Raw genomic sequence first — 72,089 nt, forward strand, 5'->3', positions numbered from 1 at the left:
CAGGGGAAAGAATCACATATAAAAGCTAACCAATTAGGATAATTTCAGGTTTCTGTATCAAAAGGATACAGGCAAGAAGGTAGACTCAAAATTTGGGGGAAAAAAAACTACCAACTAAGAATTCAATTTCCAGCAAAATTATTTCTCAAATATGAGGAGAAATGAAATCATTCTCACATAAGGAAAAACTAAAGGAATTTGTAAAAACAAGATCATCTTTCAAAAAATGTTATATGGAGTTCTCTGGATGGAGAATCCATAACAACAACAGACAGCAACCTAAAATTTGCAGAAAAAACATTATTATATAACAAAAATTGGACAGTTTGACATTTTCCTATGTACAATTCAGTGGCATTGATGACATTCATTGTGTTGCACAACTTTTACCACTATCTGTTTTGAAATTATTTCATCACCCTTAGAGGAGCTCAGTAATCCAACCACCACCACTGCCAACAAGCAGTGACTCATTGCCCCTTCCATCCCATCGCTGGTAACCACTAATAGACTTTGGACAGAAGAAAAAAATATTACATAATCCAGAACAGGCAAATTATAACTTTCAAATTTTCATGTATATAAATCTTATCTACCCAAGATGAATTTTATTAACTTTAAGATCGAGGGATTTTTGTTCTTCCTTTGTGGTAGGGAAAATAGTAGTCACTGGTGAATGATAGGCAGATGGGAGTATAGAAGGATAAGAAAGTTGGACAATCTTCACGCCAGAGGACATTCAAATGACACCGAACATATGAAAAGATGCTGAACATCACTAACCATCAGAGAAATTCAAATTAGAACCACAATGAAACAGCACTTCATTCCCACTAGGATGGCTAAGATTTAAAATAATAATGAGCCTTAGTTGGGACGTGGGGAAATTGGAACCCTTCGCCATCACTAGCTAGCATGCACATGAGTACAGTGTTGTAGAAAACAGTGTGTTGTTTCCTCGATACAATAAAATCAGAACTCCCCTGTGACCCTGCAATCCCACCCCCAAGTATGTACCCCGAAACTTCAGAGCTGATAGAGACTTGTACACTAACATTGATTGCTGCACTATTCACAAGAACCAACAAGTGGAAACCTAAATCCCCATGCATAGAGGAATATAAGAACAAAATGTGCAAAAGGACAAGTACAACATAAGTCCAATGAGGGAAGTTTATAAAAGAAAAGAAAAGAAAACTGCAAAAGGGGTACAGGGAAAAAGCTACTGTACACAAACACTCCAGGGGTGAGGTCCAGGTAGTATGGCAGGGGCCAGACCAAATCCAGGGGAACATATGGTAGCCAACTAAAAAGGAAGGGGGTGGGGGTAGGAAAGGAAGAAAAATAAAAGATGTATGGCTGGGGAATAGGGCACTGACCCACCCAAGGGGAGCGTATTGTTTGTGTCTCCACAGGGAAAGAGGGACCAGACTTAAACCTGGTGTTCCGGGATGGGAATGCATGGAGAGGGGAGCCGGTGGAGGGGCCTGACGACTCGGCCCAATACCAGCTACGTGGACAGCTGCCCCTCCCCCCAGAAGAATTTACTTTAGAGGACAGCACTGAAGCTGCAGCTCGGGGAGAGGGACAAGTCTGATCAGAGCACATGGGAGCAAATGAATGGAGAGGAAGAGAGAGTAGAGCACATCCTGGCCCACCAGGCCTGGAGGATGATATCCCCGTTCTGAACAGCCAATGCACAGAGTGGACCATATGTCTGATCCCATTATGAGACACGATGTCCCTTGCTGACCCATGGCCCTACGGGGGACAACACTGAAGACTCAGTGTCAGGATTGGCCCGATCTGACCCCAAGACGCCTAGACAAAACACTAAAGGCTTGCAGCAGAGTAACGGGGAGCAGAGCAGGGAGCTCCCAAGGGAGTGCAAAGGATAGACTTTGGGGCCAGAGCATGGCATCCTATCAGACTCGACTGGAGGACATGCCTAGAGGTCAAAAATCAGACCTTGATCTATTTACAGGTTTTTCTTTTTAAAATTTTTTTAACTTTTTCTTTTTCTTTTTTTTTATTAATTTATTCTTTTCTGGGTCATTGGTTTTCTCTTTTGTTGTCATTGTTGTGTTCTCTTTTGTCGCTTTGTCTTGCTATGCCTTGTTTTTTGGTGCATATTATTATCTCTGCAGATCGATCTAGATAAGATAGGCTGGATGAACAGTCTGGAGGAGAAAGCAATGGGACCAATGGTTCCGGGGGGACATGGAAGAGGGGAAGGTGGGGAAAGGAGGTGGTGTTGACCAACCCAGGGACAAGGGAGCAACAAGTGATCCAAAATTAGTGGCAAGAAGGATGTGAGAGACCTGGTAGGGATTCAGCAAGGGCCATGTAACCGAGAGAAATTACTGAAACCCAAATGAAGGCTGAGTATGATGGTGGGACAAGAGGAAAGTAAAAGGAAATAGAGGAAAGAACTAGGAGGCAAAGGGAATTTATAGAGGTCTAAATACAGGCATGTACATATGTAAATATATTTATATAGGATGGTGGGGAAATAGATCTACCTGTATATATTTATAGGTTTAGTATTAAGGCAGCAAATGGACACTGGACCTCCACTCAAGTACTTACTCAATGTAAGAACATTTTCTATTAAATTGGCTTCCCGACACGATTGCTGAAAACAAATGGGTACATAAGCAAATGTGGGGAAGAAAGCTGATAGTGCCCAGCTATCAAAAGATATAGCGTCTGGAGTCTTAAAGGCTTGAAGGTAAACAAGCGGCCATCTTGCTCAGAAGCAACAAAACACACATGGAAGAAGCACACCAGCCTGTGTGACCATGAGGTGTCGAAGGGCTCAGGTATCAGGCATCAAAGAACAAAAAATTATATCATTTTAAATGAGGGTGAGTGCAGAGTGGAGACCCAAAGTACATCTGTAGGCAACTGGACACCCCCTTACAGAAGGGTCACGGGGAGGAGATGAGCCAGTCAGGGTGCAGTGTATCAACGATGAAACATACAACTTTCCTCTTGTTCTTAAATGCTTCCTTCCCCCACCCCACCCCCACCCCACTATCATGATCCAATTCTACCTTACAAATCTGGCTGGACCAGAGGATATACATTGGTACAGATAGGAACTGGAAACACAGGGAATCCAGGATGGATGATCCCTTCAGGATCAGTGGTGAGAGTGGTGATACAGTTAAAGTTTATTGTGCCAACCTGGCCAATAAACACGTGGGGTTAATTGAAAGGCCGAGAGATAAATGGCTTGGTGAGCCTTGCCTTTCTAGTTCTGGGGTCTCTTGCTTTCTGACAGTCGGACCAGGGTGCAGCTGACTTAGCCCGTTCCCTGCTTTAACTGGTAAGGCTCACTTCCTGCAAGATATACCTAAGGAGAAGCCACATGGACCTACCCTGATGCAGCCCTGGGTGCTGGAGCAGCTGTGTAGAGACCCCTGCCAGCACTGAGATGCTTACACATTCACTGACTCAGCTTTCCTCCTGTAGTCGGCATCATTGTGTTTTGTGAGATGGAGGACAACTTTGTGGATTGGTGTTGGACGTACGGGTTAATGGGTCAATGTTGGACTTGTGGACTTGGGGTGAGCACTGGGTGATATGTTTTCTTGATGCGCACTTAACCTTTATATAAAACTCTCCCTTACACATGAGTTTCTGTGGATTTGTTTCTCTAAAGTACCCAGACTAACACAAGTGGCAATACCTGAAGGGTGGAGGGAAGATGGGGTAGAAAGGGGGAACCGATTACAAGGATCTACATATAACCTCCTCCCTGGGGGATGGACAACAGAGAAGTGGGTGAAGGGAGATGTCAGACAGTGTAAGCTATGACAAAATAATGATTTATATATTATCAAGGGTTCATAAGGGAGGGGGAGAAATGAGCTGATATCAAGGGCTCAAGTAGAAAGCAAATGTTTTGAGAATGATGATAGCAACAAATGTACAAATGTGCTTGACACAATGGATGTATGTATAGATTGTGATAAGAATTGTACGAACCCCCAATAAAATGATTTAAAAAAAAAAGAACAAAATCTGGTACAGATCTGCAATGGAATACTATGCAGCCAGTAAAAGAAAGTCTAGATGGATGCAACCATATGGATGGGGCTTGATGACATTCTACTACATTCTACTGAGTAAACTCCATCAATCACAAAAAAATAATATTTTATGACTCACATTTATGAAAAGTTTTGCCAGAGTGCTCCTGAGAGGCAAGGATGATGAGAATTTGTCTTACATTGGACATATCAGAAGAGAGCAGTCTCTGGAGAAGGACATCAGGCTGGGTAAAGTGGAGGGGCAGTGAAGAAGAGGGAGGCCTCAAGGAGATGGACTGGCACAGTGGCCACACACTGGGCTCAACCATAGGAGCAATTGTGAGGAGGGCACAGGGCCAAGCAGAGTTGCATTCTGTTGGGCACAGGGTCCATATGGGTCAGGGCCAACGCGCTGGCACCTAACAACAACAGCAATGTCTAAACTTCCTCTATCGTGGTCATAGTATATAAAATTACCACATTACATATGTCGGAGCACTTAACTTGATTTTGTTTTTTGTATTGATAATAACGTGTTTGCTATGCCTCCATTTAGACAATAACATATTAAAAGAAAAATTGTCCTCCAAAAGTACCAATTTTATAAAATACTCTCGATTTCAGGTTCTCTCAAATACCACTTAATTGAAGCTCCACAAAAAAGATGATCATTTTATACTAAAACTTCACATATATCCAAGAGAACCCCCTGAAGTGCCCCTTGGCTACCTACCTAAGTCCACGCTTTCTTTCTGAGAATACACCTATATCAAGTCACTCATGCCAAGACCAATGTCAGCCTTCAGCTCTGATTCCAGCCCCTCCCTAAGAGGTCTGCACCAGCAGAGTCAGGTCAACAAAACCCAAAGCCGAAGCATTCACAGAAGCGAAAGAAGAAGAGGGCATGGAGTCAGAGGGCGAGCCTCTGTGAATGAAACCTGACAAAGACTGTCTTTTTAAAAATAATTTCAAAAGAACAAGCTCTAGTCTTATTCAGGGACAGGAACAAGCATTCCTGTTCTCTAGCCTAAAATTACAAGCTATTCATGTGCTTCCATTCTGAATACCATGGACGCGAAATCAAATCATATTACAATCATGAAAATCTTAATTCCCGACTCACTCTTCACTTATTCTACTATTATAAGTCTTTTTAATTAGCCTTTCCTTAAACCATTACAATAATAATTACATACATCTCTCACTCTAAAGGGGATAGCAAAAGCCAACCAATTCATTGTAAACCAAACGATAAAGGCAAGCAAAAGGCAGGCGGTCCCAGCAGCTCACTAAGGCCTGATGTGACTTTAGTTGCAGTGTTTCCACGGGCTGTGGTCCTCCACAGGACAGGATTGCCTCCACGTGGACAAATGTTTGGGACTGAGCTTCATAGCACTCCATCGCATGCCAAATGGCATTCCTGTCGGGGGTTCACTGATGAATGGGACAGTTGCTACACCAAAGAAATGGAAGCAGATATGTGGATTCCTCCCCTTCCCTGTCTCCTGACGCGTCTCCACAGTTGGCATTCCCTCTTTGTTGGATCACTGCCACTGCCATTGCCAGAGTCAATGGCAACTCATAGCAACCCTACAGCACAGAGTAGAACTTGCTCTGTGAGTTTCTGAGGCTGTGACTCTTTACAGGAGTAGAAGTCCCATCTCTCTCCCAAGTGTTTTGGGAATACAATGCCATCATTGTTTTGAGGCACCAAGAGCTCCTTGTTCACGTACACTGGCTTCTCCTTTCCCTCCTTCTTTCATTCCTGCCTTCTTCCATCTAAAGGTGCCCTGGTGGCAGAGCGGCTCCTGCTGGGCTGCTAACTGTACATAAGCACCAGCTCTGTGGGAGGAAGACCCGGCTTTCGCCTCCTGTGGAGTCTTTGAAGAGCCCTAACACCTCTGTCGTTCCAGTGCAGTCTTGGGCCATCGGCTCACCTCTCAGGGCCTTGATTTCCTCATATGAGGGGACACAGGGATGGCATTTTGAGATGTTGTCCAAGGTTTCTCTTCTGCTTCCTTGTGTGGTTTCCCTGTTCCTCATTATTTGGGAGGGAAAAGCTGTTCACTCCTTCAGCAAGCAGGACAGGACCACCGCTTTCAGGGTTCACGGGCCGAGGGAGGATGCAGATGGCTCAGCCAGGGGAGCTGATGAAGCAGTGGCTGGCCTGTCTCTCCACCTGAGATAAACTTGCCTCCTGTTCCCTGACTAAAGCTGCAGAAGACAGCAGTCTGCAAACTTATCACTTACTTCCTGTTCCCAGTCTCATCCTCCCCTCTCATCTGTGAAGAACTTGGCTGATGTGTTCATGCTTCTTTGTAAACCTTCGAATTGTGAACTGTCCCTCTGTGTGCAACCTGTCACATGTTGCAGGCTGTGTGCAGGGAAGTATTTAAGCCTACCCCTCATTAAAGCTCTGGGCGCTGGAGTGTCTTAGTGCCAAACTTTTATCTGTCTCTTTTGTATATAAGTTTTCTCCTTGCAGATCGTACCCTCTCAAACCTGTGCAATTTGTAAGATAAGGGCCAGTCTCTACATTATCTTACAAGTATTTAGACCATCATAGGATCCCAAACTTATCTGGCCTACCAAAAAAAGTTCATAACCAGAATAAAGTATAGGTATCTGCTTTTGCAGCACTCCGGATTGTTCCAGCATCCCCACCCACTTTGGGAAATAGGATTTAGCTCCAAAATAAGGTTCCATCAGTTCTGTTCTTGGGAGGAAGATAAATATATTGAAATCAAAGAAACCGTTGTTCACCTGTGAGTTTCAAATTAAGGGGCTTTTTCTTTATAGGCTAGAACAGATGAAATATCTTGAAAGCAAAGAAATTTTACTTCAGCAGCCAGGGGGATTGAGAGAGAATATATTGACCTCCTAAGAGATTAAGATCTTAAAGAATTCAACATAGAGCTGATATCTTTAACTAAAAAACAGGAACAAAGGTAGGATGGAATTAAAAAAATTTTTTTCTTTACATTAAAAAAATAATGTTTGGGAAAGAAGAGCCAGCAGGGATATAGTTTGGGTCTCTTGGACATTCCCCAATGGTCCCCCACATGGATCAAAAAGCTCGAAGAGAAGCCCCACGTGATCTTGGGTTCATCAGTCCCTGCAGCTACATGAGAGGCCTCCAGCCTGGCATCCTGACAGCCAACCAGACTTGGAACTTGCCAGTCTCTACCACTGCATGAGCCATTTCCTTGAGATAAATCTCTCTGTATATGTAACTATCACTGGTCATCTAGAGAACCTAAGACAAAGGATGACTGAAACCTTCTATCTCTGTCACTGAACCAGAGAATTAAAAGAGCAACAGGGTGGGAAAGAACTGCCACAGCAAATGCACTCAAGATCCGAAGGAAAGGTGCAGGCCACTGACAGCTCCCAGATTTGACAGACTATATGGCAGGCCACTGGCACAAGTCCCGAGAATCGGGAGGTCAGGTGATGAGCTAGTTGCAGGTTCCAGATCCGGCAAAAAGCAAGTGAGTTTTGCCAAAGAGCCTACGTATATATTAAAACAAACCGCGCCACTTAGGAAAGTCCTGTTCAATCATTTGGCTGTGAACAGATCTCATCAGAGAAGCGGTTGCATTATTTCAGTTCTCAGAGAGGATAACTACATCGTAACTGCCAAGCCACTGAGAGTCGTGGCCTAAGCTGACACACAACCTTAGCCATGCCATCCCCTAAAATAACCAAGCCAGTTGCTGTCAAGTCCATTCTGACTCTTGGCGACCCCAGGTCCGGTATATTGGTGCTCTAGAAAGGGTTTTAACGGCAATTTCTCAGGAGCAGAGCATCCTTCTGCTTCTATAGGTAAAATGGCACCTCTAGGTTAATTCAAACTTAGCCAAGTGCTTAACAATCTGTGCTGTTGCCGCTAGTCATCCCAGGCACATACTATGTCTAAATGGGTGACCAGCGCTACAGATTGACAAAGGACCCTGAACAGAAATCAAGGTGGTATAAACACACCTGCAACCCGAAGATTAAGGGCGAAATTACACGGAGTGTGAAGAAGCAGAGGACAGCTGTACCAAGAGTATTGCTCTATCAGTAGGCGGGCTAACATTTTCTTACTACTTCAATGCCCTACTTGCTCTATTAAGATATGTATTATTCTTGAGACCTGTGTCTGACGTTGTCAGTGGATATTACAATAGATTTTGCTTAACTGCCAACTCCCACTGTGTAAATGATGTCCAGTCACATAAGGACTTAATCTGTGCAAGTCAATAATCCATGTATTACGATTTGTAGTTCACCTACACTTGTTTAATCTCTTTCAATTGTGTTGTAAATACATTACCATGGGCTAAATCAAGGACACTATCAACAAAAGGACTTTATGCTCTAGGGAGATACTTGATAAGATAATCTGTCATAAAATAACATTGATGTGTCAAAGGGGAACAAGAGGTAGATAGAAAACATAGATTTAAAAAAAAAAAAAAGAAAACATAGATTTAGGAATGGATTTGGGGCTCACACTTAATCCTAGCTCCAATCTAAGAATAATTAGTTCTTACAACATGGTCCTGGCTCCATACATGCCCTTATGAAGAAAACATGAAAGATATGGGTGCTATAACAAAAAGTAGTGAAGAAATGTGTGCCCAGTTATCAGGAAGAATAGCATCTGTATTAGTCTAGGTACTTTAGAGAAACAAATCCACAGCAACTCATGTATAAGAGAGTTTTATGTAAAGAAAATGTCCATCATGAAAACATCCCAACCCAATGTTGCCCAAGCCCACAAGTCCAACATTAACCCATTTACCCAACACCAGTCCACAAAGTCCTCCACCTCACAAAACAGAGGCAATGATGCCGACTGCAGGAGGAAAGCTGAGTCAGTGAACAAACAAGCATCTCAGCACTAGCAGGGCTCTCCACACAGCTGCTCCAGCACCCAGGGCTGCATCGGGATAGTTCCATGTAGCTTCTCCTTGGGGATGTCTTATAGGAAGTCAATCTTGCAAGCTGAAGCAGGGGACTGCTAAGGCAGCTGCACCCAGTGCAACCATCACAAAACAAGAGACCCGAGAGCTAGCAAGGCAAGGCTTCACCACCCATTTATCCCTCTGCCTTTCAATTAGCCCCACATGTGATTATAGGCCAGGCTGGCACAATTAACTAACTCAGCATCTGTGCTCTTAAAGGCTTGTTTTCAAAGAAGCAGCCATCTAAGTGAGATGCCAACTAAGCCCACATGGAAAAAGCACACCAACATCCGTGATCCAAGGATTATAAATGACATAATCCAAATGAGAAGGGGAGAATGGTACCAGAGCTTAACACTGAGATTCTGGTTTGCAGGAGGCTACAGATGACAGTGGAAGCCCAAAATACATTTACAGGATCCACACGTGGAGTAAGCTCCAAGTGATTCCTCTCTGACCATAAGTGAGGGATGTAAATAACCTGGTTACCAGACAGAGAGTATTGTAGAGATACTATTTAATCTACTAGCTAATTATAGTAGATTCAGATGATAAATCTGACTAGAATGACTAAAACCTTGTCACTTGATCTCCCTTTTGACACACTTTGAGCTTGATCTGGTTTTTAATATTTTCTGGGGTTTTCCCCTCCCCCAAAATTGGGGCTTATCTCTCTTGTATTTTGTTATCGTTGGTAGCATTCTTGACTCTCTGTCACGTATCCTCCTGTGTTTCTCAGTATGTGAGACCCCGGTTGGGTGAATCCATAGAGACAACTAGAACAAGGGCACGTGGGGATGGTAATGAGATGGTATCGAGGAGTACAAGAAGGAAGAAAATGTTTTGAGAATGATGATGGCAACATATGTACACAGGTGCTTGACACAATGGATGGATGGATGGGTTGTGATAAGAGATGTATGAGTCCCCAATAAAATGATTTTTTTTAAAAAGAAGAAAATGATTGTGGTAGCGATTGTACAACACAGCTTTACATGAATGAATTAGTGAATGGTATGATGTTTGGATTATATCCTAATAAAATGATTTTTTTTTAAAGAAAAAAAGAAATCGAGAAGGTAGTTGTGTTTTCTGAAGAAGAACAGACAAGAACTAACTCCTTAATTCCAGCAGGGATTTCTCGGTCTCTGAGTCAACACTCTTAGTAAAGTATTGCATGTCCTCCCAGCACTGTATTTGGAAGACATTTGAGGAGAAAGGAAGCAAAATATAAAAATAATAGTTTGTCTTTCCATGCTTATTCAAGACAACCCAGGGGCCAAATTCAGCCCACTCTTTTTATAAATGAAATTGTATTGGCACACGACCATGCTCACTTGTTTATGTGCCGTCTCTGGCTGTGTTTGTGCTGCAGAGGCAGACTTGAGTAGCTGTGATAGAAACAGTGTGGCCTGAAAACCTCTTTGCCGAAAATGCTTGCTGACCTCTGGCTGGGCAATAATACCTTATCCTTCAGCAGTGCTTATCAAGTATTTTGCCTATAAGAGCCTTTGTTTCGGAAAGATGATGCCTATGGATTAGGGAAATCTGGTTGCTGTTTCTCTCCTTTTCCAACTGAGGCAGTGGAGTCTCCGCGGTGTTATGGCAGCAGGCACTGAGCAGCAGAGTAGGTGTGGTATGCAGCCCTGGTCTTTAACCCTGGTCTGCCACGGGTCTCCCAATCATCATGTAACTGGCATTCTGAACATGACCTGGAAAAAGCCTTAGAGGCACTCGTCTTAAGGATCTTTTCAATAACCACCCTTCAGAATAATGTGTAGAGCAAGTTAGTTCATAATTACCCAAAATTGGAAACAACCAAGATGTCGGTGAGTAAACAAACTGATTGTCATAAAATACAATCTCATTTAGCAGGAAAGAAAGAAAAAAGAATATCAAGCCATAAAAAGACATGGCAGAATTGTCAATGCATGTTACTGCTTGAAATAAGGCCATTTGAAAAGAAACTCTATGGTAGGCTTGCAATTAGATGACATTCCAGAAAAAGCCTAATTATAGAGATGGGGCTGGGGGGCTTAGCGGTGGAGGCGGGGCCACATACACACTGCAGACCATGCTGGACATGTCATCTGCATTCTCGGACTTCCAAGGTTCAAGCATCCCGTCTTGCCCAGCGTGGTCACTTTTCCTGGAACTGCTCCCCAGAGACCTCCTCATCCAGAACTGATTTGTTGGTGTCCTTGAATCTGACATCAAATAGTCACCGGTTGACATCACGGTCCCCTTTGATTCCGGGTTTGAAGGCCTCAGGGAAGCGGCTGTCTTGGTGTCTTGGTGTCCGTGCCAGGTTCCCCGCTGCGGCTTGCCACGTCGCAGCTGGCTTTTCTGCTGAATCCACGATTGTGGCTGCAACATTACAACTCCAGCGCCCTCGGTGAAGCGGAGGGCTTCCACCTGCTGGTAAGTGGCACTACAGCGTTCATCAGCCGGAAGAGTTTGGAAGGGAAACGGGATCTGGTGCAAAGTGCTGCTGGGCAGTTTTCAGACAGGGTAAAACCTAACGGAGACCTGCTCTCTTCTGAGGAAAAGTCTGCTTTCCCGAAGTCTCTGGACTACGATCAGCCCATCAACTATAACACAGAGACAGCGGTGCTGTCCTTAAAAAGGGGTGCCACAAAGGTGTGGACGTGGCCTACAGGTCTAGTGGGGGAAGACTGTTGAACTTGGCAGTAGGTACATTGCCCATCAAAGGACTCTGGGTTATAGTTGGATTTATCGCTGGCTACCAAATCTCTATTGGTCTTTTGCCTGTTAAGGTGCAAACGTTTCCAGGCAAACTGCTAAAAAAAAAAAGTCTGCCAACATCCAGGCCTTCTTTCAGAATCATTACCTTTCTAAATCTGAGGCAGCTATCAATCACTTGCTCAAGATGTGTAAAAACAGAGATCTGGTCATGTGAGGTGAACCTTGGAAAGTTGTCGCCAGAGGGCAGGATTCTATATTTTACACTGCAGATTATATGTACCTGGGGGAAAATAACTGGACATTTTGTCACTGAATTACTTCACTCTGTCAACACGATAATGTGAAAGCAGAGCAATTCAATAAACCAAAAGAAAACAAAATCCAGCATGTTATGCCCCAGAATTGCTAAAAATCAATGTATTTTTACTTGGTAATGGATACATGTATTTCCTAAAACAAGAATAATGAATCAGTTTCTCTTCTTTTGCCCCTCAGAACAAGCATGCTAATAAATCTTCCCTGGATCGCTAAGAAGTAAAAACAAACAAACAATACAAATGGTAGAGTTAGAAAAATAGATCAGTGGTTACTAGGGAGGTGGGATGGATGAATATATTGATGAAGCATGGGGTTTTTTTAGGACAGTAAGACTAAATAAAACTGCATACAACTGTATGATACTGTAGTAGTAGATTGTGATGTAGTGTAATGACCTTCTAGCCATAGACTCCCACACAATGATCGTGTTGGATTATTTAAATGAAGTGTTTGTGGCCCACCAAGGGACTTGGATAGCCTACTAATAATACAAACAAGATGCAGACAACCCTGGCAAGGGTATATGCAAATAAGGTATATGGAACCCTAACAAAGGATTGGTCAATTTTACCATCCTATAGGCTTAAAGAGAGCCAATCCCAGAAGCTGAAAGAGCGAACTTTATTACCACCCAGAAAAAGGTGCCAGAAGTTAATTGAGTCCTTTGAAGACTGGTCTCTGTGCTGAGAACCTAGACCCAGCAACAGAGAACAAGAAATATACTAGTGACAGCAAGAAGCATCAGTAGAGAAATGGTGGCAGGAGACCAGAGGGATATAGTGAAGTGCACAATTCATGAAACAAGAAATCGAAGTGCTTTGTAGTAGGGTCCTCTGGGCAGATAATTTAGGCGGTCAGAAGAACCCAGAAAGGAATGCATACAGGGATGGACATGTGCCGACCTAAGTTAACTTTGGAAATGACTGAGGTCTGCAAGACTAAGTTAAAAGGAACTAGATTTAAGAAATGTATTGTAGTTACTAAAGTCATTTCCTTCAGCATATGTGTTGACAATTCTGATATTGCTACAAATGTATACTGAAGGGGAACAATTAAAGAAATGGTGGCAAGTGGTGGGAGCCAGGTTTCTCATTCCTGGAGTGGAAATTTATGAGGGGAGGTGGCTAGAATGGCCATTTGGTGATGAAATTAGATATGGAGCTATTGATGTGAGTTCGTGTTTAGCTGAATATAAATACAATGGTTATATATAAAAATATTTGTAGATGTGTGTATATACACAAGTTATCATGCAAACATATATTTCTCTGCTCTGTCAGCTGAGAAGACCTAAACATAATACCCCAGTAACCATCACCCATCCCAGCACCTAGAGCCTGATTTTGAATGCCGTTCTCCAACAAGAGGAACCAAGGACCCTTGGAGAAATGACGGATTCTAAGAATGGGGGCAGGGAACCCATCAGATGAGCTTAGCGCCAGGAAGTAAAGGAAGGCCCCAAACAAAATAAGCACGGTGATAGAAGGGTGTGAGAGGAGCACAGGAACCAACAGACAGAGCCACCACTGACCCAAGCTGTAAGAACTTGACTATAACCCAACGTATACAATGAATAGTCATGTCTGTGTTAGGCCAGGCTGACGAGAGAAACACATCCAGTGACACTCATCTGAGTACAAGGGAGAGCTTGACAACAAGAAGTAGGCCTACACAGGAAATAAGCCTCCGGTGATTTCCCTCTGTGATAGTTAAGGTTTATTTGCCAACCTGGCCGATAAACACATGTGGGATTAATTGAAAGACAGAGATAAATGGCTCAGTGAGCCTTACCTTTCTTGTTCTTGGGTTTCTTGTTCTCTGATGGTCAGACCAGTGTGCAGCTGCCTTTGCTAGTTCTCTGCCTCAGCTGGCAAGGCTCACTTCCTGCGAGACATCCCTGAGAAGAAGCCACCTGGACCTACCCTGATGCAGCCCTGGGTGCTGGAGCAGCTGCGTGGAGACCCTGCCAGCACTAAGATGCTTACATGCTCACAGATTCAGCTTTCCTCCTGCAGTCGGCGTTATTGCATGTGTTTTGCAAGTTTGAGAGGACTTCTTTCGTAGATCAGTGTTGGATATACGAGCTAATGTCGGACTTATGGGCTTGGACTGGACTGGGTTGGAATGCTTTCTTAAAGTCCACTTATCCTTTATATATAACTCTCTTATATATGAATTTCTGTGGATTTGTTTCCCTAGTCTACCCAGACTAACACACCCTCGATCCAGACTAGAGGGATGGGAGGATGGTGGTTACTGGAGCGAGTGCATTGGAGAGATGACAATAGAAGATCAAAGGGATAAACCTGACTTGAACGGTTACAACCTTGTCAGTTGATTCCCCCTCTGATTCACGTTAGGCCTGATCTGGTTTTCAGCATTTTCTATATTTTTTTGGTTTTTTGCTGGTTCATATTAGGGTTTATCTCAGATGTATTTGGTCATTGGCGGGGAGGGGGTGTCACCCTCTTGAATTTTTGTTACATATTTTACTGTCTTTCAGTAGATGAAACCCAGCATGGATGAACCAATAGGGACAGCAAGTCGTACAAGTGGCTGGTGGGTACAGTGGGAGGGGTGGTAAAAGGGAGCTGATACCAAGGAGTTCAATAAGAAAAAGAATGTTGAAACTGAATGTGGTAGCAATTGTACAATACTGCTTAATGTGATTGAATTATGAAACGATATATCTGTATTAGCCCCAAATAAAATGGTTTTCTTGGGGGGGGGGTATTTGGGGGGGGGGGGGGGGGGGGACTGTTCCAGGGTTCACGGCCCGAGGGAGGATGCTGATGGCTCAGCCAGGGGAGCTGATGAAGCAGTCAGTGGCTGGCCTGTCTCTCCACCTGAGATAAACTTGCCTCCTGTTCCCTGACTAAAGCTGCAGAAGACAGCAGTCTGCAAACTTATCACTTACTTCCTGTTCCCAGTCTCATCCTCCCCTCTCATCCGTGAAGAACTTGGCTGATGTGTTCATGCTTCTTTGTAAACCTTCGAATTGTGAACTGTCCCTCTGTGTGCAACCTGTCACATGTTGTAGGCTGCGTGCAGGGAAAGTATTTAAGCCTACCCCTCATAAAGCTCTGGGCTCTGGAGTGTCTATACTGCAGGGACCCTCGTGTCCTAAACTTTTGGCTGCCCCTTTTGCATATACGTTTTCTCCTGCAGATCGTACCCTCTTGAAGCCATATGTAATGTAAGGTAAGAGCGGTCTCTACACGATCTTCCATCCCAGCCTAGTCCAACTCAAGTCCGTAAGTGCAATGCTAGCACGCAAGTTCCTCTGCAGACGCACTTCACAGCAGACTGGTGACTCAGAGAGGTGACCTGGGAAGCATAAAGATCACCGGCAGTGAGTGCAGCGCCCGTGGATCCAAGGTCGGTGGAAGCATGGCAGGTATTGGCAGCTCTCAGGTTGGCAGCAGAGTCCCAGCAAACAAGACAAACGGGCAGAGAGAGAGAAAGGCTCCCAGTTTCTCCACTTAAAATTAGGCCACACGTCCAACGAGTCTCATCAGACTGTGTGACCTGATTGACAGGTTGGATTCTAGCCCGATACTTTGATACATCTTTACGCTAACATAAAAATCTAAGGACCCAACTATTTCAATACCAAAAACCAAAAAGCACTTAACTCACTGCCATCAAGTTGATGCTGACTCATATCCTACAGGACAGGACAGAACTGCCCCTGTGAGTCTCTGAGGCTGTACCTCTTTACAGGTGTAGTAGAAAGCCTCACCTTTCTCTTGGGGAGCAGCTGGTGGTTTCAAACCTCGGCCCTTGCAGTTAGTAACCCAACATGTAACCACGATGCCACCAGAACAATACAGATACCAGTAAATGGGGGGAAAGAGATAAGTGTTCCATAAAGAAGAATCCCAAATAATTTCTGTAGTTACTCCACTTCAAGGAGAGGGCGCCCAGCTGTATATTCCTTAGGTGTGGCTGTGCACAGTTCGTTTCTTCCAAAGCATACAAAATTGAAATCATGTTTGCAGTGGAGAACCTGACAGATACTACCTTAGGCAGGTGATCAAAGCCAATATGAAGTTATAAAACATGTTGGTAGCATGTGTCCTGATATGATGGAAATGGTATTTCTGTGATCTGTCTCCCAGACACCCATGACCCCAGTCTAATCATGAGGGACATATCAGACAATTTTCAATAAAGGGACATCCTAAAAAATACCTGACCAGTATTCCTCAAAACTGTCAAGTCATCCAAAACAAAGAAATCACCACAGCCACAACAAGCAACCTAGGGCAACATGACAGCTACAAATAAGGCTGGGGGCTAGATGGGACCCTGGATCAGACACGGGACACTGGGAGCAAGCTAAGGAAATCTCCATAAAGCATGGACTTCATTTAAGAACAATATACAAGCATCAGTTCGCTGCTCAGAATAAATGCATCACACTATTATAAGATGCTAATCCGATTGGTATTGGTTTAGGGTTGACGGGAACCCTCTGCATTAACTTCTCAGCTTTTCTGTAAAGTGCTCTCCTATGTTCAAAAATGAAGGTCACGAGAGCTAAGTGGCTACACTGGATACGAAATGATGCTGCAGGACAATGGAGCAAACCCCGGGGTGTTCCCCCTTCTGCCCACAGAAGCCATGCCCTCTGCACCTGTCAAAAACCATTCGCAGCTCACCAGTCGCCTTCATTAGCATCTGTCTTCACAGAATCTGGGCTAGAGCAGAAGCAGCGCGCCGTAATCATCAGAGGTCAAGTTCCATTCGCTCTGAGATGGATTTGCTGGTCAAAGTCACAGAACTTGCATGAAAATGTAGCCATCCGATTACTTTATGTCCATGTGCATGGACAGCTTTTTCGTAGGAAAGAAAACCCCATCCCCAGTACTATTTCTGTCCAGAAATTGCCACCTTCAGCTAGATCTATATGGAGCTCTGGTGGTGTAGTGGTTACACGTTGGGCTGTTACCCATATGGGCAGCAGTTCAAAACCAGCAGCCACTCAGCAGGAGAAAGACTGGGCTTTTTTTCCTTAAAAAAAAAATCATTTTATTAGGGGCTCATACAACTCTTATCACAATCCATACATACATCAATTGTGTAAAGCACATTTGTACATGCATTGCCCTCATCATTCTCAAAACATTTTCTCTCCACTTAAGCCCCTGGCATCAGCTCCTCATTTTCCCCCCTCCGTCCCCGCTCCCCCTTCCCTCATGAGCCCTTGATAACTTATAAATTATTATTTTTGTCATATCTTACACTGTCCGACGCCTCCCTTCACCCACTTTTCTGTTGTCCGTCCCCCAGGGAGGAGGTTATATATAGATCCTTGCAATTGGTTCCCCCTGGGCTTTTTTTCTACACTCAGTAAACTGTTACAGTCTCATAAACCCACAAAGGGTCTCTATGAGTCAGCATGGACTCCCTGGCAGTGAGTTGAGTGGGGCTAGATCTATATGGGTCCTACCTGATGGGCCATGTATGGTATATCTCACAAACCCATAATGCACATGCTGGCAGATTTGAATCAAGGGATAAATTTAGCTTGGCCACAGCTAGAATACTTAATACTGCAAAGATGTTCAAAAGACAAAATTCAGAAGTGTAAGATATGAAAATAATAATTTATAATTTATCAAGGGGGTCACGAGGATAGGAGGAGTGGGGAGGGAAAATCGAGGAGCTGATCCCAAGGGCTCAATAGAAAGTAAATGTCTAGAAAAGAATGATGGCAACATATGTGCAAATACGCTTGCTACAATTGATGTATGGATTGTTATAAGAGCTGTAAGAGCCCCCAACCAAATGATCTTTTAATAAAAAGTTTTTAAAAATAAAGAAGTGAGGAGGATGTGAAAATCAATGTGCAACTTATTGTGAACAATGGGGGGAGAAAAGTGTGTTTTTATCAGACCAGCACCAACAGCAAATTTTATGTTGATTTAAACATTTGTTGAAAGGCCAGGGCAATCAAAAGTTCTTCTCAGACAGGAGCCTAAGCCTAAAAGCCCACCGGCGGGTGAGGCAGCAGTTGTGAAGGCTCTCACAGACACCCCGCAAAGGTGGCAAACGCCAGTCGTGGCTGCTTACTCATTGCTGTTGTTCTGAGTCCGCTGGTCCTTCCAAGTGTGCCAATAAACACTCTAGCATTAAATCAAGACGGAGCCATTCAACCCGAGTTGTGAGTCCTTCAGCCAGGCTGTCTGAAGGTCAGGACCAAGAGGGAGCAAAAACGGTGGAGACAGTGAAAGGCTGGTCGGTTTTCTGGCCGTATCTTCAGAGCCTCGCATTCCACGATTAGGTGAAGAGGCCACAGCACTTCTGGGTCCATGCAGGCCCCCAGGAACATTCCAGGAGACTTTGTCTCTGGCCAACCAATCCCGGGAGAGAAAAATGAAGGAGTGGAGGGAAAGCAATTTTTCCTATTAAGGTGCCTTAGACTACTGTCAACACTGAAGTTTTATTCTGCTTCCTGGGGCTTTGGATCATTTATCGGGATAAGGTACACGGGATCATGTAAAAACTAAAGTAATCTGGTCCCTTATAAAAACATTCAACTCACTCATGTGTGGAGCAATAATGTGTAAAAGGGACACTGCATCCAAATTGTAGCCATGTGTCGCTTGGCTCTTTTATTTGGGGAAGGAAAATAGTGAAGTGCTCGGGATTACATTTCTCCTGTCGTCCTGATGCTGAGGACTAATGAGTTCCTGCTGGTGACATGGGCTGGGGTAGGCAAGCGGAGAGGTGGCTTGGTGCCCTTCCAAAGCCGTGTGTGAGCCTTCACCACGCGAGTCACAGCTGAGTGGGAGAGACATTTGGAACCTTGCTGAAACAGGGCACCGTATCATGTGGTAACACAGCCTTCCCCCTGAGATCTCTCAGCAGTTCTCAAACATGAATTCACTTGAGCAGCTTGACCCCAGGGAGAAAGGCACAGGTTTTCATTTGTATGTTCACCCAACATTCCTGTATTCAACAACATAGAGCCCACTTGGCATGACCCACATCTTGTGCCAGGGTTTGGGGGTCTCTCTTGGGTTCTCTAGAATTCAGGGCCCATGAAGCAGCCTTCAGTTCCCTTCTCAACCACCCATTCGAGATGGTACTGTCTCTGGGTCAGGACATTAGGCAGTTGAGGCTACTTGCCTACCGAGGTGACCCAGAACTCCATCCCTGAGAAACCTGAGTCTTCAAGCCATATCTGGTATCATTGCCCATTTTCTGCTATCCCAGAGCATGGAAGCCTCAAGAAATGTCCCAGCAAGTTTCCTGGATTCCAGTTGCATCCCTCCTTGACACTTTGTAGGAGTAACCCTGGCTCCCCAGAATCGTTATTTTAACCCACCACGATACTAATTCTTTAACAGTTTCTCCACTGACTGGAGGAGCCTGGGAAGACCTGGAGGTAGGCACAGCTGCAAGTCCAGTGACTGCCTGCTTGGTGCTATGGGAGCCAGGAGAAGGGCACAGCCTAAAGTTGCAAGTCCTAAAGCCTTAGAAGCAGTGATTGTAAGCAAGTTCAAATCTGCTTCTGCCCCTGGGTTCCTTACCAATGAATCCTAGTTATAGAGGACTTAGGACCACACACAGGCCAATGCAGAGACTGCACGCTGGAGGACAACACCCTAACCCTATAGATTACTGACACCCCACCCCGCCAGCCAGCACTCTAGCTGCCAAGAGATTTCCCATGATCCCATTAGATGAGCTCCTTCGGGGGGACAAAGTTTATGATGAGTAAGTTTCGTGGTCATGTGCCCACTGTAGCATGTTGTGCAGGAAGCCAATACTGTCAGATCAGGTATTCGATTAGCCTTTGGATGGCGGAACTGCCGGAGACCCCGTAGGCAATCCTAGAGTAGGTATCAAATTGAAATGGCTATCAATCTCCCCTCTCCCCCCGGGACTGTTCAGGTCTCCTGAAGAAATGGTGTGATTTTAATGGCCCAGCGTGTTACTTGTCTACGTCCACAGGAAGATCCACCCTGTCTAATTCGTTGTTGAAAGCCTCTTCAGCAGAAGTAGTTCTCCAGCGGCCATTTGCGCGAGACAAAGATGTGCTTTGTGCTCAAAACCATAGGCTCATCCTAATGCCTCTTCCTTGTCATCGGTGATCTCTGTGAAAGGGTCTTTCAACTCCCAAAGGGGTCACCACCCACAGGTTGAGAACCGCTGTCCTAGGGTCTCCCAATCCAGTTCCTTCTAGATCTTGACCAAGCAGCCAAGTCAGTCAACATAGCTGTGGAGCCCAACTCTGTGTGTAGCACAGGCCACTTCTCCCTCTTTGGCAAGAGAACAAACAAGGGTGTCGCTTGCATGTCCACCCACTGCAAGTATATTTCCTCGCCACTCGGCAGTGAGGCACCTCTGAGAGAGGCTGGCTAGCTTTCCTACAGAGATGTGGTTGGAGTGATGCTTGTGGGCCCTTCAATCTGTGCTTTCCTCTAGTGACCCGCCCTGTCAAAACAGAGACCATTGCTAAACTAAGAAATGCAGTTTCTCCTGCAAGTTTCTTGCTCAGTGTGTGGTCCCTACTATTTCAACAGCTAGCCAGTACCTGCCACTTCTTTAGAGAAGATCAGAAATCTGTGTGTGTGTGTGTGTGTGTGTGTGTGTGTGTGTGTGAACTTGATTTAGTTCAAGTGTAGTACGCACCAGACCTCATTTGACCCAGGCTTCAGAGGCACACTTTAGGATGTGGTTGTTAGTGCCCGGTTGAAAGCCATTGCTATAGAACAGCGGTTCTCAACCTGTGTCGCAACCCCTTTGGGGGGGTCAAACAACCCTTTCACAGGGGTCGCCTGATTCACAACAGTAGCAAAATGACAGTTATGAAGTAGCAACGAAAATAATGTTATGGTTGGGTGGTCACCACCACAGGAGGAACTGTATTAAAGGGTCACAGCATTAGGAAGGTGGAGAACCACTGCTATAGAAGAAAGAAAGGTCGCAGTCTGGTTTAAGTCAGTCCTGGCCTAAAACTGTGGTCTAGCCAGCTGAGAGACTGGTACCCCTAGGAGAATAGTTGAGAAATAGATTTTCCCCCCAGGGATTTAGAACTCACTACATGCATCAAAGTGTTGAGTGACTAGTTTCACTTATTTTTTCTCTAAAATTTCACATGATAAGCATTTATTTCCTGAAAACCTGCCCAAAGAGGAATTTTCCCCTTTGAGTTGGAATATTATTTTTAAATGTAAAATGAAGTCTTGATAGCACATATTACCCATGGAGGAAGTTGAAACGTATACTCAGCAACTTAAGTAGTGGCTTCTTTCCCTTGAGAGACTCAGGAGTTTAAAAGAGAACAAGACGTTCCAAAGGCTTTTGAAGTACTTACTTCTCTCTGAGAACCAGCCTTTCTAACTGGATGGAAATGGTCAATCCAGGACAGCTGGCAACTCCAGGTAAAAAAAATGTGCCGATGATTTGTTTTCAGTTGTGTTATTACACCTTTAAAGCCAAGGTTAAAAAAAAAGTAATAAAAATGGCGCCAAGGTTGCAGGTTGGCAGTGCCCTAGAAAAAGAAGAGAAGTGGACACGGCCCACACCTCCTCTTCAGGGAGGCCTCCAGGCAGAACCTGGAGCAAAGCCCCCGGAATAAACACAAAGCAGGCCCCCCTCTGCTGCGCAGAGCTAGCACAACATGCTCAATCCTCACTGGAACCTTCTCTGGGTGTGTATGGATACAAGCACACAGATTTTCTGGGTTGATGCATAAGAATCGTCTCTGTCAAATCCATAATATAGTTTGGAGGATGGGGCACTGTCTGGTTTTGTGATTTAGTTCTAGTGTAGACCTTTCCTTGCAGAGGATCCCCTGGGTGGTGCAAACAGTCAATGCCCTTAGCTGCTCACCTGGAGGCTGGAGGGGCCAGTCGCCCAGTGGTGCTTCCAGAGAAAGACACGAGAGTCAACGTCTGGAAAATCAACCACTGACAACCCGAGGGAGCAGAGTCGTCGCCTGGGACACAAGGATTTGCCACGAGTAGGAATTAGCTCAGTGACAACCTCTGTGGGTTTCCGTGCAGGAGTGTGCTGATGGGAAGTAAGCTATTGTGCCTCAAGAAGCAGATGTGAACTGAACCTGGAACTTAAAAACATTTCCCCCAAATAATGACAGATATTGCTTTTGAAGACACTACGTACATGCTCTATATATGAAGAATTTTTGTTGTTAATAAGTCACATTATTGATAGACTAATAGACAGCTAACTTTTCACTATACAAGGTGTTAAAATGGCTCCAAAGGGTCAAATGAATGCCTGAAGACACAAAGCATGAGCCAGGTCTTTTTTTAAAGGCCAGTCGTTTTAGCAGATGCCAGGCATGCTGAGCGGAGGGGGCTGCTGGGAAGGGAAGAGGACTCTGCTCAGAGTCCTAAAGAATTAGGTCAAAAGCAAATTCACTGCCATCAAGTTGATTCCAACGCACAGCGACCCTAACTAGGGCAGATGACAACGGCTCCAAGGAGGTTTCTGAGATGATGCTCTTTCCAGAAGCAGACAGCCTCCTCGTTCTCCCACGGGCTTGTTGGTGGGTTTGAACTGCCAATCTTGCAGCTAACAGCCCAACACAGAGTTACCAGGCCTCCTTATAGTGAGATCAAGAGGGTCTATACTGAGCCTGGGTTTAGAAAAAGTTGGGATATAAAAAGACTCCTTTGCCTAGCTTTTCTCCCAACCCTACTCCCAGCTTCATCATTCTTATAACTATGAGGAGAATGCACGTGGGTAACAATCGCTGCACTAACGCATAGAAACCCAACCCAAATGAACTGCTGAACTGCTGTCAAGTAGATTCAGTTCTGACTCATGGCAGCCCTATGTCTGTCAGAGTAGAACTGTGCTCGATAAGCTCTTCAACAGTTGATGTTTTGGAAGCAGATCCACAAACCTTCTTCCAAGGCGCTCCTGCGTAGATTTAAACCAACTCTACCACTATTAACAACCTACAATATGCAGATGACACAACGTTCTTGCTGAAAGCGAGGAGGACTTGAAGCACTGGCTGATGCAGATCAAGGATTGCAGCCTGCAGTATAGATTCCATTGCTATGTAAAGAAGACCCAAATCTTAACAACTGGACCAGTTGGTAACTTCATGATAAAGGGAGAAAAGTTTGAAGATGTCAAGGATTTCTTCTTGCTTGGATCCACAATCAATGCTCATGGAAGCAATAATTAAGAGATAAAATGACACATTGCATTTAGGTAAATCTGCTGCACAAGACCTCTCCAGAGTATTGAAAAATAAGGGTGTTACTTTCAGGACTAAGGTGTGCCTGACCCAAGTCATGGTATTTTTCATTGCCTCATGTGCATATGAGAGTAGGACATTGAATACTGAGGACTGACAAAAAAGGTACGCATTTGAACGATGGTGTAGGCAAAGAATGCTGAAAGTTCCACGGACTGCCAAAAGAACAAATCTTTCTGGGAACAAGAACAACCAGACTGCTCCTTAGAGGCAACGATGGCCAGACTTCATCTCACATACTTTGGCCATGGTGTCAGGAGAACCAGTCCCGGGGGGAGAGCATCGTGCTTGGCAAAGTAGATCAGAGGAAGAGGCTGGACAAGATGGACTGACACAGCGGCTGCAACAGTGGGCGCAAATGTGACAACAATAGTGAGGCCGCCACGGAACCTCGTTCTGTTGGACACAAGATTGCTATGAGTCGCAACTGAATCCACGGCACCTGACAGCCACCACTGTGGCAGAAGGGCCCACGAAAAGGTGGATCATGACGGAAAGGCAATAGAAGTTCATGTTTTGCCCGGTTTCAGTGGGGGGGAAATTGTTCTAGTTGTTTGGCTGCTCGCTCCCACGTGGTGATTCCAGAATCCATCCCATTTGTGACTGCACCATTTCCTGGGCCGGGTGATCTTCTGCACGGAGACACTGAAGGAGAACCAAAGATGAGGAGAGCACATTTATTTCTTAAAAACCCCGACTCAACAGTGACATGCAGAACGTACGTGCATGGCTATCCCGACCAGAAAGATGGCAAGAAATGTAGTCCAGCTGTGGGCGGAGGAAAAAGAGGAAATGGATTTATGGTGAACGGCCAGCGCCAGCTGCCTGGGGAAGATAAATGCTTACCTCATCTTTACAAAAGACCTTGCTCTGGAGTGTCTCCCTGCACGTGGCAAGATGAGCACCGAGGAAACATTAACGGCATGACGAATGCATAAATGACTACAAGGATAGTGGTAATCATAATGTAAAATACTAATAACCATTTATCCGCATAGCAGGCAGATGGCGGGGCTGGGATTCTGAGTTCAGATTCCTCCTTCTCATCTACCATGTTCGGCTGCCTACCTGAGTGATTTTTAATTGTGCCTACAAGAGCCAGCTGTCCTGGGTTAGCTAGTGTTCCCCAAATTCATGTCCACACAAAACGTCAGAATGTGGCCTAATCTGAGTCTTTGCAGGTATGATGAACCACATGTGAAATGAATGGGGCCATATCTTGAAAGAGCTCTCCCCCTCCGCCTCTGGAGAGCAGGATCATCATTCATCTCATCTACTGGAAAACGGCTCAACCTGCCAAATAAAGAAAAAGAAAGATTCCAAACTTAAATAAGAAAAGCAATGCTTACACTACAAAATGTGGTGGAAAAGTCTAACTCCAATTTTTGAGAAAAATGAAAAGAAACGTGAGGTTAAGAATCCTTCAAAACACATCTCCCTGTGGCCGGTCAAACAGGAGTGAACTGCGAATTCTAAGAAGGGAGTGTTGCTTTCCGGGTTTTGCCCAGTCTGGGAACCAGGATCCTCTCTGTGGTTGTTTGGGTGGGGTTTCTCTCTCTCTCTTTACTCTCAAGGTCTTTTGCACCTTTTACATTTGCAATGGCTCAAAGTTCCTCTCAAGTCCAGCCTTGAAATACAGCTGCAACGCTCTAACTTGGGAATGCTGTCTTGAAACTGTACCTACTGTTTGAATCCACACTCTTTTCTGCTAGTGCCTTGATCTCTGGGTCAGAGGAGATGGACTGGTTTTGCTCCCTTTGAAAAGAAGAATCACTTCCTCATTAGTGTTCAAGCTAAAAACGTATATCCGTATTGCACAGAGCAATGGCTCTTTCACTATAACATCTCTCTCACACTCACACAGGCGTTCTAAGAAAAATACTCAGCACTACTACGCTGTAACATAGCAGGGGCAACAATATAGTCACATGAGCTAAAAACAAACAAACAAAATTAAAAAAAACCAGCTCACTGCCATCGAGTTGATTGTGATTGAAAGCAACCCAAAGGACAGAGTTAAAAGTGCCTCTGTGGGTTTTAGAGCCTGTAAACCTTTACTGGAGTAGAAAGCCTCATCTTTCTCCCACTGAGTGGCTGGCGGTTTCAAACTGCTGACCCTCCTGTTAGCAGCCCCACTTGTCACCCACTAGCTTATCTCCTGTCAGTGGATCAGGAAGGGTTAACCACAGCACATGAGAATTAAGCTGACTCTTTAAAATGAGAAGGATTTGTCCACTTAGAGAAGCAATGCATTTCAGGCAGAAGTAAATCTATAGGCAAGTTATTAGACATCAAAGGTCCCGAGAGCAGCCCCGTCTGCCTGCAGCGGAAGTACACTGCGGGGAGGAGGGACCACTTAGGACTTTGGTGTCACATACACACAAGTTCAGAGTATGAACTTTATTAAGAGTTTTCTGAATTGTTCCTCATATAAATAACATCTCAAAAAGGAACAAATGAGATAATGTATATGAAACATGAAAGAAAATGATGACCTATGTTATGTGCCTCAAAAACTCAACCCACTGCCATCGAGTCAATGCTGACTCACAGCGACCCCCTGTATGTTGCCAGGACTGTAACTGTTTGGGGGTAGAAAGCCCAGTCTTTCTCCGTGGAGCTGCCAACCATGCGGTTACAGTCCAACTGCCCCACCAGGGTTCCATATGCCAGGTGCTCAGCATCTGGGAATTCATTTATTTGAAGAGATTAATACGTAAAGTTTAAATATTAGAGCCAGATTATGAACAGCTAATGGTTCTAGGTCCTAACAATTCTTTGGATTTTTAGCTGAGGAATGGATTGATCAGGTTTCTGTTTTTATTAAAGAAGACATTTAAGTACAGGGTGGTGTACTAAGCATGTTTGAGTAAGAATGCTAACTTAAGACTCTCGGGGTATAATTTGTTGCCATCAACGCTGACAATTTAGTGTGGGTCTGGTACTGACTTCAAAACAGCAAACCCTTTGTTACTCTTCCTTTACTAAGTGGGTGGAAGGATGCTGGAGGTGGGTCAAGAAAAAGTGCAGATGAAAAGTCTAACTAGAACCAAGTGGCAGGAACCTCTTCTATTGCTAAGGGAAAATGTTTCATTTTCTTCAGAGATGTGTTAATAAAACAAGATGTGTCAGAGAAAACGTCATCTCATGAGCGAACCATAAACAGTCATTCTCCCTCACGCAGGTATATGTGTAAATCACTGATTATTTAAATGGATATAAAAACAGAGGAATACATTACCAAGGTGAAAATGAGCCTTCTTGGCTTCCACAGCAAGGAGTCATAGAGTTTAAAACTAACAAAACTCATGAAAATGAAGTATTCTCGCCTAGCATCAGATAGCATATCCCACAGTGCTAACTTCAAGTTTGCCTTGTCAGAGACTGATGAGGATCAGCAGCAGATGCTACATGTAACAGCAACGGATCTTTCTTTTTTAATCATTTTATTGGGGGCTCCTACAACTCATCACAATCCATACCTCCATCCATGTGTCAAGCACATTTGTACATTTGTTGGCATCATCATTCTCAAAACATTTAATAGCAATGTCTCTTAAGGCAAAAACCTCATCTAGTTGTGCCACTGCATTGCTCTGGAGGCAGTATTTTCCATGCAAATGCTGTCCTCTTGTGGTCAGGACCAGTTACTTCCAAGAAGGGTATCATTTCAATGGAATGTCAACCAATTTGTGTGGGTTTTGTTTGTTTGAGTTTGTGGATAAGAAGAGGCAAAATAAATGACTCCACCGTATTATTTTCCCATCGTTTTGTTTAGTTAGTTGCTGCTGAGAAGATGCACAGACAAACAGACACCAATGCAGCAGTCTCTGTACCGTCTGGTGACTTGAATTACATTCTTTGAGTTGGACAACCACTGGAAGCAAAGATGACCAGAATTATGAAGATTACTACCAATTCTGAGTTGTTCCCCCCAGTTAACATACACGGACTGTCCCCTAAGTTTCCGATCTGATCTTTTGAGTTGCTGCTGTCACTGCCAATTTGATGTCATATAGTTAGCGTAGGGGTTGGTTACAGGTTGGGCTGCAATTCGAGTGGTCACCGCCGGCAGCAGCTCTGCAGGACAAAGGCCAAGCTTTCTACCCCCGTACACAGTTAGCATCTCAGGGACCTGCAGAGGGGTGACTGTGGGCCGGCACTGGCAGTGAGAGCCGAGATGGGTAGGTCTGACGAGAGCATCACACTCAAGGCACATATTCTTTACTCGCTTGTTTGATTCGTTCGGTTTTAAGAGGTCCTCTTCTCCCTCTCTCAGTGTCTCTGCCATCCTGAGTGTGGTGTTGCTCCGACTTCACCATGTGGGGGCCCTAATTCCTAAGGCGATTCTGGGGCCCAGAGAGACATCGGGTATCACTGAATCGAGGCCTCCCTGCGGGCTCCCCATGGACAGTGCGACTTGGCCGGGTATGAGAGGAGGAGACGTCTCATAAGACTTTTAGGATCAAGAGATTCCTGGCCAAGAAACAGAAGCAGAATCGGCCCATTCCCCAATGGATTCGAATGAAAACCGGTAATAAAATCAGGTACAACTCCAAGAGAAGACATTGGAGAAGAACCAAGCTGGGTCTGTAAGGAGCCCCCTGAGGGATGGCACGCATGACCGCATTTTCCCAGTCTCAAATCATGTTGTGTTGCATTAAGACTTTTGTCCCCATCTGATCAAATGAACTATTATTGGCAAATCTGAAAAAAAAAAAAAAGAAGAAGACTTCAGGGGATATTGTCTTATGATTTTTTTTTTTACTTTTTCTTGTAAATTGAGTGCAGGTTTCCAGAGCCAAGTAGTTGTTCGTCCAACAAGTCTCAGACATTACTTCACATCATTCTTGCGATCTCCACCAGGTAGGTGACATCACTCATTCCTCATCCTGGGTTTCCTGTTTCAATTCCTCCTTCTTTCCTAACCAGACCCTTTCCTTGGTCCTTTTCTATCTGGAGGGTTGGTTTTTCTCAGGAGTAAATGACATACTTCATTAGTGTTACTGTTGTTTGGCCGAAAATGGAGCCACAACAGGTAAGGTCTCAGAGGCTCCATCAATCTCTGTCCGACCAGTAAGCCTGGTCTTTCTTGTAATTTACGGTTTCATCCCACATTGTTCTCCCATCCTATCCAAGACCCACTAACGTGACCCCCTGAGAGCAGTGCAGAGGTAGGCAGGCACCATCTAGTTCTTCTGGTCTCAAGGTATGGAGGCTGAGACTCAAGACTTTTTCTTCATTTTGTCTTTGTTCTGGACAGAGGGAGACCAAAGCTGCACCTTAGATGGCTGCTCGCGAGCTTTTTTTTTTTAGTATTTATTTTTTAAAATCATTTTATTGGGGGCCCATACAACTCCCATCACAATCCATACATACATTAATTGTGTTGATCACATTTGTACATTCATTGCCCTTATCATTCTCAAAACATTTGCTCTTGTGTACATTCATTGCTCTCATCATCCTCAAAACATTTGCTCTCCACTTAAGTCCCTGGCATCAGCTCATTTCACCCCCTCCCCACTCCCCGCTCCCGACTCCCTCATGAACCCTTGATAATTTATAAATTATTATTTTGTCATATCTCACACTGTCCTGTCTCCTTTCACCCGCTTTCCTGTTGTCCGTCCCCCAGGGAGGAGGCCATATGTAGATCCCTGTATCTGGTTCCCTTTCCACCCCACTCTCCCTTCATGCTTGCAAGCTTTTAAGACCCTAATGGCTACTCACCAAAGTATAACGTAGACATTTTTCTTTGGGGACTATGTTATGCCAATTGACCTTGGTGTCCCCCAAGATGAAGATCGCGAGCACCCAGGTTCAGGGACTCATTCCCTCCAGGTGTATGGTTGGGCTTAAGAAGTTTTTATAGCTTTGTCTGCTGATGATTACATTCATGGGTATATTTGCAGCATAGGAAAATAATAGGCAGAAAGATCCTGTCAAATCTACAATGATTTTTGGGGAAGTCCCATTTTCCTTCCCATATCTGTTAAACATGTTTGCCTAGGTATCTACTCCTTGATTATTATCATTGTTGTTATTGCAGGATTGTATATGTAATAGCATTTACCTCTGTTGCCTTTAACTTTTGTACTTCACCCGGCCTCCTCCTTTGCCTGGGTCACTTTTGCTGGCCTCTCCCTTGTGGTATATTGCTTTCTCTTTGACGCAAGCTAGTATGCATCAACCTTCTAGTTACTGATGGATGATTATTGTTTATATAAGTATTTTTCCATCTTTTATCTGTCCTTGCTGTTAAGGCATAGTTATTGTTGTTTTCAGCTAAGCTGACAATCCCCCACTTGTCTGTCAGTGTATCATACTGCAGTGGCTGTGTTGCTGTGATGCTGGAAGCTTGGTCAGTGCTGTTTTAAAGACTAGCAGGGCCACCCGATGTGAACAGGCTTCAGCAGAGCTTCCAGACTAAGAACAGACCATCAACTGTCCATGTCGGAACAATTCGCCACTGACAACTTTATGGATAGCAATCGAACATTGCCACAACGCAGCCGCATGGAGCAGCCCATTAACAGAGAGGATTACGGGGCGGCCCCAATCCAAGCTCTGCTGACCACCTCCCCAGAAGAATGTGCTATAGAGGACAACACTGAAGCCACTGGCTGGGGAGAGGGGCTGGCCTGATTCACCCACATGGAGCAAACTAAGAAGGAAAGAAAGAGTGAGGGACTAGACCCCATTCTGGTGCACCAAGCCTAAGGACGATGTCCCTGCTTGGAGCTAAGGCACAGAAAGGACTGTAGGGCCGACGACAGCTTGAGAGGTGAGGTTCCCCCCCACCCCCCACCCCCGAGAGCATAGCAATACTGAGGACAACTCTGGGGACACAGTGTGGGGAGTGAGTCTGGTCTGACCCCTCCTCCCCCACAGTGGGGGAGACCAAGAAGGGAACATAACAGATCAGCAATGGGAGCAAAGTCATGAAGCCCCCGAGGAATCCCGATGGTTCCAGTTAGACTTTGTGGAAGAGGCGGCAGGGGAAAGGGAGTGGTAAGCAATAAAGTCATGGCTAGAGGAACAATTAGGGATCTAAAATCCAGGGTGAGGAGGGTGCAAAGTTCCTGGAGGGGCTGAAGCAACCATAATCTAGCCAAGAGGAACTACATGCTCAGGAGTGGTGAGCATGGTAGGGGGCCAGGAGGAAGGTAAAAGGAAATAGAGGAGAGAACTGGGAAGCAAAACTATTTATAGAAGTACAAACATAAACGTGTATATTTGTAAAATATTAATACATAAAAACAGGGGTATTGGCCTATAAACATATATTTATAAGGCAATACATTGAGCTAGTGGATGGACTTTAGCACTCGACCCAAGTTTTCCTCATGGCTCTAACAATCTGGCAATGGGTGATGCCCACTGAGATAGTTTATTGTGCCAGCCTGGCCGATAAACACAAGTGGGATTAACAGAAGGGCGGAGAGATAAATGGCTCAGTGAGCCTCGCCTTTCTTGTCTCTCGCTCTTTGATCATTGGACCAGTGTGCAGCTGCCTTGCTTGTTCTGTGCCTCAATTTAAAGGATACACTACCTGTGGGACGCCTAACCTGTGAACCATGTCGCTGTAAGTTGAGGTCCCTTTAAGACATCTCTGGAGCTGGGGACTGGCGGTTGGTGACCTGCCTTGTGATTGGCTGCTGTGCTGACATAGCCTAGCTCTCTCTATAAATAGAGGAAGATCTGGCAGCACACTAGACTTGAAGGACTGCTAGTCTCTCACAACTCTCACGGGAGTGAGTTGCACTGAGCCATTTGTAGTGCTTTAAAATTTAACTGTTCATTTCTTTATTATATATGTATCTGTATATGATTTAATAGTTCATTTCTTGTTATATATCTAATTATTTTTATAAATAAGTATATTAAATTATCAGCAATTTGGTTTTATCTCTCTAGAGAACCCTGTCTAACACACCCACCTTCCCAACACAATTGCTGAAGATAAAATGGGCACATGAGCAAATGTGGCAAAGAAAGCAGATGGTGCCCTGCTATTAAGAGATATAGCATCTGGGCTCTTAAAAGCTTGAAGCCAAACAAGCGACTCTCTAGCGGGAATCAACAAAGCCCATATAGAAGAAGCACACCAGCCTGTGTGATCATGAGGCATCAGAAGTTCAAAAATAAACAACCTCATGGAGGTGAAGGAGAGAGGTAGAGGTAGAGACCCAGAGCCCACCTGGGGATAACTGGATATTCCCAGAGGGGCTGCATGGAAAAGAAGATACATCAACACTCCTCTAGTTCCTTATTCCTTCCTCCTGCCACTATTATGATCTCTGTCCTACCTCAAAAATCCAGCTAGACTGGTGTGCATACATCAGTTAGACAAGAGCTTTCAATTTACAGAATTCAGGATCGACAAATCCCTCAGAAACAGTAATGGGAGTAATGACATCAGGAAGTCGGGGAAGAAAGGGTGGATGTGGGGGTTGGGGACTGATAACAATGATGGCAAAATAACCCCCTTCAAGGGGGACGAATACCAGGATTGTTAGTGAAGGGATCGAAGGGGCAGTGTAAGGTATGTGCAAATAGCAATACATAATATATTAAGGGTTTGCAAGGGTGGGGGGAGGAGGGAATAAAGAGGAATTGATATCAAAGGGCTCAATAAGAAAGATAATGTTTTAAAATTATTGATGGCAATATTTGTACATATTGGCTTAATATAATGGATGTATGGACTGTTATATGTAGGAGCCCCCAATAAAATGATTTATTAATAAAAAATAAAATAATTACAAAAATTATCAGACCATTGTCCCATACTGAAAACCTCATGAATAGCAGAAGAATACTTGTCAGAGATAGTGGTGCCAAAGCGGAGCCCTTCAGGCACCAACGAACCACACCCCATTCCTTAGTTCTTGAGCCCGCTTCTATCTGACAAACATGGCTAGCCCAGAGCATGTACACTGCTACAGACAAGAGCTCTCAGTGAGAAGGTGGAGAGAAGAGGGGAGGAAGGGGAACCGTCGCAGTAATCAACACATACCCACACCTCCCCCTCCAGAGGGACAAACAACAGAAATCATGAGGGAGGGGAGACAGCAGTCAGTCTAAGATATGAAAATAATAATAATTTATTGGAGGCTCTTATAACTTCCTATAATCCATACATCAATTGTTTATCAGACATATTTGTACATATGCTGCCATCGTTCTTTTCTAGACATTTACTTTCTATTGAACCCTTGGTATCAGCTCCTCTTCCCCCCTCGTGGCCCCTAGATACATTATAATTATTTTCATATCTCACACCGACCACTGTCTCCCTTCGCCCATGTTTCTATTGTTCTATCCCCTGGAGGTGTGTGTGTGGTTATGTGTCAATCATTGCAATCCATTTCCCCTTCCTCCGCTCCTCTCCCCACCTCCCCCTATCCTTCTGGTATCGCAATTCCCATTCCTGTTCCTGGATTCCCTGTGTCATGAGCTTTATCTCTTATCGATACCTGTGTACACACTCCAGTCTACTCCAGAGTGAGAAGCAGCACTGGAGTCATGATACTGGGGGCTAAGGAAGCCTCAAGGAAACAGAGGAGTATTGTGTGTTCCTTTGGTGCTAGATCCTATGGGTGTTGGAGCAATAGCAATCTAGCTGAGAGGAAGCACTAAGAGATGGAAGTAGGAGGAGTGTGATGGTGGGGCAGGAGGAAGGCAAAAGGAAACAGAGAGAGGATATAGGAAGCAGAGCTATAGATAGAGGTATAGACATTGATGTGGACATATGTAAACACATTAATCCGTAAAAATAGAGGTACTGGCCTATGTACATATATTTATATGGCAATACACTGAGGTTATGGACAGACTTCGGGCCTTAGTTCATATCATCCCTCAACAAGAACACTTTGTTTGAACAAACTGGCATTTTGTGATGCTTGCCCTCCAGACACAATTACTGAAGACAAAATGGGTGCATACGCAAATGTGGTGAAGAAAGTGGATGGTGGTGCCCGGATATTAAAAGCTATAGCTTCTGGGGTCTTAAAGGCTTGAAGTTAAACAAGCGGCCATCCAGCAGTGAAACAACAATCCCACATGGAAGCCCACCAGCCAGTGTGATCATGAGGCGTCATCGGGACTGGGTAACAGGCATCAGAAGACCCATAACAAACAAACAAAAACATATTGTTGAGAACGAGGGGGATCAGAGCAGAGACCCAAAGCCCATCTGTAGACAATGGAACTTTCCCCCACAGAGGGGTTGCAGGGAAGGGATAAGTCAAGCGCTACCCTGTTTCCCCAAAAATAAGCCAGTGTCTTATATTAATTTTTCCTCCCAAAGATGCGCTAGGCCTTATTTTCAGAGGATGTCTTATTTTTCCATGAAGAAGAATATGGTACACATTTATTGTTTATTGTTTTATTAAGAGAGACCTTGCACTTCCTGTCTGCTCCGACTGCGCTGTGGCCAATAGTGAGATCCGTGGCAGCACCCACCGCTACGGTCCAGAGTCCAGAGTTACGGTAACTTCGGGGGGGCTTATTTTCGGGGAGGTCTTATTTTCGGGTGTGCCTTATATTTCAGCTAGAGGCAAAACTGTAAGTAGGTCTTATTTTCGGGGGTGTCTTACTTTCGGGGAAACAGGGTACCGTCTTGAAGTAGAGTTGACCATAATGGCATGATGGAGTAAAGCCTTTGGAGTGTCTTCAATTGCTTCATATGCATATGAAAGATGGACACTGAAAAGGAGGAAGGCCGCAGAAGAACTGCAGCATCTGAATTATGGTGCTGGTGAAGAACACTCAAAGTACCAAAAGAACCAACAGATCTGTCTGAGATGCTGTACAGCCAGAATGCTCCTTGAGGCAAAAATGGCCAGGCTTTGTCTCATGCACTTAGGACTTGTTATCAGGAGAGACCAGTCCTTGGAGAAGGGCGTCATGCTTGATAAAGCTGAGGGCAGGGACAAGGAGAACGGCCCTCAACAAGATGGGCTGACACAGTGCATGCGGCGATGCGCTCAAACACAACAGCAATTCTGCGAGCAGCGCAGGAGCAGGCCGTGTTTCGTTCTGTGCTACACAGGGTCTGCTACAGGTCAGAACTGACGGCACTGAACACCAACAGGCTGACAATATATGGCTTTCATTTGATTTTCAGTCTCTGTAAGTTTTTTAGTAAACGCTTTATGTTGGAAAAGCTGTAGGTTTACAGAAAAGTTACAAAATTAGTGGACAGGTCTTATGTATTCCTCACCCTGCTTTCCCCAATGTTAGCATCTTATTCTATTCTTTCTCCTAACAGGGCACCATCTGGTTTCTTTACCACACTTTGCTATAGCACCATATCTTCATGAGGGTGAGCATTAAGCAGGGCCATGTCATTTTTAAAGAGAGAGAGCATATATTGTGGCTAACATTAAGTGCAAACACAAAGCCCATTCACACATCTGATCCAAAGATTGTAAATCATAAAATCTAAATCCAAAGGAGGGAATGGTATCAAGATCTTAAATCGTGAACGTTCAGTTTACAGAAGGCTATGGATGACAGTGAAAACCCAAAATCCACTTACAGGGTCCACACATGGATTAATGGTCCACACATGGAATAAGCATTTAGTGAATCCCCTCTGGTCATTGATGTGAATAGCCCTCTATCAGAAAGCATTGTAAAGTTGATTATGGCAGATATAGTTAGGTTAAAGCTTAACACCTTATCATTTGATCTCCCCTTCGGCCCATTTTAAAGTTGTTCAAGTAAAAACAAAAGTGAAGGGGATTAAGCCTCTGGTGAGTCTCCTCTGACCAAGGATGTGACCAAGTGCATGAGAGAGGATTACTGCAGATGCAGACAGGCTGAACTTCAACACCTTTTCATTTGGTTTTCTTCCTGACACATTTCAAATTTGTTCTAGTTGTCGATATCTTCTGCTTTCTTTTTGATTGAAGTCATTCTCCATTTTATTATTATTATTTGTATGTATGAAATTCAGGATAAGTAAATCTATGGAGACAGTAACTGGATTAATGGTTTCTTGAGGGTATGGCAGGGATGTTGGGGAAAATGGGAAGTTAATGAGTATAGGCAAGAAGAAAATGTTCTATAATTGATTATGGTGATGATTGAACAACTCTTTTTGATACGACTAAACTATTGAAATGTATATGTTACTTATATGAGTTAAAATTGTATAGTGCTGTATTAGTCTAGGTACTTTAGACAAACAAATCCACAGCAACTCATGTATGAGAGTTTTATGTAAAGAAAGTGTGCATCACGAAACCATCCCAACCCAATGTTGCCCAAGCCCACAAGTCCAACATTAACCCATTAACCCAACACCAGTCCACAAAGTCCTCCGCCTCACAAAACAGAGGCAATGATGCCGACTGCAGGAGGAAAGCTGAGTCAGTGAACGAATAAGCATCTCAGCACTAGCAGGGGTCTCCACACGGCTGCACCAGCACCCAGGGCTGCATCGGGATAGGTCCATGTGGCTTCTCCTTGGGGATGTCTTGTAGGAAGTCAATCTTGCAAGCTGAAGCAGGGAACTGCTAAGGCAGCTGCACCCTGGTGTGACCATCACAAAGCAAGAGACCTGAGAACTAGAAAGGCGAGGCTCACCACCCATTTTTCCCTCCCCCTTTCAATTAGCCCCACATGTGATTATCGGCCAGGTTAGCACAATTAACTAACTCAAGTGCTGTCACATTGTAAGGACTGTGATCAATGTCACAGGAGATGATCATGAGTTGTTGTAGTAGACATTTTGTCCCTGCTTCCCATTTTTTGACTTCAGCTTTTCAGAGGTGAAAACAGTAGTATTCAATTGAGCTGCATCATCTCCCCCAGGCCCCTTGTCCAAAATTCTATAATACTGTGCCCTTGCACAGAGCATCCATGGGAATCCTCTATGTTCTCATACACACATCATCCTATGAAGCTTTCATGGAAATTAGAAACAAAAAGATAAAGGCACACACACACACACACACACACACACACGCACAAACGGAGCTTTTTTTTTTTTTTTTACTAACCACAAGGTTCCAGTTCAAAGCCAGCAGCTGCTCTATAAGAGAAAATCGAAGCTATCTGCTCTTACAGTTACACTCTCAGAAACCCTACACGGGGTTGCTCTGAGTTAGAAACGACTTGATGGTGGTGATGGTTTCTCCCCCCAACCCCCACTTGGGAAGGCATCCTGGTGGCACACTCATTTAAAAGCTTTGCTGAGGACAGGCAGGTCACTCTTCCTGGCTGGTGCGCTCGGCAAGAAAAAGGCCATGTTCAGTTCAAGTGTGAAGAATGTGAAGCCCAATAGTGAAAAGTCAGGTGACTTTGAGTCTAGCATGTCTCAGGCTCTTCTTGATTTAGAGATGAACTTGAACCTAAAAGCTCAGTTCAGGGAGCTGAATCTAATGGCAGCCAAGGATATCAAAGCTGGTGGGGTCAGAAAGTCTTACAATCTTTCTTCCTGTGCCTCGACTGAAAGCTTCCCAGAAAATCCAAGTCCAGCTAGTCTGTGAACTGGAGAAAAAAGTTCCGTGGAAAGCACGTTGTCTTGACTGCTCAGAGACTTCTGCCTAAACCAACTTGGAAAAGCCATACCAAGAATAAGCAAAAGTGTCCCAGGAGCCGCACTCTGGACGCTGTACACGATGCAGTCCTCACAGACTTTGTCTTCTGAAATGCAGGCACGAGAACCCGAGCAAAGCTGGAGGGCAGCAGGCTTAGAAAGGTTCACTTGGACAAAGCCCAGCAGAACAATGTAGAACACAAGGTGCAAACCTTCTCTGGAGTTTATAAGAAGTTCACAGGCAAGGATGTTAATTTTGAATTCCCAGCTACAATTGTAAACAAAAATGACTGAATACAATATTACTCACAATCATAATAAAAGGACAAGTCTGCAAATTGGCTGTTTCCATACGAAGTACAACTCATGGTCACTATGAGTTGGAATAGATGTGACAGTGGCAGGTTTGGGGGGTTTTGTCGTCCTTTGGGCAGAAAATGGTGAGGTGTGCTGCAGAGCGTATCAAAAGGTCCCCGTGAAACTGAACACGTCTGCCTAGCAGCGTTCGGTCCCACAGTGCACCTTGGCATTGGCTTTTCCTGCTCCATTGTTTCCACTGGCCTGCTCCCTTTCTAAATAAATCACCTGGGCTAAGTCTTTCACTCTGTTTTCAGGGGTCAACCCAGACTAATGCACCCTCTCTCAACCTACTTCAAAAGCCCTGTTGACCTAATTTGAGGTTTCAGAAAGTCACCTACCAGATGGCTTAATGAGAGGTTCCTGCTCACAGATACAGCCACTCACATCACCCCTCACCTGAGAGGCATGCCAGCTATTCTCCCGTGTGACCAGGAAAACGACCACTGCTCAGGGGAAAAGCCACCTGGTTCGTGGGAGGTCATGGAGGCGTATACAACCAGGGACCATACGCTCCAGCACACCGGATCCTTTGAAATCTAATCCATCCCATTCAGAACGCCATGGGACAATCCGACCTCATTTTGGGATTGATCAATTCAAAGGGAAGCAAACAATCACAAAACCCATACAACTGGAAATGAAGAGTCCCTGCATAAATTACATGCTAAAAATATAATTTTATTTTGTTGTTGTTGAGAATATTCACATCAATATACACATCAATTCAATTCAGTGGGACTGAGGCACGGATGACATTGTACATTGAGTTGAGCGACCATTCTCTCCTTTTCTCTGGTTCTTCCTCAGCTCACTGCCCTTAAGGTTCCTATCTAATCTTTCCAATTGCTGAAGTCACTTTCATCCCATAGAGATAGTTCTTAAAAGAGCACACTCTCAAGGCAGACATTCTTTACCAATTAAGCTAAATTGCATTGGTTTTAAGAAGACTTTGAGGAATAGTATTGGTTGAAGGTTTTAGATGATCTCAGGGCAATACTTTGAGGGTTGATCCAGCCCTCATAGCACCAGAGTTTGGAGTGCAGGAGAAACTAAAATCAGGCACTACACTCACCCTTTTAAAAAACAAGTTTTACTGGCATACAATTCACATACAATTCAATGGTCTGAGTTGTGCAATCATTAATTACCACAATCAATTTTAGAAAATTTTCTTCCATGCTTGTACCCATTAGATTAGCTCCCCACTACCCTCATCCTCTCCTGCCATAAATTATTAATCTAGTTACTGTCTCTATGGATCACCTATTCTGGATTTCATATAAAATCACTAAATAAATAAATGCACCAGAAAAAAAAATCTCAATCCTGAAGAAAGCAGAATAGAAACGAGAACAAATTAAAAATGGGTCAAAAGGGGAGCCCTGGTGGTGTAGTGGTTACGAATTGGGCTGCTAACCACAAGTTCAGTGGTTTGAAACGACCAGCCACTCTGTGAGAGAAAGACCAGGCTTTCTACTTCTGTAAAAAATCCTCTCAGAAGCTTACCAGGGCAGTTCTACCGGGCCCTAGAGTCACTCTGACTCGGTACTGATTTGATGACGGTTGGTTATTCGGTTTATGTCAGCAGTGGTCCTGCAATGCACCCCGAGGGCAAGGCACAGCCCACGTCAATGGTCTAAGGGAGTTCAATGAAGGCTTCATCCACTGGGACTCCGCAAATGCATCTAGGGCTTTCACTGTCATCCCCAGCATTTAGCAATCCCTTTTGATAGATTCTTTTATAGAACCTTGGATCAAAATGCTCAGTTATGGTACTGCTTCTGTTATTATGGCAAAGGAGGCAGTTGTTCATAGGCAACTTTTTCTCATATTCTCCTACTCCTGACTCTCCTTCCTATTAACCAATTGGCTGCAGATTCCCAAACACAACACCCTGGAAGGTAGAATCTTACCTTTCTCCAGAGAAGCAGCTGGTAGGTTTGAACCTAAGACCTTTTAATTTGAACCTGCCCACTATCAGGGCTTTTCTTCTTCTGTTGCCCCAGGCATAATTAAGGTTTTTTGATGGGAAGTGAAATAAAATAAACCAAAAAACCCCTCACTGCTATCTAGTCTATGCCAACCCATAGTGACCCTATAGGCTAGGGTAGAACTGCTGCTGTTACGATTCAGAGACTAATGCTTAAGTAGGAGGCTTTCTACTTTCAAACTGAATTTGCAGTTTGCTGCCCGGCTGGTAACCACCATGCCACCAGGGTTGAAATGAAAGGCCATTCCAAACAGTATGACGGGACATCATTATACAGGGGATTTACTGGTTCATGTAACTCAAATGGATGGTGGTGGAGCTGTCCTCTGGCATGAAAGAGAACAGGGCTCAACGTATGATATAATCAATCTCTTTCCCAAGTCTCCTTCCTGCTTAACATCTTTCCTTCCCTATTTTTTTCTCTTCCCCCCCTCTCTATTTCTAACAGTATATTTTTACCTTCAAACTCCGTTTCTATGTATTACTTTCTCTTTCTGTAGATGGGCTCTTATCCAAATGGTATCCAGATGGCAAAGTAGGCCCCTAATATAAGAATGAATTGTTCTGGGCAACCAGCCTGGCCAAAATAGAACACTTAACTGGCTGTTCTGCATCCAAATACCCTTTGCAATTAAACTCCAGTTCTGTTTGAATTTTTGGTAAAAAGTAATTTTATTTATTAGAGTTCTGTTATGTTCCACGACAATAATTACATCTCATCAGTTACACAAATTAATGAAGTGTATTTTTTAACTTTTTTTTTTGGTGGGGGGGCAATTTGGAAAATAAAGCTATGTAGTAAAACCTGAATGAGAATTCTGTTGGTTCAAAAAATAAGCTGCAATGGTACAGGCAGCCATCATTGTTCATAATCCTTATTTTGTTGACAAATCTATGCAAATTATCTTTGTGTTAGCTTCCTAAATTCCTGTTGGATGTAAACGAACAAGCAAAGTACAACAGGGCCAGCTTTCTCCCTTTAGATACACGCTGAAAAGAGAAGGGGGGAATAGTTGCCCGCGTTTGGGTCGGTGCCCACTGCATAACCCTAGGCAAGCGTTTGATCATGCCACCACGTCCTCCAGGGAGAAGCAGCAAAGGAAGGAATCCTTCAGCCGACTGGCAAGGGCCGCCCCGGGGCTGAAAGCAGAGCCCGCCATTCTCCAATCTACTGCCGGCACTGCCCGTCTTCTTAGCGCAGCAATCCGCAACCGCAACGGATTCGGAGTCATTATATTAGTAACAAATAATACTATCACCATACCAATTTATAAGCCGCGTTTGGATGACCTCATGCGACTTGTTCACCTGCCCGGTGGACCAGGTAGTTCACTTTACACGGCTAAAATTCAAAAATCGAGAGCCCGTTACGACTCCAGTCCTTCCAGCGTGATGACCAGTTCGATAGTCGCCACCACGGCCAACACTTCCTCCAGGGTGTGCTTTGTCCCCTAACCACCTTGCATTCTCCGACCGCGGTTACCTTCCCGCGCGGCTCCAAACAGCGGCCACCTCCCCACGCGCTCCACAGCGCGGCCTGGGTCCACCCAGCCTCCCGGGCCAGGAAGACCACCGCGACGCCGAATCGCGACTGGCACTGTCCCCGCGCAGCAGCGGCGGATTGGCAGGACGATGCCGCCCACGGCCTCCAAACCTGAGTGCCATCACTGAGCCCGAATGAGGTTCGACTAGGGTGACTCGGCCCTGCAGCCAGCACCCCACATCACTTGCCTCCGAAGCGCTTAACTACTTCCCCGTCCTACCGCCACGGGCCGCTCTAGCCGCCCGGAGCGGCCAACTCGCTGCTCCGGCCTGACGTCATCGACCGGCGCCGCAGCGCAGTGGCGGGCACGCGCAGCCGAGAAGATGTCTCCGACGCCGCCGCTCTTCAGTTTGCCAGAAGCGCGGAAGCGGCTCACGGTGAGCTTGGGAGGTGGGAAGGTTCGGGCCTGAGCCAGGGCTATGCTTTGCCTTGCTCTCCCTCAAATTACTAGAATTTTCCCCGGAGGGAAAACGGGAACAGAGGTGGGTGCGCCTCGGCGTCTGCTCCCGGCCCCGTCCGCGACTGGGAGGGGTGCTCTACCTGGCTCTTTCGCGCGTCCTTTGCATCCACCCCTGCCTCCCTGTGGGCCGGTCCCCGGACCCTCGGAACCTCGCGGGGCGCTGAATGGAGGTCTCGCCCGGAGGCGACATCCGGTCTCGTCCAGTGGAGCCCCACTGCAGTGTTAGGTAAACGGGCAGGTGTCTCCAGACCTGGAAGGGGGAGCTGCCGAAGCGGCGGGCGCGAGTGGTACAGTCCAAGGAATCGGCCCTTGCCGTGGCATCAAAGCTGCCACTCCTTAACCCCCGGTATCTCAAGATTCATAAATGGGTGAAGGGGCCGTATGTGGGAAAACGGCCAGCAAATTCGCTTGGGAAGAGTTGGCAGATGTCGCTGTATTCTTGCACATTGGAGAAAGGTCGTTTGGGCGTTTGGGAAACACCTTTCAGAACACTTTCATGTTAGCTCATTTCACTCTTATTGTAGCATTGTAGGCTGTATTTAGATTGCTAGGTTATATTATGTTATGCTGGAAGGGTATGGCCCTGATGGCTACTTAAGCATTTTGTGCTGTTAGGTCAGAAGTTTGAAACCACCAGCCTCTCTGCGAGAAACCATAGTTACTTGTTGGGCTGCAATCTGCAAAGTCAGTCATTTAAAACCACTAGCTGCTACACGGGAGAAAGACCGGGCTCCCGTACAGAGTTACATTATTGGAAAGACTTAAAAGTCTCAGATGTCCAAAGGGCCAGGTACTACTCTGCCCTATAGTTGCTGAGTTGGCATCAATTTGATGGTAGTGAATGAGTTTATTAAAAGGGTACGTCAGAAAGTATTGTTAATAGGGGTCTAGTTCGTAGAAGGACACATGTTTAAACACGAAACATGTTTAAACACATTTCTGCCATTAGTGGATGCCTCAGTGGATACACTTTGATGCCTTCAAAAAATGGTTCAGTTAAATTCAAGGCAGAGAACTGAGCTCAGAAGATTGTAATAACTGCTTTTTGGTTTTTATTAAAAAGGGACAAGCTTGGTAGGTTTTCTTGAAGGATACAGGAACATCACAAGAACTTTTTATGAAGACATTTTTAAGAAAACAAACACATTGGTGAGAAAAAGTCCTTGAAAGTTGTGTCAAGCAATTTTTTCCCATCAAATCAATATTCCTGAGTACCAAGGGTTGTCCCATGAGAATTTCATTGGGAAATCTTACCCCATCCATCCTACAGCTCTGTTCTTTTCCCTCCAAATTACATTTTGTTCAGTAAACTCAAAAACACGATTGAGGCCCTCAAAGATACTCAACCTGCTGTTTTGAGGTGGTAAACATTAAAGAGCATAGAAATCTTTGGGGCAGAGTTAAAGGAATGGAGATACTACTTTCAGAAGTATATAGACCTAGATGGAGACTATGTGAAGAAACAACTTCATACTTTGATATTTTTGTTTAATAATAAAGGTTGGTATCATTTTATAGTAATACTTCTTTACTTACCCTCATGTATGAGATAGAAATGAAACAAACAAAAAGTTAGTAATTTTCTTTGCTGATTTTTCTAACTTTAGGAATATGCAAGACCATTTGTAGCCTTGAGAGACCATTTCATTTGATTTCATCTGGTCCAGTGCTTCTCAAGCATTAATATGGAGCTAAATCACCTGCTTACACCTTGTTAAATGCAGGTTCTGTTTCAGATGTGGAGTGGCAGCTGAGAGTCAGTATTTCTAGCAAGTTTCCAGGTGAAGCCACTGCTGCTGGTGGTAGTAAAGATGTAAGGCAGCCCTCTTTTTTTACTGATGAGGAAAGTGAAGCACAGAGAAGGTAAGGGACATGCCAAGCTAAAACAGTATATTGGGTGCAGAGCCAGTAATGGGCATTTCCAGTATACATCTAACTCATTTCTGAAATCATCTAGTACAGTTACTTTCCAAGTGTATGTGAATTTCCACTGAATGATTTTGCTTCATAATGTCATTACATTTTGAATATCTTAAAAAGGAGATAAGACTTGATAGGAGTCTTGAAAAATGTATAGAATTTGGATGAGCAAATGAGAATGTGGATGTGAACACGATGCGTGTGATACATTATGAACTTCATAGATGATGAAAATGATTAGAAATTAGTGGAGAGTATGTGTTAGAGAGTAGTGGGAAATAAAACTGGGCAGATTGAGTGCGAAAACATCAAGGACTTTGAGAGAGAAGTACGAAAATTCAAAGCCAAAAGGTAGCCCTTTGGAGATTTTAAAAAAAATAAGAATACAGGCAGAATATTATGATGAGTGTAGTGTGGGTTATCTAGGTAAACAAACCCCAAACCCCCCACGGTTTTCAAGATGTGAATCAACTTGAAAACCTTATTGCAACCCAACAGGTCAGGGTAGAACTGCCCCTGTGGGTTTCTGAGACTACTCTTTACGGGAGTCAAAAGCTTAGTCTTTCTCCCGAAGAGTGGCTGGTAGTTTCAAACCTACTAACCTTATGGTTAGCAGTCTGATGTGTAACCACTACACCAAGAAAACAAAAACGCTCACAGCTGGACCAACAGACAGCATCATGATAAATGGAGGGAAAAAACTGACCTTAAGGATTCTTTTACTTGGACCCATAGTTAACACTCTTGGGAATACCAGATAAGAAATCCAACAGTGTGTTTGTTGCATTGGGAAAATCTGCTGCACAAAGAAAGCCTCTTTATAGAGTTGCTTTTTGGACTAAGGTGTGTTTGACCCAAGCCGTATTTCCAATTGTCCCATGCATATTAAGGCTAGAGATGAATAAGGAAGATTGTAGAATAATTGATGCATTTGAACTGTGGGTTGGCAAAGAATACTGAAAAGTACTATGGACTACTAGAAGAATAAACTTACCTGTCTTGAAAGAAGTACTGCTGGAGTGCACCTCAGAAATTAGGATAATAAAACTTTAATATACTTGTTATCAGAAGAGACCAGTCCCTGGAAAAGGACACTATGCTTAGTAAGGTACAAGGTTAACGGGGAAAAAGACCCTTAACAAGATGGATTTGACGCAGTGGTTGCAACAGTGGGCTCAAGGATGACATTGATTGTGAGAATGGTACAGGTTTAGACATTGCTTCTGTTGTACAGAGTTGCCGTGGGAGAAAACTCACTCTATCCCATCTAACCTCAACATGGCTGTGATGGCGAAGGGAAACCTAGACTGAGAAAGTTAGCCAGGACACCTGTACCTGGTTTATAGTGAGGGGAAGCTGTGTCAGTTGGTGGCATTTGGAATAGGAATCACTAAGAAAGAGGTAAATTTTCCCAGGTATAGCTTTTTTTAGTGAAGAAAGACATAATAAGGTTTACTGATAATGATATGGTTTTTAGTAAATAGTGGCAAAATCTTGCCACTTATTTGCCATTTTAATTTTTCTAGAAGTCTACCAGAGAAGCCTTGAACAACAAAAATATCAAGCCATTGTTGAATACCTTCACCCAGTTACCTGGCAGGTAAGGAATTAATTCTCATGAAAAATGCTTGCCTAAATCGTTAAACTTACTCTGAGCTGGTTAAAAACTGAAGTTTTTCTTTTTAATAGCGAAAATGAAAAAAAATGTACTCTTGATCAAGCTTTCAGAGGTGTTCTAGAAGAAGAAATTGTAAGTTTGTTTTTCTTTTATTCGTAGTTAAAATTTCATTGGCAAACTACTAATCTGTTATTTTCAGACTTTCCTTTTAATGGTAGGATGAGTATTGAAACATGATTATTTTTATAAAGTGAGCTTGCAAAATTTGTGACAGTGGACTTGATCATAGGTAGTATTGAAAGCTCACTGCCGTCGAGTCAATGCTGACTCGTAGTGACCCGATAGGACAGGGTGGGCCTGTCCTGTGGGTCTCCAAGACTGCAACTCTTGACAGCAACAGAAAGCGTCATCTTCCTCCTGCAGAGCACACGGGTGGTTTCTGACTGCCGATCTTGCTATTAGCAGCCCGACACATGACCACTGTGCCAACATGACCCTTAGCTTCAGTATAGGAGTTGTATAATAAGGATTTTGATAGCAAAAATGCCATTTAAGAATTTGGTTTATAAGGAAGAGCCCTTTCCAAATGAGTATAAAAGAAGTGTGTCATGTCTTACTGATTAAGAAGTAGAGACTGGAGTTGGGTTTTCTTTATATTTTATGTAAAGGGTGGTATATAGTGGTATAAATGCTCTAGCCCAAAGCTGCTCAATGTGGGACCTGGGTTTCCATGCCCTCATTTTCCTATGACATTTTCCTTCTCAGCAACTAAAAATAACTAGCCCTATCGATCCTCAATAACTCCTCTGGGTGCCAGAAGTGGCTACAGCTAAACTACCAGCTGAAAGGCTTGGCAGTCTGCCGAAAGAACCCAGCCGTGGAAACCCATTGGAGTACAGTTCCATTCTGAAACATGAGACTGCTGTGAGTAGGAAATAACAGTCATTGAGGATCCAAATGTATTTACCACTGATGGGACAGCTGAATGAAAGGACAGGCAAAGTGTCAGGAAAGGAAAGGGTCCTGAAAAGCTAGATCCTCTTTGAATGGCCATCATAAAATTTCCCTCTCTCTTGGACCCACTAGGGGGCATTGGACAGGTGGCTTTGCTTTCCTGCGTCTCTATTTCATTGGTGAGAGAGAATAGTGCCAATTCTTTCTGGGTTGTTTTGTAAAGCAACATTTAATGAACATTGAGTAAATGTTCTTTATTATTATTATAAAAACTAAACACCACCTCCCTTCTACTAAAACCCGATCTCAGACATAATCGATGCACTAGTACATTGAATTTTCCTGGCCCAACCTTTGTCCTGTAACATTGATCAGTTACAGATTCACTGTACTTGATTAGCTGATAGGCCTGAATGTGCTTGATTGCCCGAAGCCATTGGATTTTGAATGAGTCGCCATTTCTTGTTAATTTGTGGTTAATGGTTTATTTCTATAACTTTTCTCTTAGAAAGGAATTTTATCTTATAAGAAATGTTTATTCTTTATTTATGATAGTCAAATTTCATGTCAAAGGGTTTGTTTTTATTGTTACAAGTCGGAACTCTTGTTCCTAAATTATTTTCTCCTTTGTTGGTAGATAAACCATTCATCGTGTGAAAACGTTCTAGCTATTATTTCTCTTGCTATTGGGGGCGTAACTGAAGGTAAGTGTGGTTTTGTTGTTATTGTCGTGGGCTTTTTTAGAAGTTATTTTGGACATGCCACGCTTTATTTAAAATTCCTTTTCCCCATCTCTCTCTCTGTCTGATTTGATCATTGCTCAAGTTCCACCTGACTCCCAACTGTGCCATGAAGCTGCCCCAATGAATTGAGCTCATACTGATTTCTCTATTGTGCAATAAGGGACCCCGGTGGTGCAGTAATTAAAGCACTTGCCAGCCAACCATAAGGTCGGCAACTTTCCACCTGTGGGTCTTTAGAGGTCATTGAGTCCAACGTCTGGTCTAACCTGACTTACTTTGAATCCTCGAGAGAAAGATGTAGTTATCTACTTCCATAAAGCTTTATAGCTCTAGAAACCCTATAAGGTAGGGCAGTTCTACCCTGTCCTATGGTTTTGCTATGAGTTGTAATCAACTCGACAGCATTGGGCACGTGTTTGGGGTATTATGCAGCGCACATTTTGACACAGCCTTTGTTTTCTGTTTTTTGTTCAGTTGTTAAAATATTATTGAGCATCTACTATGTGCCTGGTACTGAGGTAGGGCTTGGAGATTCAGTAGTGAATAAAACAGGCCTGTAAGGAGCTAATGACAAATAGAGGAAACATGTATAAATGGACTACTTACTATGTGGTGTAAGTACTGTGTTTAATGGGTATTAAATGTTCAGGGAGAATAAAGTGAAGTGACTCTTCTAAACACAAGAGCCAGGACAAAGGAGATGATGAGCGTATCAGACAGCTCATCGGGAAGGCAATGACATTGTAAAGGCAAAGTTCAGCCAGGCCAGAGAACTGTGGTGGAGTAGGAGGGAAAGAAGGTGAGTGGGGTGAGGAATGAAGCAGGAAAGGCTGCTTAGAGTCCTGTTGTTTGCCGTGTCAAAGAGCTATGGAAGGAGAGCTGAATTGGGAGAGACTGCTAACAGAAAGACTAGTTAGGGATTGATTGGTTGCAAGGGGCAAAGGGAATAGGATCACTTCAAGACACTTGAAATAAACAAGGCCTTCAGTGAGTTCACAGTGCCTAAAACATAGCAAGAGCTCATTAAATATTTGCCAGAATGAAGAAATGAAAAGATAGTTCACCATCACTAGCTAGTTGGATTGAGAGACTCATTGGCTCATTTTTCAAGTTTTGCCTGACTTCCAGCTTTGCCATGAAGCTGTCCCAATGAATTACGTTTGTGTGAAAAATGTCTTTTCAACTGTACAGTACTATTTACATATTGTTTTACTTTATTACATATTCCTACAGAAACTAGGGCACAGAGGTAAAAGTGGCCTTCAGGGATGGCAGCAAGCTAGTTTGTGCACATGAACATAGTTCATAAGTTCTGCTTATCCCTTCATTCATTAAACACATTTAAATGAGTTCCACACTATGGAGTTCCAGGCCCAATTTCTGCGAGTTTGCTGGGGTGTGCTTGTTTTATTCATCGACTTGATACATTACTCCTGTAGACTGGTAGGTTTTTTGTTTTTCTTTTCCAGATTAAAGAAAAATATATTATTAACTGGGAGTTAACTTAAGTCATATCATTCCATAATTCAGTGGCATCAAACAGTATTGTACAATTGCTACCACAGTTTCCAAGCATTCTTTTCCTTCCTGGACATCTTGATAGCATCTCCCTTTTACCTCCCTACCAACACCACTGTGCCCGCCTCTACCCCAACCCGAAACCCTTATTCTACTTGCTGTCCCTATAGGGTCATCAAACCTGGGTGTCATATACCAGAAAACATAAAACAACACAACTTCAAGAGAGTGACCCTTAATGCCATAACTCCTCTGATATGTACCATTAAATGAACAAACAAAAATAGAGAGTGGTACTTTTCTGAACACTTAAAAATTGTAGTCTATGTTTAGAAGTTTTACTTTGAGAAAGATGATGAATTATAAACTATATAAACACTTTACATTTTTAAAAAAATTTCAGTTTGAGGGGGGAAAATTCCTTTGTAACAAATTATACTGTTGATGTGTGCGACATGATATTTTGTTAAATTCATCTTGGCAAATAATTGAGCTTCTATTCAGTGTCAGGCATGTTACTGAATAAGCTATCTAATGATGCTTCTCCTTGGAAAGCTCATAGTGCAGACTACAGAGGTGAACCGTGAGCTGTGGCAAGGGCTATGACAGAATTAGGGTTGACCTGCCCAAAGGTGTCAGGAGTTTCAGAGGAGGTGACATTTACTCTGTGCTTCGAAACGTGAGGTAGTCAGACCGCACAGAATGACGAAGATGAGGATAATGTAGGTAGACGCACGTTGTAAATAAAGCCATGGAAGTGTGACTATGGCAAGCTGTTAGAGAACTGAAGGAGCTGTCTGTGGCCACAGTTCAGGCGAAGCAGAGAGGTTGGTGGAGTGACTGGAAGTGGAAAGGTTGGGGAACTTAGCCTACTCTGCTTTGCAGGATCTTGGAAGGCCGCTGTCCAGTCTCTGCAGAAACATGCCCATTGATGGGAGCTCACTGCTCCATTCTTTTGTTAGACACTTAGGATGATCGTAAAATTTCCCTTGTCTTGAGTTGGCAGCTGCTGCCCTAGTGTTGCCCCTTGTTCCTAGGTAGTATGCCTCCAGTGTAACAACCCCGTCCCAGTGTGAGCAGAACTGGAAATAGGACTTATTTCTGGACATGCTCTTAGTAGGGTTCGGGGCTTACAATGTCCCGAGGTAGTTTTTTACATACCCTGCTTAAGTGGTCACTTTATTAAACTCATAACAAGTTAATATTGGCTCAAAATAGAAGGAAAATTAAGAGAAAAAGACTGTTTAGTCTAAATGACATTTTCTTAAGGGAAAAAAATCTGCTTTTCGTTGACATTGATTTAACACTGCTAAACAGTACTTACTTTCTCCTTTGTTAATCCCCTCACCCCCGAAAATACTGTGATTTTGAATGCTTATTCATACTTAGACTCAGTATCAAGCCTTTTTGTTAGCATTTTTGAAGATAATCTCTTTGAATCACAGATAATTTAGCAGCATTATAGAACATTTGGAAATGAAAAAGGGGAAACTGCTAGTCATAATTCCTTAGCCTCAAAAACACCATCCATTTTGGTACATGGTTTTAGTGTATCCAGGCTTTAATTTTTTTACTGTTATAACCATAGTATACATATAGTCTTGAATCCTGCCTATTTCACTTATTATATCATAAGCATTTTTCCAAGTTATTATAGTCATCATAACCATCGTTTTTAATTGGCTGCATTATATTCTTTTGAATAGCTTAGTGGTGAAGAAAACAGACTGTGGAGCCAGACTGCCTGGGTTCGTATCCCAGCTCTACCATTTACTGGCTCTGTGATCTTGGGCAAGTTATTTAACCTCTCTGTATCTCAGCCTTCCCGCTCTATAAAATGGGGTTGGTAATCATATTTACTTCTTAGGATTATAAGAATGAAATGTGCTAGTATCCGTAAAGCACCTAGTGTACCTGACATATAGTAAATGCTCTAGCAGTGTTACCAAGAATTATCATCTTCATCATGCCAAAATTATGTGAGCATGTCCCATTTTTGGACTGTTAGGTTTCCTCCATTTCTTGACCTTATAAGGCCTTGTTATGAATGAATAAGTACCGATCAAGATATCTTTATTTGTGTAGGTTATTGTACTACACGTTGTTTAAACATTGTGCCTGGCTTGTGCTCCCCCTGAAGGTATCTGCACTGCGTCTACACCTTTCGTGCTGCTGGGAGATGTTTTGGATTGTCTTCCTTTGGATCAGTGTGACACAATATTCACTTTTGTGGAAAAAAATGTTGCTACTTGGAAATCAGTAAGTCTGCTCATTTATCTCTGCTATCATTATCATTTTGTAGAGTTATAGTTCTGTGAAAGAATTACATTCTCTGCTCTTGGGGAGCCAAGTAAGAGGCATGTGTGAAGAAAAACTTGAAAATGCTGTGTCACGGGTTCTAAACAGTTACTTAGTATTGTATTTAGCCATTTCATACAAGGGGGTACCAACAACCCAGAACCCTACCCAAAACTATGTATTTAAATTTTTTTACAAAACAACCTTATCACCATAAAAGCAACTCTCCGTTACACTAAAGACATTTGTTAAATCTGCGTTTCCTTTCTTGGAGCCATTTTTCACTCATCTGTTTGGATGGCTGACAGCACCTGCCTCCTTTTTCTTTTCACCTCTTTTACATATTCAAATCACTGTCCTTTCATGTCCTTCTGCATTCACAGAAACAAACAAAAGTTGCACAGAGGGAGGTCCGCTGAGTAAAGTGTGTGGGGCAAGAGAGGCTTGCTGTGTTTTGTCAAAAAGTGGTACACTGAGATGGCTGCATGAGCAGGTGGATTGTGGTAGCAAAACCAGTCCCAAATCAGGCCTTTTTGTTGCTCACTGTTACTCAGTCTTTTCAGAACCTCTAACTAGAAAGCTTGATGTAACAGTCTGACCTGATGGAACAAACTCCAAATGTACCATCCCCCTCACATCACAAAAACAAATGAGCATTGGTCTTTGATTTCACTTGACAAGCTTTTGGGGGACTAGGTGACAATGGTGTCTACCATTGGTTGATGGATTGATTGCTTGATTGATGTTTGCTTTCAGGCTCATATGAAAAGCACCATGTCTTGTCACCATTTATGACCCTGGGGGGAAATCTGGGTCGAAGCACTGCATGTTTCCACTGCAACACTCTTTTTTCCTGGTCGGTCAGAACCTAAGGCACAAATTTTGCAGCGATCCTTCTCAATTGCAAATCTTCCTTTAAAATTTGGTGAACCTAGCTCCAAGATAGTCTAGATAACTTCCCCATCTCTTCATTGTTTTTTTGCTGGTTTTCGAGCACGAGTACACAGATTTTGTCGATATTTTCATCAGTTCGGGAAGTTGACTGGATGTTCAGAAAGAGATTTGTCATCAATTGACATCTCACCTTTTTTGAAACAAGAAAACCACTCATACACTTGAGTTTTTCCCACAGTTCTGTGCTTGTAAGCTGTGTTCAACATCACAACAGTTTCTATGGCATTTTTCCCAAGGAGGAAACAAAATTTCACAGCCACACGATGTTCTCTTAAATTGGCCATCACAAAAAATGAGGTTAGAGCAAAACTGCTTTTACGAAAAAGTTCACTGTGACTAGAGAGAACCTTCCCAGGTGATACCCCTAGGTGCACTAAGAGTTGCTTTATGCTCACCTGAGGGGTGTGTGTGTGGGGGTGGGGGTGGGGGAGTGCGATTATGAAAGCTCCACCCAGCCAAGGTTTCTTTCTGTGTGTTTTTTTTAGGTGCCCCCTCGTCTATCCGAAAGTATATTTATTTTATTGAAAATAATAGTTGCTTTAGTAAACTGAAAGTAGCATAGTAGATTGTTAATATTTTACTTCCTGTAACTTATTAAAGAGTGTACAACTTTTGAGCAATAGTATTTTTTAGTATATTTATCTTATTGAAAATAATAGTAGCTTTAGTAAAGTGAAAGTAGCATAGTAGATTGTTAATATTTTACTTCCTGTGACTTTTGAACAACTGTAATTTCTTTTTGCATTTCAGAACACTTTCTATTCTGCGGGTAAAAATTATTTACTACGGATGTGTAATGGTAAGTGATTGGCTTTTTAAATGTAACTGTTCGGCAGGGGTGGGGCATTAAATGCCATGATAAAATTTTTAAACTAGGTTACTTACCTTCATTGACAGTCTTTTAAAATACTGATTACATACTTTAAATTTAGCTCATTCTATTCTGTCCATAAAATTACCAAACCAAAAACGGAATAGTTTATTAAAGTTTACCCGCCCATGCTGAGCTTTTTTGGTTCCAATTTTTAAATTCATTTTTGGGACTGGTTCCCACCCCGGTTTTGTGAACTGCTTGATAAACTGGTTAAGAAGCTTAAGTACACTTCTAATAAACATGAAGGGAGCTTTTCTGTGTAACCTTCATCTTGTGTATTGCTAGATCTCCTTAGAAGATTATCCAAATCCCAGAATACAGTCTTCTGTGGACGAATTCAACTCTTTTTGGCCAGGCTTTTCCCTTTATCTGAAAAATCAGGTAAGCTTTTATACAATAAATGCTTTGCAGGAAAATTGCCTCCAGTTTTCGTAGATTAGAATCTGTCATTATGATAACGAGAAAAATAATAGAAATAAAATAATAAATTGGCCATTTTATTTCTTTTTTCCTTTTTTTTAAAGATCATTTATTATGAGGACCTGATGTCGGGGGTTTGGGTGGAGAGAAAATGTTTTGAGTATGATGTACAAATGCGCTTTACACAATTGATGTGTGTATGGATTGCGATAACAGTTTTATGAGCCCCTAATAAAATGTTTAAAAAAAGAAAAAGAAAAAAAAAAGATAATTTATTGGGGCTTTTACAGCTCTTACTGCAATCCATGTTGTATCAAGCATATTTGTACATATGTTGCCATCATTATTTTCTAGACCTTTACTTTCTATTGAGCCCTTGGTATCAGCTCCTCTTTTTTTCCTCCTTCCCCACCCCACCCTCGTGATACATTGATAAATTATTATTTTCATATCTTACACCCACTGCTGTTTCCTTTCCCCCACAGTTTCTGTTGTTTGACCCCCTGGAGAGGGGGTGGTGGCTTTTTTACTTGTTAAATATATGTCTCAAAATGAAACCAACAAAAATTAAATTGTAAAAATTATTATTATTATATAGGTGTATGGAATATAGGGAATCCTGAAACCAAGTCATTGTCTTTATTCTTTTACTGCTGTTCTTAGCAACTATACACAGCAGCAAAGCGTACAACAATTCAACCGTTTCTACATGGAGGATTCAATGTCATTGATAAGAATATTCAAGCTGTACAATCCTGACCCTCCTTTTCTGAGCTGTTCCTCACACATTAACATAAAGTCACTGTCCGCTGGGGTTACTATTGTCACTTTGATTCCACATGAGTAGATCTTAAAAGAACATAATGGTTAAGGCCGACATCCTTTACTTCTAAAGCTAAACTATTGTTTGGTTTTAAGAAGACGTCTGAGAACTATTTGAAAGTTTAAAACAATGGTTTCAGGAGTTTATCCATTCTACATGGCTCTAGATATCTGCGTTCTCTGATAGTCTGAAATTCTGTTGTGCATTTCCCCCCTTTGATCAGGATTCTGCAGTAATAGTTTTTGGTCAAAATGTTCGGTAATGATAGCCAGGCACTATCTAGTTTTTATAGTCTTGAGCAAAGGAGACAACTTGGGAGCAATTAACCACACCTTACATTTTCTCCTGCTACTTTTCCTCTGTCACTCCATGTGACTAGAGGCCAATTGTTGTCCCCTAGATGGGCACTTGTAGCCTTTAAGACCCTAGGTATTAGGCAACAAATTAAAAAGGAGAATGAAAGTAGTAAGTTTATTGGGCGAGCTAGCTGGGATGCTCCTTGAAATTATGACCCTAAACATCCAAGCTAAAGAACCAAATCCCCGAAGCATTCTCAGCAGCTACGCTCTCCAGCCCTCTTTGTCATTGTCATTGTATCTATCTTACAACTTTTGCCAATTCTGCTTTTTATCAGTGTACAGCCTATTGATGACAACTGTAATAACCGGTTTTGCAACCCTACTCTTAACAGATGTTTATTTTATCACCCTAGCTCTAGATATCCAAAACAGCTCAATTGTACAATTGGTTTCTCTTGTTTGGCAGATGTCCTCAAGGCAAAAGTGGCTTTGAGTGCTGATTTTATATATATATATATTTTAAAGCCACTACTACTGAATAAATCACAATTTATAGCAACCTTATGTGTAGGGTTTCAGGATCCCTGGTGGTGTAGTGATTACACATTGGGCTGCTAACTGCAAAGTCAACAGTTCCAAACCACCAGCTACTCCTCGGGAGAAAGACGGACTTTCTATTCTCGTAAAGAGTTACGATCTTGGAAACTGTCAGGGCTCTTCTGCGCTGTCCTATAGGGTCGCTGTGAGTTGTCATTGACCCGATGGGAGTGGGTTTGGTTTGGTATGTAGGGTTTCAGATGCTATAAACCTTTTTGGGAGCGGATAGCCTTATTCTCCTAAGGAGCAACTAGTAGGTTTGAACCACCCCCCTTGTGATCAGTAGTCCAACACTTAGATGACAGTGCCACCAGGGCTGCTTGTTTTTTTCTAATTAATGTTTTTAACAAATCATTTTCTATTTCATGAAACAAAACTGTGCTATTCAGATTATGTGTGTTATATAAATAGACAATTTTATGTTTTTTGTTATATGGAATAAGAGAATCTGAATAATTTCACTGGCAATTGTATTTTTCTAGATTTTATTTTTTTTAAATCATTTTATTGGGGGCTCATACAACTCTTATCACAATCCATACATACATCAACCATAATTTTCAAAACATTTGCTCTCCACGACGAAGCTTCTTTTTAAAAAAATCTATTCTCCACTCTGGCTTTTTTTTTTAGCACATTTGTACATGCATTGCCCTCATCATTCTCAAATCATTTGCTCTCCACTTAAGCCCCTGGCATCAGGTCCTCATTTTTTCTCCTCCCTCCCCACTCCCCTCTCCCTCACGAACCCTTGATAATTTATGAATTATTATTTTGTCATATCTTGCCCTGTCCAATGTCTCCCTTCACCCACTTTTCTGTTGTCTGTCCCCCAGGGAGGAGGTCACATGTAGATCCTTGTAATTGGTTCCCCCTTTCCAACCTACCCTCCCAGGATCATCACTCACATCACTGGTCCTGAAGGGATCATACGCCCTGGATTCCCTGTGTTTCCAGTTCCCATCTGTACCAGTGTACATCCTCTGGTCTAGCCGTATTTGTAAGGTAGAATTGGGATCATGATAGTGGGGGTGGGGGAGGGGGGCACCATTTAGGAAGTAGAGGAAAGTTATATGTTTAAGCGTTGCTACATCGCGTCCTGACTGGCTCATCTCCTCCCTGAGACCCTTCTGTAAGGGGATGTCCAGTGGCTTTGGGTCTGCACTCCATACTCCCCTCCTCATTCACTATGGTAAGATTTTTTGTTCTGATGATGCCTGATACCTGAACCCTTTGACACCTCGTGATTGCACAGGCTGGTGTGCTTCTTCCTTGTGGGCTTCATTGCTTCTTAGCTAGATGGCCGCTTGTTTACCTTCAAGCCTTTAAGACCTCAGACACTGTCTTTTGATAGCCAAGCACTATCACCTTTCTTCACCACATTTGCTTATGCACCCATTTGTCTTCAGTGATCGTGTCATGGAGGTGAGCACACAATGATACAATTTTTTGTTCTTTGATACCTGATAACTGATCCCTTCAGCACCTTGTGATCACACAGGCTGGTGTGCTTCTTCCATGTGGGCTTTGTTGCTTCTGAGCTAGATGGCCACTTGTTTACCTTCAAGCCTTTAAGACCCCAGATGCTATATCTTTTGATAGCCGGGCACCATCAGCTTTCTTCACCACATTTGCTTATTCACCCGCTTTGTCTTCATCAATTGTGTCAGGAAGGTGAGCATCATAGAATGCCAGTTTAATAGAACAAAGTATTCCTGCATTGAGGGAGTACTTGAGTGGAGGCCCAATGTCCATCTGCTTCCTTAATACTAAACCTATAAATATAGGCACATAGATCTATTTCCCCATCCTCGTATATAAATATATTTATACATATACATGCCTTTATTTAGACTTCTAAATGCCCTTTGCCTCCTAGCTCTTTCCTCTATTTCCTTTGACTTTCCTCTTGTCCCACTATTATGCTCAGTCTTCGTTTGGGTTTCAGTAATTCCTCTTGGTTACATTACCCTTGATCACGTCCTACCAGACCTCCTACAACTTCCTCACCACTGATTTTAGATTGCTTTTTAAAGCAGCGTTATTAAAATACAGTTTGCATAACATGTAATCTACTCATTTGATGTGTATAATTCACTGTCTAATACAGTCACAGGGTTGTCAGCCATTAACAAAAGTCCATTTACCACTACCTTTGACCCTCACCCCTAAGTGCTAAGCAACTGTAGATGGACATTTTGGTCTTGAGATTTTCCTATTCTGGACTGTATAGATAGATGGAAATAATAGTATAATGTTTAGCCTTTGTGACTACTTAATTTAGTATAATGTAATGGATTATTAAATGTTGTAGTGTGTATCAGTACTGCATTCCTCTATTAAGGGTCAGTGTTGTATAGTATCCAGATGCACCATATTTATACTGTATGCACCAGGTGATGGACCAGATGATGGACATTTCACTTGTTTCCACTTCTTGGTTATTGTGAATATATCTATTAATGTTTGTGTAGACATGTTTTAATTTCTATTGGGTGGATAACCAGAAGAATCATTGGTTCCTGTGGTAACTATGATTAATTTTCTAAGTAGCTGCCAAACTGTTTCCCAAATGACTGTAGCAGTCAACTGTCCTACCAGTAATGTACATGGGTTTCCTTTTCTCTACACCTGGGCCAATACCTGTTAGTACTTCACTTTTATATGATGGTCATCTTGATGTGAAGTGACATCTCATTGCGACTGTGATTTACAGTTTCCTAGTTTCACCTCTGACTTGTCTGTGCTTACAACGTGCCGTGGAGATATGTCACATGGTTCGAGGGGTATAACTCTTGATGAAATTAAATATGTACCCTCATAAACACTAATTTATGGAGGTTTTTTGTTTTCTAAGTGACAAAATTTTAGAACGTTTTCAATTACCCGCTCTTTTATTCATTTTTGTAGTCTCCATTTCCCACGTGTCACTTTGTGAGAATATTTCCCACCTTTTTCAATGTACTCCCTTTTTCAACTGGCAGCGTCTTTAGAGAAACCAGTTTTTTCTTTTTCTCATTAAGCAGTTGAGAGACTAACAATCTATCATTAAAAGTTGTTTTAAATTGTATATGCTTTAAGTATGCATATAACCTTATTTATGAAATAAGGAAATAAACTATTCATGACTTTACCACATTAGCAGAAACATGGTTGCCATTTTCCTACGGTTATAGTCTTTTTTTTTTTTTACATTTAATAGATTCCTGCACAAAACCAGTTTAGCATGTAATTAACCATTAAATGTAATGGTGTTGCTGTTAAGTCAGCTCTGATTCATGGCAATTTTCTGTATAACAGTGAAATGTGGCCTGGTCTGACACCATATCCATAAGTTTGATAATAAATATAGCATATGCTAAATGTAGAAAATGGATAAAGGCATTGTAAGTAGTCAGTGCTAGATGGTCAGTCAGGCTCACTCACTAGTCTTAGTACCTTGATTTAGCATACTAAGTTTTTGTTTTTAACTTTTTAGTTGCAATAACTTTAGTCTTAAAAAGAAGAGTTGCAAAGATAATATACAGAGTACCTTATTACCCGTCACCGTTTCCCCTAATGTAAATATCCTACATATCCCTGGTATAGTTAGCAAAACTCACAAAGTAGCATAAGTGCTTCATTACCAATTAAACCTCAAACTGTATTTCAATTTTACCAATGATTTTTTTCTTAAACTATTAACAATTTGTTATTGTGATGAAATGTGTGTGTGTATGGGGAGATAGTTTGAGCCGTTAGCTGCTCCTCTAGATAAGATGTGCACTTTTGTAAAGACTGACAGCCTTGGAAAGCCTGTGGGGCAGTTCCACTCTGCTCTCCAGGGCTGCTGAGTCAGAATCAACTCAGCAGCAATGTTGTGAGTTTTTTGGTGTTGTTTTTTTTTTATATATACTTGTACATACAGGTACATATACTTGTACAGATAACAGAAAATTTGATATTTTATTCACGTTAAGTGTTGATTTTGGGACATTAATTACATCCACCATATTGTGCAGCCATCACCACAGTATATATATTTGCAAAAGTTTTCATCACTTCAAACCGAAACTCAGTACCCTTAAGCAATAATTCCCATTGTTCCCTCTCAACGTCTGGTAGCCACTACTGAACTGTAGTTTCCATGCATTTGCTTATTCTAGATATTTTACATACGTGGGACTGCACAATATTTGTCCTTATTATGTGTCTAAATTATTTCATTCAACAGTGATTTCAAAGTTCATTCATGTGATAGCCCAGATCAGAACTTAATACTGAATAAATCCTGATCACATTTATCTATTAATAGCCGTTTGGGTCACCTTTGGTCTTCAGTGAATACTGCTGTAGTGAGCATTAATGTGCAGGTATCTAATCTGTTTGAGACACTGCTTTCACTTGTTTGGGCAGACACCCAGGAGTGCAGTTGCTAGGTCATAGGGCAGCTCTATTTTAACTTTTTATAAACAGCCAAACTGTTTTCCACAACCGCTGCCCCATTTTACATTCCTACCAGCAATGCTCGAGGGTTTCAACCTCTTCATATTCCTGACAACACTTGTTACGTTCCATGTTTTAGGCAGTAGGTGAAGTGATTCCTCATGTTTTTTACTTGAACTTCCCTGATGATTATCATTGTTGAGCATCTTTTCATGTGTCTCCCAGTGTAGACAGTTTCTCAGTCTTTGTTACCTTTTATGATATTGATATCTTTGATGGTTCCTTGTTAGTTGATTTTGTAAGATCGCTCGCTTTGGGGGTATCTGGTATTTTTTCATGATGGGATTAGGTTGTGTGTTTTTGGCAACAGCCCTTGTAGCATAGTGAGTTATATGTGGGTTTGCTAACTGCAAATTCAGCAATTCAATTCTATCAGCTATTCCAAAGGATAAGTGAGGCTTTCTGCGCCCATAAAAATATATACCTTGCAAGTCTGCCTAGACCAGAGGGTATACACTGGTACAGATAGGAACTGGAAACACAGGGAATCCAGAGCGGATGATCCCTTTAGGACCAGTGGTGTGAGTGGCGATACTGGGAGGCTAGAGGGAGAGTGGGTTAGAAAGGGAACCGATTATGAGGATCTATATGTGACCTCCTCCCTGGGGGATGGACAACAGAAAAGTGGGTGAAGGGAGACGTCAGACAGGGCAAGATATGACAAAATAATAATTTATAACTTATCAAGGGTTCATGGGGGGCGTGGGGAAGGAGGGGAAAAATGAGGACCTAATGCCGGGGCTTAAGTGGAGAGGAAATGTTTGAGAATGAATGTACAAATGTGCTTTACACAATTGATGTCTGTATGGATTGTGATGAGTTGTATGAGCCCCTAAAAAAATGATTTAAAAAATGTGTAGCCTTGGAAACATTAGGAGTGGTTACTGTAGGGTCTGCCCTGCAGGGTCACATGAGTCAGAAATGACTTCATGACAGTAGGTTTGGTTTGGGTTTTGAATTTTGAAAAAAAAAACCATCCCCACCCCCCAAAAAATCAAAACATAAAAGTCATGTTATGTCCTTCTCAATTTCAATATCTTCTTACTGGTTACATCAACCTTAATAACTTGATTAAGGTGTTGTCTGTCAAATTTTTCTGATATAAAGTTACTTTTTTCCCTTTTCAATAAGTAATTGGGAAGAGATACTTTTGAGGCTTTCCAAATGTTCTTTTTCTCTTAAAATTTACCCACTAATTTCTCTTGCTGTTTCTACATTTATGAATTAGAATTCTTATAGAAGGAAGAATTGTCTTTTCCCTATTTACTCGTACTTCAGTCATTTATATCAGTGTAGTAGATTTTGTGGATATCTATTGTATTCTTTGAATTATAATCCCATGATATATCACTTACTTTATTTCTCAAATAGTTTATTCCAGTTTTGGCCATTGGGATTCTTTCAAGAGTTCTTGCTTTGAAAAGATAGTCCACACTCATCTTATATCTTCCCTTTGTCAGCCCTGGAATCACCCACTGATCCAACGAGCCCTGATTTGTTGTATTTTAAGAATGGTACTTAACAGCCAGCTTTGGGCCCTAGATGTGCTATTTGCTAACAGAGTAGCTACCAGAAAAACACTAGTGCATCGAGCTAGGAAATATATGTATGAATACTAGCCCAGGTAGAAAGTTCCACACTATAAAAACCCAAAAATCAAATCCACTTGCCTTAGAGTTGTTAGTGACTCATAACAACCCTATAGGACAGGGTAGAACTTCGCCTTGGAGTTTCCAAAACGTTACATCTTTACCAGAGAAAAATAGCCTCATCTTTACTCTGGTGGAGTTGCTGATAAATTAGAACCACAGACCTAGTGGTTCATAGCCCAGTGTTTAACCCACAGTGTCACCTGCACTAATAGACCTTCTTATTTATAACATCTTTCTCTGTCAGAAACCTAACTCATTAACTACAATATATTTATCATTAATGAATATAATTCACATTTGTGCTTCAACAAAATAGTAAGTTGCTAAATATTAGATCCTGTGGAATTGTTCTTGAATATTCATGAATAGAAGAATCAACTATTTTTGTTGTAATACATGTAGAATTTGATGTACTAAAGGTTCTGTAGACTCTCAAGTCAAACTAATACAATCGAATTAGTACTGACCTATAGTGACCCTTTGGTTTCCAAGTTTGTAAATCTTTATGGGAGCAGAAAGCCTCATCAGTCTCCTAGAAGGGCTGGTGGTTTTGAACTGCTGCCCCTGTGATTAGCAGTTCAGCTTATAACCCACCTTGCCACCAGGGCTCCTTGAAGGCATTTATAACAAGTAACTTTTAGAAAGGATTTATAAATCAAATGTGGCTTTACTTCCTACTTGATCTTTTGCTTACTTACCAAATTAGCATTTTATATGCTTTGGTTATATGACACCAATGATATTCTTCATCAAGGTTAGAATTGAAAATCTTTTCTGTTGTTTTGTTTTAGGTCTTAACCTACAGAGTCAGTTTAATCTGGAAAATGTCACTGTTTTCAATACCAACGAGCAGGAAAGCACTCTGGGTCAGAAGGTGAGGCTGACAGAAACTGTAAGTTTGTTATTGAGCTAACACAAGTAAATAAGGACTACGAATTATTTTTAAGAATTAAGCCTTTAGTTTTATTTCCATTCAGAAGTAAAAAGTGTCTGTAAATCAAACAATGTAAAAATTGATTAGTTGTACTTTTTAAAAAAATATGTACAGAATTTAAAAGAAACCAATCATAACATTCTCTCCTTAATAGGGCCTAATGAATGTATGTACAAATATATGTGATTTCTTTTTCCCAAAAATTATAAGTTGTGTGATACAGGCATACCTTAGAGATGCTGAAGATTCCATGCCTGACCATAAGGTGAATGTCGCAACGAAGCAAATCATATGCCTTTTTTGGTTTCACGGTGCCTACGAAATCTATACTTTATCCTTACTAAGAGTATGATGAATAACATTATGAAAAAGTGTCAGATATTGTGGAAAGTACCAGGCTGTGGCACAGAGACCAAGTGAGCACGTTGCTAGAAAAATGATGCCAATAGACTTGTTTGATGCATGCTTGCCATAAACGCTCAGTTTGTAAATAAAACTGCAGGGTCTGTGAAGTACAATAAAGTGACTATAGGCACACCCATACTGTTTTATAATTTATCTAATGGTATAAAATCAGTGTACTTCTTTATCCACAGGTGAATCAGTTTGTTTCTGTCTCAGTCTTGAAAGGGGTCATTATAAGTCTTTGAATGGATATACTATAATCCTCTGTTGGTGGACTGTCTAATGATGAAAATTGGCAATAATACTGTGCTTGTTATGATGATGCCGCCACATTGATTCTGACTCATATGACAGTGACTTTGCCCCGTTGGAGTTTCTAGGCTGCGATCTTTGTATACACAGATCTCTAGGCCTTTTTCTCCATAGAACCCCTGGTGGGTTTTGGAACTGCCAACCTTCTGGTTAGCATCCAAGTCCTTAACCATTGCAGCAGGACTCCTCAGTATTGTGTGAGAGAGCTTGAAAAAGTGTGTGGGAAAATGGAATTCGAAGACAATGGAATTTTTTCCATTGAAGCTATTCTCTATGTTCACAAATGGTGAATTATGCATATGTCTATGTAGGATAAATTTGTATAACATTTCTGGGCCTAAAATATATGCATTTCAAAATCTGGCATCTGTTGCCCAGTTCTCCAGTGTTGTACCCATTTATAATTTGTATTGCCACCAGGGGCACATGGAGAAGTGCACTGTGTCATACCAACCCTGAGAATTACCAGTTTTTAAGAATCTTTGCCTAATTGATATAACATTGAAAAACAAGTCCATATTTGTAACTTGCATTTCTTTAATTATTAACAATAGCATAAAGGGATGTACTATACATTTGGGATTTTTCTTTTGTGAATGAACTATTTTTGCCATCTTACTGTTGAGTTGTCTTTTTCTCATTGATAGGAATAATTACTTACATGGAATAATAATTTTTGTTTATGGTTTTATTTTAAATTAATAATAGTGCCTTGTTATATAAAACTTTTAAATTAGAATGTAGTATTAACATTTGTTGGCCTTGGGCTTTCTTTCAAGTCTTAAATCCAGCCTGCAGTGTTGGAGACTAGAATAAACTGGATTATAATTTTCTTTCTCTTTAAATGGTGAACCAGTTACCGCAGAGCCATTTGCCTACGAAATTTTAAAAGGGCATTACCTGTAAATCATTTATTCTTAAACATTATTTACAATATAACCCAGACATCCCGAGTTGGCAGATTTCTGGCACCTTCAACACCTCTTTATTTATAGACAAGTTATAAAGCTTAAAAGTTATTAGCTGTGACTAATATGTTACTGTATAATGATGTGAGCTTATTCTTTAAAATACAGTAATAATCAATTTAAAATGATATTGTTGATTATACTTGGGAGTTTGCAGAAACTTGTTCACTTTTATGCATCTTTTAGACACATCTTACATTGTTCCATATAAACATAATATTTTGAAATTTTCAGTGTGGAGTTGGGCACAGAATCAGCACATCTTCATATTAAGAGTTCTTTATTGCTTTACTTAGAGTCTCAGTTCTTTGGGAGGTAAATATTTGGATCATCCCCATATTTTTGAAAATGTTGGTTTAAATCTTTCTGTCATGTCTTCATGACTGTCGTGTCATTGCCGTACTGCTGCTGGGTTCTCGGTGACCCGTCTTGTGGTGTGTTCCCATGGGCTTAGAGCTTAACTGTAAGTCTTGACAGTTCTGAATTTATTTTCTAATAATGGTTGTTTGGCAGCATGTGAGTAACCTATTATTCCAACCTTTGTCTTATACTTGACAACTGCTTCATGACAGGCTGTGTAATGTTTCCCTTCTAGCACCCTGAGGATAGAGAAGAAGGAATGGATGTAGAAGAAGGTGAAATGGGAGATGACGAAGCACCAACAACTTGGTGAGTTTTTAGGCCATGTTATCTTGCTTTACAAAGACAATGCTGTAGTAACTGAGTACAGGTGTAAGATTTAGTATGTAAAGAAGTCTTGCTTAGATTTTTATTTGCAACTTTCATGTATATTCTGTTATAATAATAAATCCTAAATCACTGGGCTGTGTGAGTTGGTGTCAGCATTTCATGCAGACAGTTTGTTGTTTACATGGCCTACGTGAGGCATGTCCCTAACATTTTTACTGGCAGGTTTAGAAAAATCCATTACATTTTATAGACCCAGGGACTTTTATTCTTTTATATAATTTTTCTGAGTGCTGGTTAAAAGAAATGAGAAGGAAAAGGAAAGGTGTGAAGGAAAACACCAGCAATCTTCTGCGTGTCTGAGGCCTCAAAAGGAGTCATTGGTTGTAACTGAGAGAATTCCCATTAGCTGTAAAGGGGTTCCTATCTGTGCCACCATGGCTACAGCACAGGAGAGCTGTCCCTAGCACCCAAGATTTCAAAACTAAGCACATATCCCTAAAGCAAAGTAAGCTGGCTCCAGCTTCACCTTTAATATGTGCTAATTGTGTGCCCTTGAGCAGGTTACTTAACCTCTGCAACTCACTTTCTACATTTAAAAATTTTTTTCTACATCTTTAAAATGTACTGGTGCCACCTATGTGGTGTAGCTTTGAGAGAACTGATCATTGGCAATGAACTATTAAAGCACTTGAAAGTTGTTCTTAGTATAACTCTAGTATTGGTGTCCTATGTAGTATATGTGAAAGCACTTAGAATGGTACTTACATCCATCCACCTCTGTATGTTTATTTTCTTGACTCTCCCAGCCTTTCCCTCCTTGTATCAGTAAATACTGTAAGTCAATGAAAACACTTGATTCCTAACTTAATAGTAGAGGAACAGCTATTGTTATTACTTTAGATTACTTGTATTATTTTCTACTACACTATATTATTTTACATTAGAGAGAGTTGGCTTGGGGATTCTGGACTAACAACAATATAAGTGCAAAGGACTTCATGATGTAAGACGGCCCCAAAGACAAGCGCTGCTTAATACAGGCTTATCTAGTTAATTAGACAAGACTGTATAGGTAATATACCACCATTCACTATAGTCTTAAACTAGTCCCTGCTGTAGGCTGTTTACTTAAATTGAATCCTGTACACAACCTCCTTTCCATAAGTGTCAATCAGTTTTTTTTTAGGAGAGTAAATGTGTAGCGATTTCTTTTGTGACTTTCTATAGTACCAGATAATATTAGGCACTGTAGTTTACAAAGTAAAGCACATTGCCCATATAATGTGAAGTCCATTTCAGATTTAGCTCACCTGTTGCTTTTAGAAATATCTTTAATTATTTCCTTTGTTATAAGGTTATACATAATAAACCATCTAGCTAAACTTGCTGAAGTATTTAACTGACTTTAAACTATCTTAGTTATCTAGTGTTGCTATAGTACAAATACCAAGGGATGGTTGTATCAAACAAATTTTTTTTCTCAGTTTAGACGGCTAGAAATCTAAATTCAGGATGCTGGCTCTCTAGAGGAAGACTAACTCTGAGGGATGCCTGTGTTTCTTCTGATCTGCCCTTGGGCAGTCTTTCTGTGACTTGGCACCTCTTGTCCCATGTGTGCTCTGCTGCCTTATTGAATTTTGTTTATTTTTCAAAAGAGACAACCTGTACTAATCCTGTCTCAGAAGCATAGCACAGGCAACCCATTCCCATATGGGATTATAACCACAAGCATGTGGTTACGATTTGCAACGCAGATTTGGTGGATTAAATTCAGTCTGTAACATACACGTGAAACCAAACCATTGTAATCTGCCACATAGACATAATTCAAAACCATTGTAATCTGGATGAGTACTGTGCATGCTTGCAAACCTCGTCATAAAGCAAAGCGTGTAACCTTTGCGGCTACTGCTTCATTGCAGAGAGGCTTTTTCAGTGATTTCTAAATTCAAAATTTATTCCAGCAATTAATGTTTATAGAAGTATCAGTGTAAGATAAGTGATAGTACTCTGTATATATACATATGTATACATTTCTTGAATTGTGCCAGTTCATATCCCTTTAAAGCATTGAAATTATTCTTTAAGAAGGTATTTTAGAACATTGCCGTATTGATTTAGTTTATAATATTAATCATATGAATTAGATTACTTTCAAATAGACTTTCATTTGTTGTACTAAAATGTTTTCCCCTTTGTTCTATCTTAAAAACCAAACCATATTCATTGCCATTGAGGTGATGTTAATTCGTAGCACCCTTATAAAACAATAGAATTATTGCTTCATAGGTTTTCAGAGATTGTATATCTTTGTAGGAGCAGACAGCCTCGTCATTCTCCCACAAATCAGCTGGTGGATTTTGTGTTTTCAACTCAGTGCTTAACCCACTCTGCCATCAGGACTCTTTGTGCTATCTGTTAGGTCTTTGAGAGACAAGAGACAAAGCAAGACCTTTAGTTACTACATTTATTGAGGGAGATGAGGTTTGTAGGAAGCAGTAAATCAAAGGAAATGAGGTGAATGGGTTTAGTATAGCTGCATGAAGAAAAGTTAGAGCTGGCTCTTTAATATTTTAGTATATGTGCTGCCGAAGCGAGCACGAGCTGGCTCTTTAAACCAGAGAATTAGCTAATATAAAAGGTGTAGAGACCATGAGAGCCGCTACTACAGAAAGGAAGAGAAAATTATGTTTAATGCAGACCCACTAACAAACTATAACAGCATCTGGTGAGGAAAGAGTTAAACGATTCTGGTGTCACTGGCTTCTGCTTCCGAGAAAAGGACAGCAGAGAGAGTCCAAGCCTGGAAAGTGTCAAGAGCCTCAGGCTTTTCAGGTGGCAAGCAGGGGCACAAGAGAGATAGAGAAGACAGGAAATTCCACAATATTTATGTTTTGGGGACCATTTATAAATTTTATAGGCATGATGCATTCTGCACATCTTTCTGGTTGGTGCCAATAACTTCAGTGAGCCAGGCGCCAGCTTCAGCAAGCTGCCGTCTAATCAGGTGGGAAGATGGGTGGAGTAAGCTTTGTAAACAGAAGATAAGTCTGCTGCTGTCTTCAGTAATGCTGCCACCTTACCCTAGACTCTCCCAGATCATTTATTTATCTGTTGTAAATTTCCTGTGGAAAATGGAATTTTAGACCTGTAAATTAGCTTGCACTTTTCTTTCTCTAAACTCTTCGTGTTATATACAAACTAAGGACTTCTTAATATTAACCTCCCCCCTAAACAGTAACTTCAGAAAAGTATTACAGTGTAATGTTTGTCTGCTTTCAAAAGTGATGTAACACCCCCTTCATAGTACCTCTTACTGCCGTCAAGTCGATGCCAGCTCATTGTGAGGCAATAGGACAAGGTAAACTGCCTCTGGCTTTCTCTCATCATAACACCTAGTCATTAGAAAAAATAATTCTGCGCACGTCAGTCCCAAAGATAAGAGATGGAGATTAATCTACTTCTTGTTCTTGGCTGGAATAGGAGAGATAGAACCTAAGATCATGGTACTATTATTGATTACTAAAACCAATACCCTGCTTCCCCTATGAAATTATAGCCTTGCTTTCAGAGTATTTTTATGGGCATGAAATTTAGAGAAAATTTTAACTATAATCAATAGGTCCAAGTTTCTAAAGTTTATTTTGAAAGATTAGAGTATAAGGTAATACACAATGTGTTTTCCTGACAAAATTAATTTTTGCAGAAGTGATGTTAAAAGTTTTTATAGATACTTGAAATTCTGAGTTAATCAAAACCTCAAGCATTACATATGAGTAATAATAAAAGCTTTTATTGGCTATTTTGAATTGTATAGAACATTAAAACATTTTGTTAAAACAATATAATGTTTTAACATTAAAAATTAAATTACAGCATATAGATTTAGAAATTGAAAGCATGTATACTGACATTGTAAGTTAAAACAGCCAAATTTTATTGAATTAGTAATGTCATTAAATAAAGACACTACAAAAAGGACTTACTGTACTTAAATGTTAGCCTTATACTAGGACTTCTTACTTAGGGGATGAAGATGTGACAGATTTACATTAACACTGACTTTTAAACAACATCGACGTTGATTAGTTCTTGTATAAAAATCAGGGAACGTGTAGTCCAGGGGTGGTAGGGCAGCACCGCGCAGTGAGGTGGTCTAGGAACGTGGTTCCTTCGAGCTGCTTTTTCCTTCGTATTGTCCCCTTCTCCTATAATCGAAATGACTCGCCACCACATCTGCATGCTAGCCAACCAAAAATACAGAAACTCACTGCCATTCAGTCAGTGCTGACTCAGAGTGACCCCCTGTGGGTTTCCAAGACTGTAACTATTTACAGGAGTAGAAAGCCCGACCTTCTCCCTCGGAGCTACTGGTGTTTTCAAACTGCTGACCATGGGGATTATAGTCCAACCCGTAATCACTATACCAACAGGGCTTTTCTATTCTAGCCAACAGGGAGGGAAATGAAAAGGGGAAGTAGAAGAACATGGCCCAAAAAGTGTACATGTGACTGCTACTCCCAACCAGCTGGCCACATCTTAATGACATGACTACAGCTAGCTGTACAAGTAGTTAGGCCACAGCCTACATAGTCCGAATTCCAAGTAATCATGAGCCCAGCCAAAAAGCAAGGGTCCTGCCACTAGGTGAAGAGGCGAGTAATTATCTCTCTGCTACAAAGAATGCTACTAGTTCTCTGGAATTATTTACAGAATTATATGTGCTTGTTTTCTGGGGAAATAGGCCATCGTTCTTAACAATTTCTTGGAAGTGGGCCATTATGGGTTGTGACTAGGAAAAGTTAGGGGCATTTAGGTATTTCTAATAGATTATAAATGACTGACTTGATATATAACATTTTGTTTATTAGCTCCATTCCAATTGATTACAACCTATATAGAAAATTCTGGTCACTTCAGGATTACTTCAGGAACCCTGTGCAATGTTATGAGAAGATTTCATGGAAAACTTTTCTCAAGGTGAGTTGCCAATCAGACTATCAAAAGCCTATTATGTTACAACTAATGACAAAACCAAAATGTGACTCTGACTAGCATGTGATAGAATTCTGCCTCTTACACATGTCTATTCCTGCTTTATATATGATGGACATTACATTACAATTAATATTTAAGCCACCAATGTCACCAAGTTACTGTAAGAAATAATACATAAATAAGTTTGGGTTTTTAAGTTAATAATTATTGCCTTTGGTTTTTTTATTGTTATTTTTTAAAGCTGTTGTTTTTTACACTGATGAATGTTTGCACCGTATCTCATCTTGACTTCGCACAAAATTATTTCAGCTAACCTGTTAGACAAGGTGTCCACAGACTGTGACCCTTTGGTCAAATCTAGTCTGCTGCCTGATTTAATAAACTAAGTTCTATTTGAACACAATCATGCTTATATATGAATTGTCTGATTGTTTTTGCAATATAATGGCAGAATTGAGTAGTTGTAATTGGACCTTGTGGACTGCAAAGTCTAAATTATCTGACATTTTGCAGGAAAAATAATTGTCAATCCTTGATTTACAAGAATTCTCTGAATTTGTTTGGCTTCTTCAAGATCTGTTGTTCTTTTTTGTTGTATTCAAAATCCAAGATAAATAGGTAGATCTGAAAAAGTGCCTATGGTGTGTGTTCTTATTTTTAGCCATTACTTTATATGCAGTATGTTTTGTAAGGGACCTGTCCAAATTTATATTAGGTGTGGCAGGTGATAAATAACTGCATAGAATTGGACATTGTTGTTTTGTTTGGTCACAATCTTTAGCATATAAAGTACTTGAAAGTTCTCATAGCTGATTAAGCGACTGATGGTATTGGTACAAATCTGTATGTTTGCAAAGCAGTGCTTTTGCTTCTTACACACAAAAAACAAACTCTGCCATTGAGTCAGTTCCCACTTACAGTGACCTCCCTTTGGGACAGGGAGAACTGCTCCTGTGAGGCTCCACGGCCCTCGAAAGCCCTTCTCCCGTGGAGCAGCTGGTGGTCTCAAACCGCTGACTTTTCACTTAGCAGGCCAGCACCTAATCACTGTGCCCCCCGGGCTGCGTCACAAAACTGGAGAAAGATCACTCTTAGCATCACGGCGTTCAAGGGAAAGTGGAAATAAAAGATGAGGGGCCTTTCCCACAAACTTTCCCATTTAAAGCCCTCTGGTACTTCTTCAGTCCGTAATTTGTTCCTATTCTTAAAATACCATGAAATCTCACACAGAATTATGTGTCCCCCCATTTTGCTACCTGGCTTTAGCGTTCCTTACAGTCTGAGTGGTAAAGCATGAGTGAAGTCTAGGTATTTTAATCAGGGAAAGCATTGACTGTGGTAATGCAAAAATGTTTTTTTTTTCTTTGCAGTATTCCGAAGAAGTTTTAGCTGTTTTCAAAAGTTATAAATTAGATGATACACAAGCCTCAAGGAAAAAGATGAAAGATTTAAAAACAGGAGGAGAACATGTATATTTTGCAAAATTTTTAACAAGTGAAAAGGTATGTCTTGTGTTTTTTTTCCTATTAAGTATAACAAGAAAAATTTCCCCTCTTTAGTTCTTAAGTTCAATAGAAATGTTTCATATTTCTTATTGCACTCCTGTTAGCCTTAGGGGCCCATTTCTTCCCTGAACAAATAAAAGAATGTGATTTCAAAGAAGTTGTTCCACATTAAGTCTGATTTACAGACTTATTTGAGAATAAATTCCGTTTAATTCATTTCAACTATATTTTTTGAACCTCATGGTAACATTTACTTTTCATTTATGAAAATGTTTTATAAGTAATCTTTATTAGGTATAAAACCCCTTATTTATATAGTTTAATAAGTAAATTCTTTTCAAATATAATGCTAAAGGATTGTGTAAGTTTGCTAGTTACAAATAGCACATTGAGTCTGCATTTCACCTCTGTTTCTGTACACACATAGCAATGACAAGTAAAATATTTAAAAAGGAGACTTAAAAGACAAAATTGGGGGAAGGGAGACGGCGGTCAGTGTAAGCTATAACAATTCATAATTTATCAAGGGGTCATGACAGTAGAGGGTGGGAAAGTAAAAAAGAGGAATTGGTACCAAGGGGTCAAATAGAATGTAAATATTTAGAAAATAATGATGGCAACATGTATACAAATATGCTTGATAACAATTGATGTATGGATTTTTTTAAGAGCTGTAATAGCCCCCAATAAAATGATCTTTTAAAAAAAAACCATAAAGTTGGGCTTCCAGAAACAAGATAAGTATCTGCATAGATATGCCACATAATAAGAGAAAGAGAATGCTTGAGCCTTCTGAATTCTGTATCCAAATGTGGGCGGTAACAATTAGAAGCTTGCCTACAAGTAATGGCATGCAGTGTACTCTGACTGGGACAGAGGCCCAGAGCCAAATTCACTGCTTGAGCCAAGCGCTGGGGTAGAGCTCTATCCACTCTTGAAGCTAGGGAACGATAGGTGCTCCAGTATCCTGACTAAGGCCATGGTTGTATAGGAATTTGTTTGTCTAGTCTGTCTGCTTCCTCTGTGACTGTATATGTGATGTCCTTATGAAACAATGACACTGGAAAGTCCTAAGAGTTTTTCCACACTTGGTTCCCATTTTAAAGCCACTCTTCGTTCTACCAGGGTGTAACTGCAGATAAAGATAAAACCTTTAAAGCTACCTAAGAGAAGACTGGTATATCAGAAACAGCTACTTGACTGGTAGCATATTTCTTTTGAATTTTAATGAATAATTTTATTGGGGACTCTTACAGCTCTTCTAACAATCTATACATCCATTGTGTCAAGCACATTTGTACATATATTGTCATCATCCTTTTCAAAACATTTTCTCTCTACTTAAACTCTTAGTATCCTCACTCTTTTCCATACTCCCTCACTCATGACCCCTTGATAAATTATCAATTATTATTTTCATATCTTACACTGTCCACTGTCTCCCTTCTCACATGTTTCTGTTGTTTGTCACCCTGTGTGTGTGGGGGGTGTTATATGTCTGTTCTTGCAATTGGCTCCCCCTTCCTCCCCCCACCATCCTCCTACCCTCATGGTATCACTATTCCTATTACTGTTCCCGAGGGGTTCATTTGTCCTGGATTCGGAGCTCTTGTGTACCAGTGTACATGCTCAGGTCTAGCCAGATTTGTAAGATAGAACGGGTTCATGTTAGTGGGAGGGAGGAAGCATTAAAGAACTAGAGGAAAGTTGTATGTTTCGTCGGTGCTACACTGCACCCTGATTGGTTCGTCCCTTCTTTGTGACCCTTCTGTTAGGGGATGTCCATTGTCTACAGATGGACTTTGGGTCTGATGCCTGATACCTGATCATGTTGACATCTTGTGATTACACAGGCTGATGTGCTACTTCCATGTGGGCTTTGTTGCTTCCTAGCTAGATGACCACTTATTTATCTTCAAGCCTTTAAGACCCCAGATGCTATATCTT

The 72,089-nt window shown here is 41.9% G+C and overlaps 1 protein-coding gene and 2 pseudogenes across 1 annotated transcript in view; all 3 read left to right on the forward strand.

The window, feature by feature from the left end:
• The first annotated feature begins 11,010 nt into the window (after positions 1-11,010).
• LOC115871656 lies at positions 11,011-12,039 on the forward strand (annotated as a pseudogene).
• Positions 12,040-36,529: 24,490 nt separating this feature from the next.
• LOC101653139 lies at positions 36,530-37,116 on the forward strand (annotated as a pseudogene).
• A 3,897-nt stretch (positions 37,117-41,013) lies between these two features.
• The window catches only part of THOC1 (THO complex 1), a 59,201-nt gene continuing 28,125 nt past the window's right edge, over positions 41,014-72,089 (forward strand). Inside the window, exons 1-11 of the mRNA XM_045296218.1 lie at positions 41,014-41,092; positions 44,622-44,695; positions 44,785-44,845; positions 46,305-46,371; positions 50,069-50,187; positions 51,931-51,979; positions 52,340-52,435; positions 61,122-61,204; positions 63,545-63,618; positions 68,511-68,619; positions 70,008-70,139. Of these exons, the coding sequence (XP_045152153.1) occupies positions 41,039-41,092; positions 44,622-44,695; positions 44,785-44,845; positions 46,305-46,371; positions 50,069-50,187; positions 51,931-51,979; positions 52,340-52,435; positions 61,122-61,204; positions 63,545-63,618; positions 68,511-68,619; positions 70,008-70,139 (918 nt within the window). The 5' untranslated portion in view covers positions 41,014-41,038. The remainder of the gene's footprint in view (positions 41,093-44,621; positions 44,696-44,784; positions 44,846-46,304; positions 46,372-50,068; positions 50,188-51,930; positions 51,980-52,339; positions 52,436-61,121; positions 61,205-63,544; positions 63,619-68,510; positions 68,620-70,007; positions 70,140-72,089) is intronic.

The sequence above is a fragment of the Echinops telfairi genome, unplaced genomic scaffold (genome assembly GCF_000313985.2).
Source record: "Echinops telfairi isolate 266 unplaced genomic scaffold, ASM31398v2 ScPeMD7_7400;HRSCAF=8409, whole genome shotgun sequence".
Lineage (NCBI taxonomy): Eukaryota > Metazoa > Chordata > Mammalia > Afrosoricida > Tenrecidae > Echinops > Echinops telfairi.